At 34.5% G+C, this 72,089-nt stretch overlaps 2 protein-coding genes across 2 annotated transcripts; both read left to right on the forward strand.

The window, feature by feature from the left end:
• The first annotated feature begins 17,570 nt into the window (after window positions 1-17,570).
• LOC111387503 lies at window positions 17,571-19,011 on the forward strand. The gene is made up of 3 exons (XM_023012064.1): window positions 17,571-17,669; window positions 17,797-18,338; window positions 18,600-19,011. The coding sequence occupies exons 1-3, from the start codon at window positions 17,571-17,573 to the stop codon at window positions 19,009-19,011; spliced, it is 1,053 nt and encodes a 350-aa protein (XP_022867832.1).
• Window positions 19,012-21,135: 2,124 nt separating this feature from the next.
• On the forward strand, window positions 21,136-49,273 carry LOC111387504. Its single transcript, XM_023012065.1, has 5 exons — window positions 21,136-21,413; window positions 47,235-47,881; window positions 48,632-48,714; window positions 48,851-48,924; window positions 49,051-49,273. The coding sequence occupies exons 1-5, from the start codon at window positions 21,136-21,138 to the stop codon at window positions 49,271-49,273; spliced, it is 1,305 nt and encodes a 434-aa protein (XP_022867833.1).
• The last annotated feature ends 22,816 nt before the right edge of the window (window positions 49,274-72,089 follow it).

Here is a 72,089-nt window from a genome sequence, read left to right on the forward strand (position 1 = left end):
AGATCACAAATCAAAAGTTTTATAGATCACAAATCGTCATACTAATTAGTCACATATTATTTCGAGGTTACAAATCAAAAGTTTTATATGTCACAATTTATTTCTTTGATCACAGATCTAAAAATTTATAGGTCAAAAATTATTTCGAGATCACATTAAGGTCATAGATTATCAAATTTTTAGGTCACATGATCACAAATAATTAAATGGCTGGTCACATACGTCAAATAGTGGTCACAGACCACCACCACCAACACTATCGCATCGCCACTGCCATTACAGTGGTCACAGATTACCAAATTTTTAGGTCACATGGTCACAGATAACTAAATGGTTGGTCATATATGGTCACATACCACTACCACCAACACTATTGCACCGCCATTGCCATCATGGCCCCTTACAACCACCCTCACCCCATCATCGACGCCAACACCAACACCAATACCAACAAAAATTAGGACCGTCACCGGAAACCATCATAGCAACCAGATTCAACAAAAATCACCCTAGCTGTTAGATTTACCATGACTGCCACCAACAAAAATCACAGCAAACCGTTAGATCCACCACCATTGCCACCACCAACAAAAATAACAGACACCACCACATCCAAACAAAACACTGCCAGCGCCTCAAATTCTCCAAAAAAGAAAAAAAAAATCTCCAAATCCATCGGTTGGCACCACCACCACTACCTCAAATCACAACCCATAAACTACATACAACCACAAACTTTATCTACTCTCAGCCACGAACATCGAAAAAGCGATTGTTGGGAGTGGAGGTAGTTCGCCACTCACTGTCAGAAGATGGGAAAGCGATGATCTGTGCTGTGAACTTTCGACGGTATTCGCTGCCAGCCTCTATTGAATAGGAAAATGGGGAAAATGTGCTAGATCCTAGGAAAGCGACCATCTGGTGCTTCGAATGGAGGTGGTTCGTCACCGGCATGAACTGGTTCAAGGGGAAAAATGGGGTAAATGAAGGGGTAAGTGAATGGGGTTAATGAATGAAGAGGTGGTTCGTCGCCCTGCTAATGGAGGTAGTGGTTCTGATGCCACTTGAAGGAGTGAAGAGAGAGAGTGGGATGAGTGGGACGGGGGTGAGAAGAGAGAAAGAGAGAGGGTGGGGTGAATAAAGGGGTGAGCGAATTAATTAGGGTTTAGCATACCTGATTTGTGAAAAATAAAACTTCTGCCCTGATTTTTGATTTGCAATCTTTAAACACCTGTTATTAGGTAATTTTCTCTTGGGTTAAACCATTTTTTAAGTGGAAATTATACAAAACCCAACTTTAAAAAACCCGTGTTCTAAAATCAGGCGGAAAGTTTCAATTTTCACAAATCAAAATTTTCAACCTAAGCCCTAATACATTTATCCAAACCGTAAATTATTTATCCCCCTCTCTCCTCCTCTCCTCAGTATCCGTTCTTCTCTCCTTCTCCACCGTCATCCGTTCAGGAACCATCCTCGTTGGTGACGACAGTCGTGCATCACTGAGTCTCCATCCTCATTTGGTCGCTAATGTAGACGGCGAGGCGCTGCGAGCAGCGATGCCTTGCTGCTCCTTGATGACGACGTCACAACTACGCCTAGCGAGGTTGAGCTCTGCTGTTGCCTGAATCTGCCTTTGCTGGTGGTGGCTGGCAGTATCAGATCTGTTGGTGGTGGTGATTGATCGTGCATCTAACGGTGAGGTTGGATGGTGGGTGTCGAATCTGGGATGGTGGCTGGTGGTGATTTGTGATATTATCCTAATTAATAATTCAAAAGTCAAACTTTCAGATTTGTGATTTCGATTTCTTGCTTTCTGCAATTCATTTTATTTCTTTATGACGATGCGTTTGTGTTGGGTTGGGGTTAAGTTTGTGTTTTGTTATTGGATTGTGTTGATTGTGGTTGTCGTGGGGATAATGGTTCACGTAGTGATGGGTGGTGGTGTTAGCAGTGGTCATAGGTGGTTTTGAGGTGGATTTTGTGGTAGTTTTTTGAGGTGGTTTGGTAGTGGTGATGGTGGTGGTCACGTGTGCGGTGTCAGGTGTTTTGGTGCTCTAATGATCTGGTTGCGATCCAGTGAGTTGGTGGTAGTAGTGATGGCATTAAGGTTGTTGCGAAGTCCAAGTCTAGTTGTTTGATGACATTATTTTGGTTGATTTTTGCGTTTGAGTGTTGTGTGATAGTCATGGTTGGCAATGTGGTGGTGTTTTTTGCAATGTGTTGATTTGTTTGAGGTGGTGGTTCTGGTGACGACGACGGTGGTGGCGGTTTGTGACCAACCATTTGGTTATTCGTGAACAACTAATTAATCGTGACCTAAATATTCGATAATTTGCGACTGAAAATAATTTGTGACCAATTAATTTGGAAAATCTGTGACATACAAATAAGCTGTAACTTGATTTGTGACTGATGAAGTTAACCATGACAAATTAATTTGATAAATTGCAATGAATAAATGAGTTGTGACCAATAAAAGTTGATTTTGTGACCAACGAATAATCTGTAACATATAAATTTTTTTATTCGTGACCCAAAAATAATATATGACCTATGAAATTTTTGATTTGTGACCGAAAAAAAGTTGTAAACAATAAATTGATAAGTTGTGATTAAAAATTAATCTGTGACTAATTAATTTTTTTGATTTGTGACCAATGAACAAATTGTGACCTACAAAATTTTTGAATTGTAATCGTAAAATAATGTGACACAAAATTTTTAATTTATGACAAAAATAATAAGTAACTAATTAAATGGTTAATTTGTGATCAAATTGTATAGATTTGTGACCTAAATATATTTAATTAATAAAATAATAATTAATTAATTAAATCATAAATAAAATTTAATAAAAATATGATTTTTGAAGTTTGAAACTTGTTTTCTTAATTTCGAAATGTGTGATACTTAAAATCTCACTTATGAAATTTCCTCTTTTTTTTTTTTTTTTTTTTTAATTAATTGTAATGTGGTTAGCCAGGCCATTGCAATGTGGACCAATATTTCACAATGGGTTGGATCACTGCAAAATTGGTTGTTGGTACTTGGGCTAAAGGATAAAGCTTTAGAGCTTTCGAGCTGGACACAACAAATTGGAAATTGAAGAACTGGGCCGGAATGTGGTCCGATTAAAACTTTGATTTATTTGTAGTTTTGCGTCTAGGTTTTGGCCCATAAAATTTGTTCTAGTTATTCTTATTATTTCTTTTATTTATAGCTTTAATTAAATTGTAGATGAATGTCATTAAATAACATGTCATTTAGATCGCACATACATTGCTCTAGGTACTATATAGTCATGTATGTAGAGATTTTTTTTTTCTTTTCTAAATTAGATAGATAAGAAAGAGAATAAATATTATAATTAATGATTAGGCTGTTTTAATTAAACTGGTTAGAAATTGTTAATTGGAAAACCCAAGTAGTATAAAAATATTAAGTGGGTGAGGATAAAACTTTTTAAAAAACTCAAGTCCTCCCTTATTTTCTGATACATGCTTTAAAATTTGGATTGCACCATTAATTTTTATGTCCTACTGAGTATTCCCATGTACTTATCTTTTTCCCTACTTCTTACAGATTGAAGGGTCGTTGATTGGTGTGCGATGCGGTGAAGTTGTGATGCTAAAAATTATGAAATTTAAAATAATAAATTTGGAGTAACATGACTCTGGACTTTTATTTCATCATTATTTTAGTTTTTTATTTTCCATGTGAAAATTCCTTTTTAGGATTTGATACATGTTTCAATTAATTATGGTTCCCATAGGTTTTATTTATTTATTGATGAAACATTTTTTTTTTCCATGTTGGGTTGTTTGAATAATTTATTTAATCATAAAATAAAAGTTTTAATAATGATTTTAAATTGTTATATTTGGGTCGTTACCAAAAATCCCTGCAGTGTTTTTTTTTTTTTTTTTTTTTGAGTTCTTGAAGAACACTAGATAAGGCCAAAAGGTTTGAAGGAATCAAGAAGATCAAACGAGGAGGCTTGAAGGTGGAATCAAGGAGATCAAAGTCAAAGGATTATTATTATTATTATTATTATTATTATTTATTTATTTTTTTGTAAAACATGCTACAAAGGTAATTCCTAAAATACCTATGTATTATTTATATTCCAAATTATTTCATTCGGTTGATACAAACTTTAATAAAATCCTTTGTATTTTTCCAATGTTACCGTCAATAAATTTAATAATCCCTTCTCATTTTCATAGCATGTATTCAACAATAACAAAGAGAAATCATACCTCCAATAGCTTGTGAATGACTTTCCATATATTCTTTAGGCTGCAAAAGATGAAGAAATTTGTTGTGGAGAGAACTACTCTTTACTACCTTTCAAAACCCTTGAAACCAATATCCCTATTCTTGCTTAAGAGATGAGAAAGGGCCAACATGTTTATATATATAGAATCCAATGGGCCAATTCCATATTAGAGAGAACTACTCTTTACTCCCTTTCAAAACCCTTGAAACCAATATCCCTATTCTTGCTTAAGAGATGAGAAAGGGCCAACATGTTTATATATATAGAATCCAATGCGCCAATTCCATATTAAGTGGAGTGAGAGTAGGGGCCTCCATGTATGTTAATAAAAATGGGCCTGTCCAATTATGGGCTCAAACAATGACTAAGTGAAATTCTAGTCCATATGATAAATATAGCAATCTCTCACTTGGACAGTATTTCATTTAATCACTACATAAACACAAGCAACCATCTCAAAACCAAAAGGCCTTGTTCAAAATGTGCCTACAAGTTAAAACCAGTGAATGACATATCGACAGGGTATACAGTACATGACAAATACTTGAAATTACATAACATAGGCCAGTGATATGTAAAAGTATATGAAGAATATCAAAAGAGTGATAAACACCCGTTTCCATAAGAAGCCCTAGAGACAAATTTGAATGTCTTTTATATATCATATGCCTCGTCCATAACGTGCTTGGCTCAGGCACAAGAGTAACCAAAATGTCTGGATACATGTATTCATTGCCTTGTCCAAAAATACCTGTGACCCAGGCATGAGATTGGTCAAAATGTCTCATGATACATATATTTATATATATAAACAATGCCTTGTCCAAAATGTGCGTGACTCAAGCGCGAGACTGATCAAAATGTCTCCATACATAAAGTACACCTTGTTTAAAATGCGTGTGGTTCAGGCATTCATTGACATTGCTATATTTTAAAAACAAAATAGAATATGAGAATAAATAAAATGGTAAAATAGCAATGATTACAAAACTCACACTAGTCAAATACAACATAAGACTCTAACAATTCCAAATGAGCCACATGCTCTTGAAACAATTTTGGAGCTAAACTTTTAGTTAGTGGGCCAGCTAACATATGATCTGTTGTCGAAATATGCTCAATACAAATATAAGACTCAATTATTTCCTCTCTTACAAACAAATACTTAATATCAGCATGCTTAGAGTGTGAAGAACTCCTAGTATATTTAGGGAAAGCAATTGCTGTAGAATTGTCACAAAATATCTTCAGCGGCCTTGAAATGGTGTTCACTATACCTAGCCCCGAGATAAAGTTTTGCAACCTATAGCATGACATTTAGCCTCGTAACAAGCCATATACTTTGCCTCCACTGTGGAGGATGCAATAAGTGTTTGTTTTACACTTTTCCAAGAAACAACTCCCTTTGCCATCATAAAAAACATAACCAGAAGTAAACCTCATATCATCTAAACAAACTGAAAAATCAGCATTAGAATATCCAACTACATTGAGAATATCAGATCGTCGATATGTAAGCATTAGATCTTTAGTGCCTTACAAGTACCTAAGTATTTTTTTGTAGCTTTCTAGTGAGCCAAACCAGGATCACTCAAGTATCTCCCAAGTATACTGACAACATATGCAATGTCAGGCCATGTACATAGTTGAGCATACATTAAACTACCTACAACTGAAGAATAGGGAATTGTTACATTTGAGTCCTCTCATTATCATCTTTAGGACATTAACAAAATTTATCACCTTTCACAATATGTGCTTTTCCAAGAGACAATAATGCATATTAAACATATTCAAAACTCAATTAATGTAGGTTTTTCCTGAGATAATCCGAGCACACTTCAAGATCTATTACGAAAAATCTAAATCCCCAGAACATAAGAGACCTCACCCAAGTCCTTCATATCGAAATGAGATGACAGCATGCGCTTTGTCTCATGTAAAAGCTCAATATCATTTGCAGTGAGTAATATGTCATCAACATAACGAACAAGAAAGATATACTTACTCGCAATGACCCTCAAGTAATATTAACAACATTCTCCTTGAAACCAAAAGAATTGACAATCTTATCAATTTTTAGGTACCATTATCTCGATGCTTGCTTGAGCCTATAAATAGACTTCTTAAACTCACACACCATGTGTTTCTTTCTATCTACTTGAGGCCATCTGGTTGTATCATGTAGACATCCTCAAATAAATGTCTATTAAGAAAAACTATCTTGACATCCATTTGATGCAATTCGAGATGAAAATGTGCCACCAATGCCATAATAATATAAAAAGAATCCTTGGTAGAAACATGCGAAAAGGTATCCTTATAATCAATACCTTCTCTTTGATTAAAGCCCTTAGCATCAAGCCTAGTTTTATGCTTTTCTATCTGACCTTCAGAATTATACTTGGTCTTGAAAACCCAATTACAACTAATTGCGCTATAGCCACAAGGTAGTTCAACTAAGTCCTATACTCCATTTCAACGCATCGATACCATTGATGCCATCTCATCATGCATAGCATCCATTCAAAATGAAGATTTAGGACTATCAATGGCTCCCTTAAAAGAGGTCGGATCAAAAGATGTACCAACATTAAACTCATTCTTCTACAAATAGACAATATAATCATCATAAATTGTTGATCTACGAATTCTTTGTGATCTTCTCTAAACAATATCATCAATTTCTATATCAATATCAACCTCGGTCTCAGCAACAGGGTATTGGACAATTGTATTGGTAGCCTCTGTTGATGCTGGCACAACCACTGATGGAGGGCTAACATGAACAAGTATACAACATGCTCTTTCCTCAACATAACTTCACGTGGTGCGGAGCTCCTACTATCACTAACATCCTCAAAGAAAATGACTTGATTAGATTAAAAAATTCTAGTAGAAGGGTAATAGAATCTAGAGCTTTTTCATCCCACACAATAGCCGACAAAATATCCAGTGACGGTCTTGGGATAAGTTTCGTCTATTGAGGATTATAAGACTTTATTTATGCTCTATAGCCCCAAACACGGAAATGATGCAAATTAGGCCTTTTACCTGACCATAACTCATAAGGGGTTTTAGGAACCAATTTGCTTAGTACTTGATTTAGAATATAGGCATTAGTTTTCAAAGCCTCACCCAGCAAAAAATAGGCAAAGTGGAATGACTAAGCATACATTGTACCATGTCCATAATAGTACGATTTCTTCTTTCTGCAATACCATTCTATTCAGAGGTCTCAAGCATTATATACTGAGCTTCAATACCACATACCTCTAGAAAACTAGCAAAAGATCTAGGATTTCTATCAGTTTCATCATATCTCCCTTAAAACCCACCTCTTCTATCCTATCTTACTGCTTTGATTTTATTTTTATTTTTCTGGAGCTCCACGACAACCTTGAAAGACTTAAGGGCTTCCAATGAATTTGATTTTTCTCAAATGAGCTCAATGTAACCACAGCGATAATAATCATAAATATAAGTAATGAAGTATTTATAATTTTCCAAAGCGGTGGATGAAATGGGATCACAAATATCAGTATGAATTAAATAAAAAAATTTCACACTCCTGCTAATATTTTGTTTTCTGATTTCCGCTGGAAGCTTCCATTTGATACAAGCTACACAAGTTTCAAAATTAGAGAAATCAAAGTCAACTAGTATGCCATCTTTAATCAGCCTTTTCATTATTTCTTTAGAAATATGACCCAACCTTTTATGCTACAACATGGAAGATTTTCATTGGATCTAGTACGTTTAAAACCAACTACAGTATTCACAACAGATATACCAGAAGAAGAAGAGTCTAAAGTAAGAAACAAGTTAATTCTATACAAACCATCATATAATGTAGCAGAACCAACCACAACATAATTATAATAGATTATAGCATTTCCATTTCCAAAATGAAAAACATATCCACATTTATCCAAAACAGAAACAAAGATAATATTTCTTCTGATAGAAGGTATAAAAGCAGTATCAGACAAGTTCAAAACATGCTTAGAAGCCAAAATAAGTTTACTGTTCCAATATGTGCAACTTTAACCTTCACCACATTGCCCATGTTTACTATTGTCTTTGTGTCAACTGGTCTTCCGTGGTTCCTTAATTTCTGCAAAGAATTTGTAGTCTAAACGTTGCACCATATGTAGCCACCAGTATCAGAAGGCACATTGACTAGATTAGATTCAAAACACACTAGTACCGAATGTGTACCTTTCTCATCTAACCAAGCCTTAAACTTCCTACAATCAACATTCTTCTGCCTAAAAATATGACAGAAGTTACACTTACCCTTGAAATCTTCATTCTTAAGCCCATTTGGAACACTCACAATAGCTTGCTAAGGAGGTCTACGAGATTTCTTCATCTTACTGGAGTTGTTACTATTACTTTTGAAAAATTTCTTCTTCTCTTTATCAGCGGTTATCATAAAAGCAGCATGAGACTTTGCCTTTTTCATCATCTCTTCTTCTTGAGTTATAATAGTAGTCATTTCACTCAAGTTCTATTCTTCTTTCTGAGCATTATAAGTAGTTTTGAGTGCATCAAACTGAGGTGGCAAGGATTCAAGCACATGCCATACAAGAAAGCTATCTACTTACTCAACTTTCATCCCCTTCAGCTTGTTATAGAAATGAATAGGCTTCATAATGTGCTCTCTAACTCCACTAACCCCATCGTAGGTTGTAGTAGTAAGAAGTTTCATCAGAGTTTCCTTTTCTGCCTTGTCAAACTTAGTAGTAAATTTCTTCCAATAGCCTTGAGATACTCTTTGGCATTATCGTATAAGATATGCTTTGCTTGATAGACTTGTTAATAGTATACTTCATGATCATAAGACAAGCCCTATTAGAATGCACCCGCTGTTCATAAAGAGTCTTTTCAGCTACAATACTTTCATTAGTGGGTTTGGTAAGTGCATCAAACCTCAAAGCCAAATCCAAGTTCATGATAGCTAGATTAATAGTGAAAGACTCATACTAATCTTCGTAACTGGTTCCTGTTAGATCTTGATGACAGACAAAGAGAGAAACATAGCTGCATTGCATAAGTTGAGGAAAATACAATAAACTTGATTAATAATATAGAATGAGAAACATACAACCATAAAAGAATCCACTTGGAAACTTTGTATCCATTCTAGAGTGTTATTCAAAATAAACTCTTACGTACTATGCTAGAGCCCAAGACACACAAAGGCTCTTACGCATGACAGAACAAAATAATTAAATACAAGGACTTAAAATGACACGCTACCGAAAGGATAGAATTAGGTCACCAAGTGCCAAGCACTTAACTATTATCTTTGTCGTCCTAGGCATCCTATCAATAATGATTTACCGATAGGGAAAATTCATTATCTGTATGAATCTTAGAATCAAGTCATTAAGTGGAAGCATGAACAATATAACAATCCTAATAATTTATCATGACTAGTACCACGAGAGGTAAGTACATAGCCACTCCTAAACATCTGTTTACAACAAAATGATATAATCAACATGGACAAAATATTTATTCATCTTAAAAGAGATTATGCATTTCTTTTCTCCAATTAACAAATATGGAGTAATATCACGAAAAATTCGTAAACACATAAAGGGAAAACAATTTTGCGATATTAGATATCAACCAACCATTAACCAATACTATAAACTCTAACGAATGCTTAAAGCTTAAACAATATTCAATGAAATATTAAACGATTAAATGGGTATAAATTGTTTAAAACTCAAAACAACTAGAAATAAGTAGAAGTCGTCCACAAAATGCAATACAAGAATTGTTTAGAATAGCACAAAACCCATCTAACAATGATTTATCTAACAATGATTCAAAATTAAATGGTTAGGGAACATCAAACCAACTTAGCCTTTCATAATCTACCTGACTGGATAAACAACCAAATCAGTGGCATAAAAAAAGTAGCAGCAAGCCATCTCCAATAATTAGCCGAAAAAAAGTTAGCACAACATTTCTCTCTCCAACAAGTATTACCTAGATTTAGTGTACTCCAAATAATCAGTCATAATAGCCAACGAAAAAGAAATGGAACAACATAGCCATAGAAATGAGAAAGAAGCTCTGATACCAATTGTTAACTTTAATAAATTTAATAATCCTTTCTCATTTTCATAGCATGTATTCAATAATAACAAAGAGAAATCATACCTCCAATAACTTGTGATTGACTTTCCATATATTCTTTATGCTACAAAAAAGGAAGAAATTTGCTATGGAGAGAACTACTCTTTACCCCCCTTCAAAACCCTTGAAATTGATATCCCTCTTCTTGCTTAAGAGATGAGAAAGGGCCAACATGTTTATATATATAGAAGGGAAAATTACATAAGAGATTAATTATGGCACATTTCAAAAACAAGAAAACAAGTTTCAAATTTCAAAAATCAAATTTTTATTAAAAATTATTTATCATTTATTTAATTAATTAATTATTTTAGTAATTAAATATATTGAAGTCACAGATTTATATAATTTAGTCACAAATTAACTATTTAATTAATCACTTATTATTTTTTGATCACATTCGAAATTTTATGTCACAAATTATTTTACGATCAAAATTCACAAAATTTATAGGTCACAGTTTGTTCATCGGTCACAAATTGAAAAATTTATAAGTCACGATTTATTTATTAGTCACACATCACAAATATTACAAATCACAACTTATTATACAGTTACAAATTATCAAATTATCGGTCACAGATTAACAATTTTTTTGGTCACACATTATCTTTCGGTCACAATTTATCTATTTCATTGGTCACATATTATTTACTGGTCACAGATTAACCAATTTAATGGTCATAGTCAACCAAATAATTTGTGACTACCACCAACACTTACGATTTTTCTTTTAATCAAAATTTATCTTTTCCATTGGTCCCATATTGTTTATTGGTATTAACATGGTCACAATTAATAAAATAATTTGTGACCACCACTTCAACAGCACCACCGCCACCATCACCGCCAGAATCGCCCCTGTCACCAACAACATCACTGTCATGAAAAACAAACACCAAATAGCGTCACCCATTCCACCAACACAGTGACAGAAACCCATCACCACAACCCATGCCAAAACCACCACAAGCATCGCACCTCACCCGCCATCAACCACCTGTATTAACACCACATCACACCGCCAGATCCAATCATCATCACCCCCACTAGCCACCCAAAACCACCATCACAGTAATCATTAGATCACGTCATGCACACCATCCCACACATAAACCCCGGCCACAAGTACCACCATCGTCGTCGACCACTGCACAACAGATCAAATAATGAAAATTCCCAAAATATCAACCAGAAGATTCACCCGTGCCATTCCACACACAAACCACTTGCCACAATCCATCGCCACCTACTACCGCACCGTAGATCCAATAAAAAAAACTCCCAACGAAATCGAGGTGACATTGCAGATCGACATTTCACATCGCAGCGCTGTCATATTTACCACTGCCGTTGCAACCTAACCTCGTAGCACCTCCACTGCTTCACGTCGTGACGATGCTGGATGGTAAAACACCATAGACGATGGTGCGATGGAGGGGAACAACATCGTGACAAGGAAGGAGTGGAAAGAGAAAAGATGAAGAAAGGGAAACAATGGAGGCTGATTGTGAAGAGTGATATGAAAGAGAAAACATGAAGAGAGGCAGAATGCTTCTAAGGTTAGGATGAAAATTATGTATTCAATTTTTAATATTTACCTATGATATTTCTGATTTTTGAAAAGTGGAAGTTCCCATCTAATTTAAGAAATCAGGATTTTTACTCTATGGTTTTGAGTAATTTCCACTATATAGAATCCAATGGGCCAATTCCATATTAAGTGGAGTGAGAGTACGGGCCTCCATGTGTGTTAATAAAAATGGGCCCATCCCATTATGGGCTCAAACAATGACTAAATGAAATTCTAATCCATATAATAAATATAGCATCCAACACATATACTAGCTAGCCCCTATAGCTTTGGATAAATTTTCCTGCTTCATATTATTTTTGTCTTTAATAATTTAGTCTTCTGAAAAGTTTCTTTCGCCTATGATTTAGCTACACTTGAGCAAGCTTATGTTTAAGGAAATGGTTTTAAATATTTCCTTATGCCAACTTTGATGAAATCCTTTTAGAGGGCAGGCCTTGGGAAATAGTAAGTTGTGCTACTATTATCTGGGAGTCACATGCTAAAGTTTTGGTGAAAGCTTCCTTACTATAGAGAAGATTATGCGAATCTAACTTTCCAAACTCCATAGTGATGGAAGCCTTATGAAGTTCATACAACCATTAAATATTTTGAGTTATTAAGTATATAATTATCAAATTTAAGCTATCTATTACGCCCCTATCTGAACCACCTCGGAATGTCCACCACCACACACTCCGATCTGCTAGACACCTACCCGAAGTAGTTCCGAAGTGATCTCCCCAACGTCAACAACCTGCTGTCACACTGCGAGACATAGGCGATCCTGCTGAACTGACTGAAGCGCCTTTGTCCCTGAGTTTGAGTCGAAGTGCACTTCGGCGACCTCTGTCAGAAGATCCACCGCCAATTTCAGAAGGAGATCTTTGCCAAGATCTTTTCTGCCCCTAAGGTTTAAATTGATTTGATGTCTCCATAAGGCTAGTTGATGTGACTTATCAACTTTATGTCAACTCAACTCGAGATAAGCAATTACCCGCCCGCTCTACAAACACGGGTAATTGACGCCTAAGAGCAGACACCTCATATCGTCAGATGTATACACGTGCCCCACATTCAACGGTTCATCCCACCTATAAATACCCAAGGGTTGGCAAGAGGCAAAGATAATGAAACTCTTACTACATAGCACTCCATAGCAAGCATATATATATTTTCTCCTCCCCCTTATTATTTTGCACAACCCCTGGGTACTGTTCGGACCACTTGAACTTGACTTGACCGTCGGAGTGTATACGACCGCCACCCCCCCGCTGGTCCCGATCGTGTGCGTCTGACCATGCGTTGATTGTGCACAGGGAGGAATACGTGGAGTAGCTCTCGATTGGCCTCATAGAAGGTCCAATTTTCAAGGTCAATAGATTGGCGCCGTCTGTGAGAAGCACTTCCCATTCAAAGTTCTGCATTTTCCACCGAGAAATCACCGAAAAACTAGCGACTAATCCTGAAAAGGGCACGTTCTTGAAAAAGAACAAAGTCGAGTTATAATCCAAGTTCTTACCACCTTTGAAAAAGGAGATAGGATGAGTTATAGCCATGAAGACGACAACCCCATGAGAGAGACCTCTGAAGAGGAGGTGCTTCATAACAAGGAGTTTACCAGAGACCCCATCACCGGCATCGCCGAGGTGAAAGAACAGCATTGCTCATTGAAGGAATGGCTCAAATAGCTACGGGCATGAGAGACATCGCAGCTCAGAATATGGCGATGCATGAACTTCTCATGCAAGCCCGATGTCACCAGGGCTCTCAAATTTCCCAAGGATCTTAACCAGTGCAGGAAGTCTCAGTATCTCATTCTCGAGGCCACATCAGTCAGCACAGAGAACTCCCCCTCGAAAGAGAAGTGGGCGCCGAAGCCACATCTTATGTGCAAGGGAACCAGCCATCAGAACCACACTTGGGGAACAATTTTCCTCAAGAATATGAGGAACAGAGGTTGGTAAACATCTTCGACTGAATAGGGGAGGATCTTAGCAATAGGGTCCGCCCAGTGAGAAGATCAGTTCGGCAAGATCAGGAACAAGAACATGCTCCTCCTCCTTCTAGAAATAAGAAGGACAGGAAGAACCTAGTCGAGTGGGGAGTCGAGGAGAAGCACCTCCACCTCTTCAGAACATTCAAGATGATGAAGGGTCAGATGGGCCCTATCGATCTTATGAGATTGACGATGATGATGATAACCTCCATTTCTCAAGGGAGATCCGAAGCTTCCCAATACCAGCAAATTTCATGCCCTCTAAGATTCCCAAGTATGAAGGAAAGGGGGACCCGGAGAAGCATCTTACCACCTATATGACACAAATGAGTCTCAGAGAAGCCTCGCCTGCTTTGAAATTCAGAGCATTCCATTTAATACTAGGCGGACTTGTCGAAGTGTGGTACATAAGGCTTCCTTCCCTAAGCATTAGAAGTTGGCTAGATTTGAAAAAGGCATTCTTGAATCAGTACCTCTCACGAAGAGAAGGAGATGCCCAAGTGCAACGCCTATAAGACATGAGGCAGGCCCCTGCAGAGACACTGAAAAGCTATCTCGCTAGGTTTATGGATGAAATCACATACTGCGAACAGGTCACTGATAGAGAAGCCCTTTTAGCTTTGAAAGGCGACCTCAACATGAACACTTTGTTCTTGAGGGATGTGCACAGCAAGAATCCTTTCGCCTATGACGAACTCGTGGAAATGATGAGAGTTGAAATCATGAGTGAAAAATGATTGATCACCGAAATCATGTCGCGCAGGGACTCTCTCTGCCTCAGAGGCAGGTAGGTCGAGGACCCACAGCACACCTTGTTACTCAGCAATGGACTCAAACAGGACACACAATAGCTCCTACCTCCGGACAGGCACTAGCTTCTGCCATACTATATGCAGTCTGGTATTGGCATATGAAAATGCTCCTAGAAAACGAGGCCATCTGGGAGAAACGATAGCAAGAAAAAGAAGAAGAAGTGATCAAACAGGCCCTTGGAAGGGGTAAGGTTTTGCACTTTCCATCAACTCTATGGGCATGACAACAACGAATGCAGAGACGCTCCTTGACGCCTAGACCAGACCGACCCACACCACTCCAGGAGGAATTAATATCCTCGTAGATCTATCTCCCCGAACAGGGGAGATCGAAGGCACAGAGAGCAGTTATCCCTGAGAAGAGAATCAAGGGACTAAAGAGAGTCGAGGCAGAGAGACCTGGCCCCATTTTCTGGGCCCCAAATCATTCGGGAAATCGACACCATCATTAGGAGACCTACATCGGTGGCAACACTAGGAATGCCCTGAGGAATTATACAAGGAAAGCGAAGGACCCACCAATGATCACTTACATTGTCAACGAGTCCCAAGAGGCCAATAGGATGGCCCCAATAACCTTCTCCCAGGAAGATGGGCAAGGAGTTCACCATCCCCATTGTGATGCACTGGTTGTGAGAGCCGTAGTAGCCAGAAACGGGCTCAAATGCATGCTCGTCGAAAATGGCAGTTCGATGAACATATTGTTCAACTCTACCTTTGACAAAATGTAGATTGAACATGGGTTGATCCCCATGACCGACCTACTATTCGAATTTACTGGGGACAACATCGTCCCATGAGGGCGGATCACTCTGCCCGTCGAGATGGGTTCGGCGCCCCTAGTGGCCCAACACTTCATGGAATTCTTAGTGGTAGACCATAGATCGGCCTATCATGGAGTATTGGGCAACCCACTTTGAAAGATCTTTGGACCGTCACATCCATCCACTACTTGTGTATGAAATTTCCAACTAAACATGGGATTTCAACGGTTTAAGGGATCAGATAGGCTCCAGGGCATGCTACTTAAATTCACTATGAAAGTCAGAGCCCCGAACTGTTAATGTAATCCTAACTGAGGTTCCCACTGAAACTAGTATAGACGTGAAAATGCTCGACGCCCCTGAACAAGGGCATACCTCTGAACAAGAGGAAGACGTCGACATGGAAGAGGCCCGTGAACAAGGGCACCCTCTTGATGAGTTAGATCCCCGAAAAATTGACTCTGAACCAAATACAACCCCAATGGAAGAACTGAAAACTTTTTCCACCAACCTAGAAGACCCCAGTCAGGTCTTGCGTATAGGGAAGGCACTGTCCCCCGAAGCAAAAGAAGAGATGATAAGCTTCCTGAAAAGGAACTTGGATGTCTTCGTTTGGAAGCATGAAGACATGGTGGGAATAGATCCAAGGATCAGTTGCCACCATCTTAACATCAATCCCTCTTGTGCCACCCATCGACAGAAGAGATGTGCCCTTAATCTGGAGAGGTACGAGGCACTGAAAGACGAAGTAAACAAACTTAGCCATAGTGGTTTCATAAGGGAAGCCATCTACCCAAAGTGGATATCCAACCCAGTCCTAGTGAAAAAGCCCAGTGAAAAGTGGAGGGTGTGCGTAGACTTCACAAACTTGAATAAGGCATGCCCTAAAGACAGCTTCCCACTTCCAAGGATAGACCAACTTGTGGATTCTATTGCTGGACACGAATTGCTGAGCTTCATGGATGCATACTCAGGGTACAACCAGATACCCATGTTCCAACCTGATGAGGAAGCTACATCGTTTATTATGGACAGAGGTCTGTATTGCTATAAAGTCATGCCCTTCGGATTGAAGAATACCGGAGCTACATATTAGAAGCTGGTCAACATGATGTTTACCGAACTCATTGGCAAAACCATGGAGGTCTACGTGGACTACATGTTAGTCAAAAGCCTCCAGGCAGTCGAACACATAAGTCACCTCGACCAAACTTTTCAGATACTTAGAAAATATAAGATGAAGTTGAATCCCCTCAAATGCACCTTTGGAGTGGCTTCGGGTCAGTTCTTAGGATTTATTGTCAATCAAAGGGGAATTGAAGCAAATCCAGTGAAAATAACGGCCTTGCTAGAGATGAGGTCACCTCAGAAACCAAAGGAGGCCCAAAGCCTCAATGGTCGGATAGTCACACTCAATCGCTTCATCTCCAGAGCCACAGATAAAAGCTTGCCTTTCTTCAATGTGCTTAAGCAAGGAAAGAAGTTCCAATGGACTTCTAAATGTGAGGAAGCCTTCCAGGCGCTGAAAAAGCACGTAGGAGAGGCACCCCTCCTGTCGAAACCTCAACCAGATGAGTCACTACTACTATGCTTAGCGGTTTCGGATGTGGAGGTCAGCGCCATTCTAGTCAGAGAAGAAAGTGGCGCTAGTTGCCAGTGTACTACGTCAGCAAAGCACTTTTCCCAGTTGAAACACACTACCTAGAGATGAAGAAACTGGTACTCGCCCTTATCACAGCCTCAAGAAAGCTGAGGCCATACTTACTGGCCCACTCAGTCGAAGTTCTCACCAACTTCCCATTGAAACAGGTGATGCAGAAAACAGACGCATCAGGATGCCTACTAAAATGGACAATCGAGCTCAATGAGTTCAATCTATTGTTTCGATCTTGACACGCCTTCAAGGGCCAGGCCCTTACAGATTTTATGGTTGAATTTGCCAAAGCCCCAGAAATGGAGGCGATAATGGAACCAGCTGAGCCCCCACATGGAAATTGTTCGTAGATGGGTCCTCATGAGAGACTGGCTCTGGGATAGGGATCGTCTTGGAAAGCCCAGAAGGCCACAAGCTAAACTGCGCAGTAAGGTTTGGCTTTAAAGCCTCGAGCAATGCTGCTGATTATGAGGCCCTTCTGGCAGGTCTTAGACTTGCTAAAGGGATGTAGATCAGAAGGCTCCTGGCGAGCAGTGATTCTCAACTTATAGTGAATCAGGTCAATGGGAATTTTGCGACCAAGAACAGTAGCATGGTTGTATACTTGAAGTTCGTTCTGGACCTAGTTCCTCATTTTGAAAGGTTCGAATTGACTCAAGTCCCTTGCCTAGAAAATACACATGTAGACGTCCTTTCAAAATTGGCCAGCAACAAGGACTTAGAGTTGCTAAAGGTTGTCCCTATTGAGCACTTATTAAAGCCCTCCACTTCCGGAGGTAAAGAGGTACTATGGATAGAAGGTACCCCATTATGGGTGCAGCCTATCATCGCCTATCTGAAGGATCAATCACTGTCTGCTTCTAAAAGCGAGGCGCGAAAGTTAAGAGGAAGGGCTGCGCACTTTGTCCTGCAAGAAGATACTCTTTACAAAAGAGGCTTCGCCTTGCTACTTCTCCGATGCGTGGGAGGTGAGGAGGCCACATACATACTCAGGGAAATCTATGAGGGAATCTGTGAAAATCACTTCGGAGGAACGGCTCTAGCACACAAGGTTCTCCGTCAAGGCTATTTCTGGCCGATCTTGAAAAGGGACGCTTGCGAGTTTGTCCAGAAATGTGACAAGTGCCAGCGCTTCTCAAATATTCAAAGGCAGCCTTCTCAAAGCCTCTCCGTAGTAACCAGCCCCTAGTCATTCGCCAAGTGGGGTATTGACTTCATTGGTCCACTCCCAAAAGGAAGAGGAATCGCAACTTTCGCCATTGTCTCCATTGACTACTTCACTAAGTGGGTCGAACCTGAACCCCTTGCCAAGATCACCTACGCGAACACTACTAAATTCGTCTGGAAGAACATCATTTGTAGGTTCGTCATTCTCCACTCCTTAGTGTCCAACAATGGGAGACAGTTCGACAATAGGAAGATGCGAGAATTATGCGACGAGCTAGGCATAAAGAAGGACTTCTCAATGCCTCATCACCCTCAAGCAAACGGACAAGTTGAGGCAGTAAACAAGATTATCAAGCACACCCTGAAAAGGAAGCTTGACACATCAAAAGGGGCTTGGGTGGACGAACTCGCCCTCTGGGCCATCAGAACATCTAGCCGAACTGCAATAGGGAAAACACCATTCTTGATGACCTACGGAGCCGAGGCCATGAGCCCGGTCGAGGTCGGGGTCCCATCACACCGTCGGATACACTTCAATAAGATTAGCAACGACGAGGCTCAAATAAGCGAACTCCACCTCCTTGAAGAAAGGAGGGATGCTTCCTAAGTAAACTTGGCAAAGTATCATCGAAAGATGACCCGCTATTATAACTCGAAGGTCAGAAACAAACTCTTCGCTTGGGGGACCTCGTCCTCAGAAGGGTCTTCCAATCTTCAAAACTAATAGGGTCCGGAGTGTTTGGACCGAACTGGGAGGACCCTTATCACATCCATAGAGAATCCCAACCTGACACTTTCGAAATTGAAGACATGGCAGGAAAGACACTACCTCATCAATGGAACATCGAACACTTGAGGAAGTACTATCAAAGATGAGCCTTTGTTCCGATCCGATCTCAATATTATCTAATGAATTGGTATTCTGATATGATCTCAGTTGTAAATTCCCTAGCTTACTAAGTGCTGAAATTACCTTGGTAAAGTGTAGTGTAATTTGTTAAAGTAATGAAACTTCGGTTCTGTGCCACATTGGTTAGTAAATTGTTTCCTCAGTCCTTCAATATGTTTACTTAAGTGATCCAATCTCCAATTGTTAACTGATTAACGTTAAGATGCACTTCATGTTTACTTAAGTGGTCCGCTTCATATTAACTTGAGTGATCCGATCTTCTGTTATTAACTGGTTATTGATAAGAGGCGCTTGGTCTTGGATGTTCATACAAGGGTAAACAAATCAATACAATAAGATAGCAGAAGCACCAATATTTAACAAAAAGTTTCATTTCATTTACTTGAATTTGAAATACAAAAGCCCAAAGCCATTACAAAAGTTGGCCTTATTCTACTGAAGGGTCTTCTTGGACCGCTTCTGCCTCGACCGCCTCCGGGGCCTCCGAAGCTTCTTCAGCAAGCCTATCAGGCCGACCTTCAGTTGGTCTCTCGAACTCTGTCACCAAAGAGGAGATGTCCAGAGTGGGGTGGACCTCTTTCAGCCGACTCAGCAATCCTTGGGCACTCCAGGAGGCCCAAAAGTTGGCGAAGTCATCGTACAAGGGGTGTTATTCGAAGTGGTCAATGAAATTTTGAACCACCACCTTCCCTACCGACTTCATCTCCTCCTTCAAGGAGGCGATCTCCTCAGATTGAGCCTCCGCCTTTTGCCTCAGCTCCGCCTTTTCTTTGTTTGAGGCCTCCAGAGCCTCCGTGGCGAGCCGATCGTGCTCGTTGGTGTGATCCACTCACCGAGTCATGGCAGCCACCTGGCACTCCACCTCGTATAGCTCTTTCTTCAGCCACTCCACTTCTGCTCTAGCGGCAGTCAGCTGGGCCTCGACCTCCTTCCGTCCCTTCTCCTCCTCAGTGGCCTTGGCCCGGGCCTCTCTCACAGTGTCCCCATACTGCATCGCTTCCTCGAGGTGCTTGACGAGGTCCTTCCTCTTAGATTTTAGATCCTTCACCAAGCCCTTGAGTTGGATGCTAGTCCTGAGAGCCCGGGCCACGCAGGCATTATTGGCCACCACCAGGTCTTCGGCTGTGTAGGAAGAGGTATGGTCCCTCCACTCTTCAGTCCAGTATTTGTTGTGGACCACTGCCACCACAGCCGTTTTTGGAGGAAGGGCCTCCAACACTTCTTTCACCGGCTCCTCCGGGCTAATGCCCAAGAAGTCGACCTCCTCAGGGGGCACTTAGGCAATAGGCACGGTAGCAAGTGGCGATGTGGCCAGGGCAGTAGCAACCTCTGCTGGTACAGGCCTCTTCTCCGAAATGGCCACTCCGGTTGGGATTGTATTCTGCTTCAGAATGGAGGGTGGCCTTGCCACAGTTGAGCATTTTGAAGGGGCGGCACTCTTTTTGCCCTTCTGTAGCAGGTCGGCCTCGGGGTCCTCTGGCACCTCCTCCTCCATCGGAGGCTGGAGCCTTTTACTGGCATCCATCAGGTCCTTCAGTTGCTTCTTGTAGGTGGAGGAGGAGGTCTTTAGCGCCCGTGCCTCTGCAATCATCCTTTGGATGGTATTAAAGTCGGGGCGCACAGGCATCTTTTTGTTGAAGTTGTCTGCAAGGAACACATGATGAATTAGTACAAGTGTAAATAGTTCAGAAATATTGAAGGGTAAAGACTTCGGGATAGTTACCTTGAGATGCCATCAGGTCGTGTGTAACGAAGTGTAGATTTTTTCTGATCAGCCGATAGTATAACCTCTTCTTCTAAGGCAGCTGATAGATGATGCAAATGGTGTTGAAGTCTTCAGAAGATAGTTCGCACCGAGGAAGAGTACCTTCAAGAGAAATACAAATGTTAGTTGCGATTCGAACCGAAGAGAAATATAAAGAAACGCAACTGCGATACTCATTAAGTGCTGAGTACTTCATGGGGACCGTAAGAGGTGCCAGGGGGTTCCCCTCCATCATGTCCCATCGTCCTGCGGCCCAGCACCATGAGCTCTTCCACTCTTTGATGGAGCTCGACAGATCGAGCAGGAATGAAGTATGGGAACCCCATGAAGTAAGGTTATACCAGTCCCGGGTGTCAAGGACCGCAGCTATTATTTAGTGATATAAAGGGTCTGAAAGATGGAGAAGGGCATCTCAACCCCAAGTGACGCCTCTTTCAACAACATCTAGGAGCCCATCATTTGGCTCCAGGAGTTCGGATTGAGTTGGGTCAGAGCTAATCCATAGGACCTAAGTACTATCCTAAAGAAAGGGTGAATTGGAAGCCTAAGGCTGGCTCTAAGGATCGCCTTACTTATGGCCATGCACCTCGACTTAGGGTAGCAAGCCCTCTCTTTAGGCTCGGGAAGGATCAGATTTATACTATCTAGAATCCTAAATTCTACTCTAAGTCTCTCTAGGTCGGCCTCCTTTAGTTTGGAGAGATAATCCGACGCCCTTAGTGCACAGAAGTATCAACTGGGCTATCCGGCCTCTTCCATATATTCTCCCCCAAGTATCGCTTCGGCTATATCGAAGGAGGTCGCCAGAGTGGGCTCGTCCATCCTTATTAATTCTAGGCCCCACCACGAACTAGAACTTCCCTCAGAAACCATTTTTCAGAATGTACATGTCCCAAAAGTTACTGAAGCTTACGAATTCAGAGGTTTCCCTAGTCGAAAATGGTCAGGAAATGGTGTAAGGTTGCCAAAAATTGATATTTCTAGTCGAAAACGCTCGAAAAACGTCGGAAATTATGAATGATTTGAGAGCAAAGTAAATTTTCTGTTTGCACGAGGATGAAAAGCTTCAAAGACGCTCGAAGTCCACCTTTTATAGAACGCTCCAGCTGATCTCCACCGGTGAATTCAAATGCAATCAATCTAGGCCGTCCGTCGCATCATCAATCTAGGCCGTTGAAATGAAATGCCAGATTTGATCTACGCCTAAGATCTTGTTGTGACCCTCACGCTCCCATAAAATGCGTCACCTCGGTCACCACTAGCCGTCGACAATAAGTAGCCGCAGCAGCCTTTTAGGGGAATGGGCATGGCACCCAACTGTCACCTTGGAAATACGCAACAGCTGTCAAATCATTTAATGTCAGATGCCTACTTCGGGTCGATCTCCTCACTCAAACTTACAAAGCTTAGACGTACCTGACGTAGAGTCCCCTATGGGTCATCGTCTCGGTCGCTGGGTTCCCTCCTAAGCTTTATAAAGTTTTAGTCATCTCTCAACGCGTCCTCCCTTGTAGGTCAGCGCACCGATGGCAGATGAGCTCCTCACTCAACTTTACAAAGCTTAGACGTACCTAACGTGGAGTCCCTTATGGGTCATCGCCTTGGTCGCTGCATTCTCTCCTAAGCTTTACAAAGTTTTAGCCATCTCCCAAGGCGTCGTCCCCTGTGGGTCAGCGCACCGGTGGCAGATGACTCCTCACTCAACTTTACAAAGTTTAGACGCACTTGACACGGAGTCTCCTATGGGTCATCACCTCGGTCGCTGCGTTCCCCTCCTAAGCTTTACAAAGTTTTAGCCATCTCCCAACGCGTCGTCCCCCGTAGGTCAACGCACCGGTGGCAAATGAGCTCCTCACTCAACTTTACAAAGCTTAGACGCATCTGAGGAGAGTTCACTGTAGGTCATCGCCTCGGTCGTTGAGTTGACCTTCTTCCTACGCATAATCCAATCTTGCAGCACTTTGGTCTCACATGAGTAATTGTTTTCCTTACGCAATAGCGAAACTTTAGAGCATTTGCCTAAGATCATCGCTTTGGCGAATGCGAAAGATTGGGCCACAAACTCCCACAAGTCACAGTCCACATACCGAGGCATACACATCTGATCGGAAAGGTAAGTCCACCCATGATATAAATATTCATACTTAGACTTGGGGGACCATTGTTACCCTCCTATCTGAACCACCTCAGAATGTCCACCACCACACACTCCGATCCGCTAGAGACCCACCTGAAGTGGTTTTGAAGTGATCTCCCCAATGTCAACGACCTGCTATCACACTGCGAGACATAGGCGATCCTGCTGAACTGATAGAAGCGCCCTCATCCCTGAGGCCGAGGTGAAGTGCACTCCGGGGACCTCTGTCAGAAGACCCGCCGCCAATTTCAGAAGGAGATCTTTGCCAAGATCATTTCTACCTCTAATGTTTAAATTGATTTGACGTCTCCATGAGGCTAGTTGATGTGACTTATAAACTTTATGTCAACTCAACTTGGGAGAAGCAATTACCCGCCCACTCTACAGACGCTGCTGATTGACGCCTATGAGCAGACACCTCATACTGTCAGATGTATACACGTGCCTCACATCCAACGGTTCATCCGACCTATAAATACCCAAGGGTTGGCAAGAGGCAAAGGTAATGAAACTCTTACTACATAGCTCTCCATAGCAGGCATATATATATTTTCTCCTCCCCCTTATTATTTTGCATAACCCCTGGGTATTGATCCGACCACCTGAACCTGACTTGACCGTCGGAGGGTATACAGCCGCCACTACCCTCACTGGTCCTGGCCGTGTACGTCTGATCGTGCGTTGATTGTGCGCAAGGAGGAATACGTGGAGTAGCTCTCGATTGGCCACGTAGAAGGTCCAATTTTCTAGGTCAACACTATCTATTTTGGGAAAATTCTGAAATTACTATAAATGCTAAGGTCAAGCAGAATATATTAGCTTTAAATAGTTATTCAGGATTTTTCTAAGATAATGGAATAGGTTCGAAGGTTGTCACAAAACCACTTACTTGACATATTGTCCAGCCAATTACTCCACAACTTAAGTTTGACTATTATGACACTAATATCTAGTGTTATTGCTAACGTTTCATGATACCATTTTTATTGCAACCAATGCATGCATGCCACAAAATCTATACTATATTATTTCATTTACCTTATGAATATCGTTGTTCTAGGCTATGCAACCATACCTTTAGGATGAATGATACCCTTGTAGAAATACGATCTATTATTATTTCGCCTTATATTTATGAGCATTTGAGTAGGTCAATGGGCCCAAAATTATTTTATTTGAATAGCGGATATATTGTATTGTATTTTAAATTGTTGTATTAGAGATATTTTATTATATCGCATGATGAATTAGTCCATATTACAGAGAAAAAGTAGTTGAAAATTTGAAAAGTTATAGTGATAAATATTCTTTGAGGATTAACTGTGAAGCTTTGAGGTGGGCCACGAGCAATCAATATTAACAATAATTAGATGACATTGACATTCATAATTGAACTCGAGAAATACTAAGATTTATGGAACTATTTTGCAATGCGATAGGTAATTTGAGTTAATAATGTCATTTAAATTATTTTGGCCTAAATAGATATAGTACGAGGATTGTGTGTGTGTTAGGTTATCAAATTGGGGATCATGTTTAATATTAAATTGTAATATAGGTAGTTTTCCAACTTTAAGTGAAAAGTGAATTGATCTACACTCCATAGAAGTGCACAAACAAGGGTGAAAAGTAAGTAAAAATTCATTCGCAACTACAGTGCTAGAACATAATATTTGTGATATAATAATGTTGGAAAATTTATACAATTTTGATTAGGAGCTCATTGTATATCATATGGTGTTTATGATAATTGAGTATGTGGTTTCAAAACATATTGACATCAATTTTGATTAAGTATGTCATTCACAAGCATTTTCATGTGCATGCACGACATACGTTCATGGTTGAAAATCTAGCATACACAAACAACAATATGGTAAACTTGAGTTTCCTACTAAATGTTTTGTTAACCACTACTAGGGCATCGATGCATGCGAGACATGCCTATATGATATGGTTTGGTATCGCGGGTGATACTTTCTGTGTGATTGCAAAGGTATATAGGAAATGGACGTTTGGTAATCATGGGAGGGTGGACCACTTGATTGTGCCTTTGTGATATTGTGATTATTGGCGCTACCGGGTGGGATACTTCTCGGGTAATCATAAAGGCAGGTAGAGGATGTGCCTTTAGTGGCCATAAAAGGCTAGTTCACTCATCAGTGTCGATGGCATAATGCCCATTTGATTATTGATATTGATACTGTGCGAAGCTTTATCCGGTACATAGTAAGTGGTTTAAGGGCCTAATGAAAGGAAAATATTTAAAATGAAACTATTTCAAGTTAACTTTGATGAATATTTGAATATGATACATTTTAGTGTGATGTTTCAAAGAAATGACATGCCTGCATATATTCGTATTACTCATACTCATAGCATACATATTTTTATTTATTGGGCATTAATTCATATAGTTCTTGCATTGTAGGTGAGCATGAAACTCCGTAGAGAATATCGCTAGTTGTGAAGCTCGTATGGGATTTCGAAATTTGATTATATGGATGATGATTTGTAGGGTTATTTTTGGGTTGTTGTTCTAGTCTTATAATCTATTGTGTGTGTGTGTACACACACACACACATATATGATTTTTGAAATGACATGGTAGATACTTTTGTAATCCTCAAAGTATATATGTTGAAATTTGGTTATATGGTCTTTGGTTGTAATGTACTATATATACATAATAGGTGATTAGGCGAGAATCTATAGGGACCTTATTGTGAAGATGCTTATTTTATTTTATGATGGTAAAAATAAAATGTAGAATCGTATGTTTAGGTTGGATCATCAAATTTTTATTCCAACATAGGTTAGTATATTGTTGTCGATATAAACGGGTTGTGACAATTTGCTATGCTAAAAAATTATATGGCATGTACGAAGTGGAGAGAGACCAACATTGATAGACTCAACATTGATTGATAATTGAAATTGGACTTTCCAAACCAAGCAGTAATACTATCTTGAGTTTGCGAGCCTTTACGAATTGACACCACTAAGAGCGAACATTTCTAATGTGATGTGTTATACACAGTCTCAACCATGAAAAATTAAGAGCACGTGAAATAATGTGTAAAATGCAAAGGGCTAACATATTTAGTTATCATAACTAATCAGTGATTTCTATGTGACATATACATCCAGGACTTACTTACCCTCAAGGCCCTATAGGGATATAAAAATAGGTACAGTTGGGAAGAAAGAAGGCACGCAAAATCAAATATCACCCTCCCAAATAGTCAGTTCTCCTTTTGCTCCAGTTTGAATATCAAAGCCAGCAAGTTTAGAAGGAGAAAATCCAAGTTATGTTAGAGAAATTTGTTGATCATAATTTCATAGTCAACAATTTTATTTGATATAATTAAACTAATTAAAGTGAGGATTCACTTTCTCTCGTTCTTCGTTGACCTTTCTAGAACTTATCAAAGATTTCCATCTTTGTGTTATTCAGTCCTAAAACATTGATTCTCAATTCTGATTTTAGCTTTCTCAGTGTGAGAATATCAAATCTTGTTGTTGGTTCCAAGGTTCACATCAAATATTGAGTTTTGATGGTTGTACACATCAGATTTTGATTATTGATGGTTGTACATCGAGCTTGAATGCTTGGTGTACAGTCCCCTTACAAGAGAGAGGGGCTCGCAATTTTATTGGATGCGAGCCACCCTCTTGTAAGGGAGTTGTACACCAAGCTGTCTTACAGCCCCCTCACAAGAGAGGTGGGCACGTGTCCAATAAAAAAATCACAGACCCCCTCTTGTAAAGGGGGCTGTACACCGAGCTTGACAGCTAGGTGTACATAGTGAATCAAAAAAAGAATCAAATTAGTAGACAAATTTTTGCTTTTGGAGTCTATGCTCTATTACAAGGATGAAAGAACCTGCTTAAGTATTTTTTTCTATCTGTCTTTATCTAAGTTCAGTATTTTTTATGGCCAAATTGTTATTGTGATTTGATCACAAGAATTGCAAAAAATGTAAGCACGTGAAAAAAAATAGCAGGGAATAAAACGTCAATTTAGTCTAATACTAATTATTTGATGTCACACATAAGTAATGAATTAAGTCAAAAGGATTCGACAGTAGGGAATTAAAATTAAGCCCTGTTTGTCAACCGTGATTTCAAAACTATTTTTTTCTCAAATTCATTTCAACCTCACATTCATACAATAAAATATTTTGCACCTAAATCCAAAATTTTTACCAACCTTTTAATCTCACATTCTCCAAAAGTTTAATATTCTAAAAGTCATTTTCCTATTTTAATAGTAGACAAACTGAGCTAAGTTGCTTATATATTTTACATATTTCAAGAGGTCGCTCTTGGGTCATTAGTGATATGAGTCGGACCATATCGGATATTAAATATCTAATTAGTATAAAACTTGATTTTTATAGGTCTGATTAGATCTATTTAATACCTCGAAAAAGTCCAAGATTTAGTTATATATAATTACTATCAAAAGGTTACACATATTCCCCTTTCAATGTTTGATCTGTTAAGAATCTACTTATCATGTGCAGCGGAAAAAAAAATTCAATTCTCACCAGGAATCGCTTTTGTATTTAGATAGAAACTGTAATAGAGGTTGTATCTTTTGTAGATCTACAAACTCCTTTGTCATATCTTTGTTTCAACAACTTGGATCTGTCTCCCACAGCTGTTCAATTGTCCAGCCTCCAACGGTAATCCACACATAGACCAAGATTGCAGGATTCAAATTTTCTTCTTGCAATAGCAAGAATAATGAATTCTCTACTAAATTTGAAAACCCTAGTCATATTTATATAAGCCCAGATGGGCTTGGCTTTACCCGGTCCAATATTTAATTAACCCCTTTAATTAAATCCCGTCCGTGAACTAATTAGTGAAAATTAATTAATTCAAGCCTATAAATATGCAACCCAATTAATCAATTTATCCAACGCTTGTTAAATTATAATATTCTAATTCTCTTTTGTGTACGACTCATCAGGTTCCATATCACGATACCTAACGACGTGAAATATTATTTTGATCTAATCAAAATTGGTAAATTAAAATACCTGTTTAATTTATCATCAATTCACACTCGTTGTCCCAAATTGATATCTAGCGATGCGTCAGACAATACATGTGATGGGAAATGTCATGTGGTATAACAAAACCAAACTCGTTCGTTTATCAAGAGACTATAATCCATTCGTCAATCTGATCCGATCAATTACGAGATATGAAAATGTGTCAATCTCGATTATTGACCATATCTTTCACTCCACTATTAAGTCAATATAAGTTGTAAACTCCTTTTCGACTATGAGTACACATTGGCCTAGAATTTCGTTATCGACTTCACAACCTTCATACGATTTTTGACATACTCGAACGATGTAGTGTTAGCGGCCCTTGGCAGATAAACATCCAACATCGTCAAAGCATGACTGTCGTCATATAAGGTACTATGACGACCTCAAGTCAAATGACCAATTCCACTACCGGACGTTAGAGATTAACCACTGACACTCAGATAGTTATCCATGTGGAACCTTTAGGCGGGTCTCCAATGTTTTGTTCTACAACAAAACATTCACGTGTTCATTCAAATGTCACCACACTTTAGCTTGTAAGATCACCTACTTACTTCACAAGTAAGAAATGCCACACATGATGGTCTATCTATAATAATGATATCCATATCTCGTTATTACTTGCGACCACGGATGATTTAAGATTCCATCATATGTAATTTGTATCTCACAATCACAACTCCTTGTAATTAACAAATTACGAAAATTTGAATCTATGGACTCTATTATTTAATTTGATTGAATATTAATTAAATAATAAATCTGCCATAAAATTGCATTAATTACATATTAAAAGCATTTATGTCCAACGTTGGGCATAATACTTACAAACTCCCACTTGTACTAGATCCAATACTTATGTATCCACTATCATAAGAGTCTACATGACGATCATGTTTATGCTATGACAACTCTTTGTCAGTAAATCTGCAATATTATCAAATGTGGGAATTCGTTCTTCTCTTTACATCATTTCTATGTATTATCTCTCTGATAAAATTATACCGTCTTAATACATGTTTGAATCATTGATGAGACCTTAGTTTCTTCGCTTTCGCGTTGGCTCTATTGTTATCACAATAGTATGTAATGTGATAACAATGTTAGGAACTATCTCAAGTTCATTAATGAACATCCTGATCCACATTGCAACTATTTGTTGCTTCTGAAGCAATCATGTATTAGGTTTCTACTATTGAACCAACGATTGTTTCACGTTTGGAACCTTTCCAATACATCGCTTAAGAGTAAACCAATTTCTCCATATAAATCTTCTCAAGATTTCATCTATGTAGATTGGGATGAGTTAAACAATCTTCTAGAACTATCTCTAGAGATCAAGTTGCTTCCTCATAGTGTTCATGAATAAATCCTTTAACAACCATTATTCCAACAATTGAAACTTAAGGATGTCATTTCCTATAATTTCAAAAATGCGACAATGCTCCCATTATCTTCTTGCAAACACACAATTCGTCTTCATATTTGATAAAATCAAACATTTTGATTTTTTCCATCAAATCGAAGATTTCAACTCCAAGAGATTTGTTTTAAGCCATAGTCATAGTATGCAACTATTGCAACCAAAATCCGAATGGACCTCAGGATGGCTACAGGTGAAAGGTTTCATCAAAGCCAATACATTGTCTTTGTTTATTACCTTTTGTTACAAGCCTTACTTTGTATATATGAATATTCATGTCAACCTTTTATTGTAAACCATTTACAACCTATGGGTTTTATCCCATCAGGAGGGTCGACCAAGGTCCAAACTTTGTACACATATGTTGAGTTCATCTCAGGTTTCATAGCCTCTTACTACCTTTTTAAGTCAACATTTGACTATATTTTCATGAAATTAGTAGGTTCATTATCCTGGACCAGTAATACCTGACTAGTAATCATGGATTCACACCTTCTTCAAGGTCGAATGATCCTACTAGATTTAAATGGAGCTTTCATGTGTTCAGGAGTCTCTACTTCCTGATCAAGAGTATGTCTCATATCATATATGAGATCAAACTCAAATTCACCTACTCGGTTAACTATATCTGTGGACTTTTGAACTCTTTCAAGTTCTATTTTGCTCCTATTGTCCTTTCCTAGAGTAAACATTTTCTCTAAAAGAACGATATGTCATGAGACGAAGACTTTCTTCTTAATGGGCTAATAGAATTGATATCCAAATATCTATTTTGGATATCCCACAAATATGTATTCATTATATATATATATATATATGAAATAAGTTAGGACTATTGCCTTTCCGTAGCTCGTACGGAGTTCTATTAACCAACTTAGATGAGACATAATTTAGTGTGTAACACACTATAGTCAGTGCATGACTCGAAAACGATTTTGGGAGATTTGCATGGCTCATTATTAATTGGACTATATCTAATAGTTTACTATTACTCCGTTCAAATACACCACAATGTTGTAGTGTATATGGAGGAGTTCAATGTAAGAGAATCTCATTTCCTCTTAGATAATTTAAATTTTTATCTTAAGATATTCCTATTTCGATCGGATCTTGATGCGAGAATATTTCTACCCATTTGTTTCTCTACTTATAGTTTGAATCCTTTGAACCTTTTAAGAACTTCATGCTTGAATTTCATCATGTATACATGATCATTGATGACATAAGAGAAACCTCATCTGACATGAATTGACATGGGTCCATATACATCACTATGTATTATGTCAATATTTATGCAGACTTATTCCTTTTCAAGTAAAAGGGGATTTGGTCATTGTGTCAAACCGGCATGTTATGCACTTATCAAATGATTCAAAATAAATTGATTCCACATACACATCTCTATGTGATATTGGAATTACATTTCATCTATATGACCAAGTTTGCATCGCAGATTTAGTTATTATTTAAATTATCACTTTTATGCTTTTAACTTCTATACTCATTATAGAATACTTAGTATTCAGAATATAAATGTTATTTGTAGCGTCTCATACCATAAAGATCTTAATAAAAATAGGCATGAACAACAAATTGTTCTTAACATTAAAATAGTTCATGTTCAAACATGAAATTCATTTAATGTTCCGGCTACGGCAGGTACAAAGGAACATTTCTCTAATTCCAATACTAAGTCAAAAGGCAACGGCAAGAAGTATGCTCCTACAAGCAATGCAGCAACCTTTGCTCAACTTCAACGTGTAGCTCAACTTCTCCCATTCGCAATGGTCTACTTCTATTTAGTATTTTCATATTTTTATAAATATGATATCTACATCTAGTATCAAATAACTAAGAAACTCGTGAAGTAGACGTAAGCTATGCAATATTTCTTTCAATGACCTTTCATTCTATAATGAAACTAAAGGTCATTAGATTTGGTATTGGCTTTCGCTTAGACGGTCTTAGCCATATTAGACGCTTTCCCAAAGCTCCTTTAGATTTCCTTTTAATACTCTTAGAGTAATCAATTTCTTGCCCACTTTTAACTTTGATATTGAGCAAAACAGTCCTAAGCATGTCAAGCAACTCAATGGGTGTGCGTTCGAACTTATTCATATCATAATTCATAATTAGTATGAATAACTCTCTGACAGAGATGGTAAAGCTAAGTCAATACTTAGTTCGTAGGTCATGACTGAACCTCATTGAGACAACCTCTCAACGACAATCATCTTCAGTACATGAGCACCTATCGAAGATTGCTCTGTCATTTTGCATCGGTATAGTTGTTTGGGAGTCTCATATTTATTATTATTATTGTCATACAACTCCTTGTAATAAAGAATTATGTGTTAACATCTATACTCTCAAGTTGCTTTTGTAACTCAGGTGACATAGTTGCAAGTATCACATACGTAGCAGTACTATTGTCATCACTGTGTTTATTATAGCAGCCACCTCTTTCTTGATCGAGTTATCAGCAAATGTCTCTAGAAAGGACTACTCAAGGGCATAAACAATTTTCTCATGCTTGAGAACAATTCTTAGATTGCAGTGCCAATCAAGAAAATTCAATTTGGTTGTTGGCATCCAGTATGCCATTCAAAACATATGGTTACTCAAGATTCAATATAAATGTAAATGATAAAAAGAAAAAGAATAATATATAAAATACATCAATTAATTTAGCATGGACTTTTATTAAATTAATTATACTCCTACAGTTTAATTCAAATTTTTTACCCTCTCACATAAATTTATGGAATTCATACTTGACTTTCAATGGTCCGAGATCCCATCTATTATACTAAGATCTTTAGTGTACTCAACAAGCCTTAATATAACATTTGGGTAGATACTATTATCAATTGTATCTTCATACAACTCACAGATCATTAAGCTGACAACTCTTTGTCTTCACATATCTTATGTGTTAGCTTAACATGCATCTAAGATTTATCTCCTTGAGTGTACTCAACAAAAAATAAATTTTAGTTAAATCAAACCCGTCATTCAAAAATATCAAATATTTCATAGTGTCAAACATATTCCTAATAGACCAGTCTTGAGTGTACTCAACAAGTTGAGGCAATTTGGGACTCTGGTTTTTCATAATAATGATGGAAGGCGATTATAAATGTGACTTAATATTTTATCGAGGGGTTTTGCATTCAAAAGTTTCATCGTAATATCATATATATTGTATTACACATCTACCATGCAAATAAACATATATATAATATAATGTAATAGTGTAGACGATTATGGACTTTACTATCTAATTTTTTCTAATCATAAGGAAGACTAGTTGGTCTATTCCTTGGGGTTATCGCATTGGTCAGTATCAATGTACCATCTTCATAGTTTCCTCTTCTTCATGTGTCTTCAATTAGTCTAGTTGTTACATGTATCATATACTAATTGACACGCAGACGTAGATGAAATTGGACTGATAGACCCAAAATAACAATAACAATAACAATAACGGACTCGTAGGTCCAAAATGAATAAGAGCTCGCAGGCTTATAATAATTACAACAACGAGTTCGCAGGCCCAAAACAATTAAGAGCTCGCAGGCTCATAAAACGACAAGAATAAAATTAACCAATCAACACATCCACATGGTCGAGTCCATAATCGTCCACTAATAACACATTCATCACATTAATGTATGCATATATAATATCTAATATTATATACTAACACGTTTCAAGTTTTTAGCAATTAAGTCATCTAACCTATTTTAGACAAAGTGGATCGGAACAATATAATAATTAATTAATCATATTAGTCAATTAATATAATTAGCGGGCATATTTAATTAAAATTAAAATTTAATTAAATATCGAATTAGAGTCCAACTCTAATTCCAAAACTATAGGGCGGAACTATTTAATTAAAATCAAATTTTAATTAAATATCAAATTAGAGTCAAACTCTAATTTCAAAATCTAAGGCGGTTGAATTTAATTAAAATCAAATTTTAATTAAATAGCAAAATTAGAGTCCAACTATAATTTCAAGATTTTTAGGGCGAACTCGTTTAATTAAAATCAAATTTTAATTAAACAACATATTAGAGTCCTACTCTAATTTTACAAAAAAATTTAGGGCAAGACAATTTAATTAAAATCAAAATTTAATTAAATGTCAAATTAGAATCCAATTCTAATTTCAAGAACATATTTGGGTGAATAATTAATTAAAATTAAATTAGAATCCAACTCTAATTTAAATTGAATTAATATTTTAATATAGGATAAAATTCCTAAATAAAATAAAATTAAATTTGGGGTCAAAGTTTAATATTTAAGTTAAAATCTAATTTTAACGAAAATATAAAAATCGTCAATTTTAAATAAAATTTTAATTCCGGGTTAAAATTAAAATTATGGGTCAAACTCATTTGAAATTCAAATTTAAAACCATTTAAAAATTAAATTCAAAACCCCCTTTTAAAATTGCATATTGACCCTAGTTTAAAATTTCCAAGAGAGCCCCTTCATTTCATAAATTTCGGAACAGGTCATTTTTCATAAATTGCAAACTTGACCACTTATATAAAACTGCAAGCAGGGGCCTGCAATTTCTCAAATTGCATACCAGGCCGCCTCCAACCATCAACCCCTCAACTTAAAACCCCAAAAATTTCCCCTTTTTTTGTTTTCGTTTCTCCTTGGCGGCGGTGTTGTCGGCTACCAAATCGAGAAGTGGCCGCCGCTGACAAAATAGCGACGTTCATGTGTTGACCAGCCGTAGCGCTACGGGGTAGCAACAACAGCGATGGCGAGCGCCGCTGCAGCAGCAACGATTTTCGCTGCTGCAACACGCAGCGGCGACAATTGCATTTTTCAGATTTTTTTTATTAAACAGATTTCATATATTATTCCAATCCAAGAAATTATTTTCTATTCAAAATCAAATTTTGAATATGAAAAATTATTTTCTTAATTGCTAAAAAAACAACAATTAACTTTTAATCGTTCCAATGATTCGAAACAACTTCTACCAAATATAAAGTAGGTTCTGATACCACTGTTGGAAATCTACTTATCATGCGCAGTAGAATTTTTTTTTTCAATTCCCGCTAGGAATCTTCTTTGTGTTTAGATAGAAACTGTGATAGTGGTTGTACCTTTTGTCAATCTGCAAACTCATTTGCCATATCTTTATTCTAGCAACTTGGATCTGTCTCCCACAGCTGTCCAATTGTCCAGCCTCCAACGATGATTCACACAGAGATCAAGATTACATGATTCATGTTTTCTTCTTGTGTTAGCAAGAATAATGAATTCTTTACTGAATTTGAAAACCCTAGTCATCTTTATATAAGCCCAAACGGGCTTGACCTGACCCGGTTCAATATTTAATTAACCCCTTTAATTAAATCCAGTCCGTGAACTAATTAATCTAATTAATTGATTCAGGCCTATAAATATGCAATCCAATTAATTAATTTATCCAACGCTTGTTAAATTAATTAATTGATAAATTAAAATATTCTAATTCTCTTTTGTGTGCGACCCATCAGGTTCCCTATCATGATATCTAACGACGTGAAATATTATTTTGATCTAATCAAAATTGATAAATTAAAACACCCTTTTAATAAATTATCAATTCACACTCGCCGTCCCAAATTGATATCTAGCAATGTGTCAGGGCAATATATGTGACGAAAAATGTCATGTAATATGACAAAATCAAATTCATTCGTTTATCGTGAGACTATAATCCCTTCGTCAATATGATCCGATCAATTACGAGATATGAAAGTGTGTCAATCTTGATTATCTATCATATCTTTCACTCCACTATTAAGTCAATATAAGTCGTAAACTCGTTTTCGACTTATGAGTACACCTTGGCCAAGGATGTCATTATCGACTTAATTGAATGAAATGTAGATCATAACCTCTTACTATTTAAGAGTGATGAATCCTATATTGGTCATTCACAACATTCATACGATTCTTGACATACCCGAACGATAGCGGCCCTTGGCAGAGCAACACCAACATCGTCAAAGCATGACTGTACTCATATCTATGACGACCTCAAGTCAAAAGACCAATTCCACCACTGAACGTTAGAAAATTAACTACTAACACTCAGATAGTTATTCATATGGAATCTCTAGGCGGGTCTCCAATGTTTTGTTCTACAACAAAACATCCATGTGTTCATTTAAGTGTCACCACACTTTAGCGTGTGAGATTATCTACTTTCTTCACAAGTAAGAAATGCCACACGTGATGGTCTATCCGCAATAACGATATCTGTATCTCGTTATTACTTGCGACCACGAACGATTTAAGATTCAATCATATGTAATTTGTATCTCACAATCACAACTCCTTGTGATTAACAAATTACAAAATTTTGAATCTACGGACTCTATTATTTAATTTAATTGAATATTAATTAAATAATAAATCTACCATAAAATTGCATTAATTACATATTAAAAGCATTTATATTCAAAGTTGATTGGACCTAGGGCATAACACTTACATGATCGAAGTCAAGTTGATGATTATTTGGTCAAGCTTGAATTCAAATAAAATGAAAGTCAAATTTTATCTCTGACTACATATAAAAATAAGTTTAACCACACGCTTGAAAGGCTTTTAGCCGACTTAGAAATCAAGTTCAAGTTTCTAGGATGCTATAATGGCCTAAGACTTCTCGACAAACAAGAAGACTTATTCGAGTGTATGTCAAGACTTGAAGATTGGTCCTTTGAAAATTCGCAAGTGCAGGGATCATGATCAAGTAATATAATGGTGAATAAAGTGTCGAATCCATGAGAACTATGTATTTGATCGAGTTAAATATATTAATACCCTTTATCGAATAGTAATATTGAGTTGTAACTAAGCTATATCTAATTTATCATTTAACTGGAAATCAAAGTAAAATTTTATCAAATTTGTGAGATGTGTTGTTAAGACGTAAAATCCCCCTTATTATTCCATTTTTACTCCAACAATTAAATTGACACATTGATATCATACGAGTTGGTCAATGTTCCTAATTTATTTAAAAGCTTCTCTCGATAGCAATTAAATCTAATCCTACATGTGACCTTTCTATATATCTATGCAAGATACTCAAACACCCCAAGTCTAGACAATTCTAAACATATGAGCGCAGGCATTTAATTTTCATTTAAGAAATAAATTAATCGAATTAGATAAAATTTAATAATAAGAATTAAACTTAATTGATGTCATAAATTTGCGGAATTTATAAAATCATAAAAAAAGCATAAAAAAATTACATAGTTTATTTAAAATAATTAAAGCAAACTTCAAAATGATTCAAATTGTCTTATTAATGTAGGAATAGAATATTCAATTTGGATAGTACTGAATCCATCACGCTCTAGCTCTCATCATTTGAAATTATAATCATAAATTGGAATGAGCTAAAGCCTAGTACGTAAATCTCATGCACAATGATTCATGCTTATGTTATGCATATACATTACTTAAAATACATACCTTTTCATTTATGTATCCCTTTTCCTTTCGTTTCTTTAAGACAATTAATATTACATCGTGAGCACAATTTGGTGTATCGCCTAACCAATCAAAATGCAGTGGACAATTATTATTTGGAACCCAATTGAGTCCTACTAGTAATACCGCACAGCGGCTGACATTAAAATTATTGTTGAATATTGAACATTGGTTGTGTGCGCCAGTCACCCACACCCCCATTTCCCAAATAAACCTTTCATGTCATAGACATACACGTCCTAGTAAAATATTCAGGATACATTTCTTTTTAAAACGTTCCAATACTCATGATATTTGAAAGCTTTTTATACCTAGAAACTTTATGTATGCGTATGGATGTATCCCCAGCAATCAGCATATTAGCCCGAGCCGATGCGATATGAACATCATGAGTTGTCCCGTAATAAAACCAGTTGTTGCTGATACCTTCTTCTCGATGTGTGTAGGAATATTTCATGAGAAGCATTAATAACATAAAATGCAATCATCAAATATTCAAATCACATAATTACAAATTCAAGTTAACATATTTATATATCTAATAATATAACGTGCAGATGAAAACAATGGGAGGTTTACTTACCTTCAAGTCCTTAAGTTTTACTATTTAAGTGGAGATGTTCCGAGCCGTCCATGAAGTCAAAAGTGTCCAAAATCCTAATTCATTATATTTATTTAGAAGCTTTTGTAAGTTCACTATCTAAATATGAACCCATAATACGGCTATATTAAATAAATAAATCTATTGTTATTGTAAAGCTTTGTACGTATGTCAAATTAAACGTCATTACAAGAAACTCATAATGCCCATATCAAGCGCGAAAGGCTGTCTTTGGAATGTCTTCTTCTTTAATTCTTAGTTGATGATAACCTGATCATAAATCAATTTTGGAAAAATGGCTAGCGCCTTGGAGTTGATCAAACAAGTCCTCTATTCTTTGTAGTGGATACTTGTTCTTGATGTTAACATTGTTTAGTTCTCGGTAGTCCATACACAGTCTCATTGAGCCATCTTTCTTCTTTACAAATAGAACTGGAGCACCCCATGGCCAGAAACTAGGCCGAATAAATCATTTATCCATTAGGTCTTGAAGTTGCTCCTTCAGTTCAGCTGGGACCGTTTAGTATGGTTCCTTTGATGTTGGGGATGTTCCAGGCATTAAATTGATAACAAATTCGATTTTCCTATTCGATGGCAGAAGTGAGATCATCTGGAAACACATCGTTATATTCTCGAACCTCAGGAATACGCTCAATCGAAAGATCAGACTTTGAAATTTCTATTATTGAAGCTAGATAAGCTATACGACACTTATTTAACATTTGACTAGCTTTCATCGACATTATTATTGGAATGGAGGGCTTTATATGAGGATTAAGTCCTTCTTTAAATATGTCTACTTTAGACTAGCTTTCATCGACATTATTATCGAAATGGAGGGCTTTATGCGAGGCTTAAGTCCTTTCTTAAATCTGTTTGCTTTATGCGAGGCTTTAGTCCTTTCTGCCTTCTGTTGCGACCAAACCTGGAGCAAACTTTGTCAAACAAGCAAATTCAGCCTCATACTCAGCAACTGTTCAATTCCCCTGCTCCAACTTAATGAATTCTCTCTCTCTCTCTTTCTGTTGGCGAATACTCTTAGGGAAATACTTGTTGTTGAAGGCATCTTTAACCATCTCCCAGGTGAAGGGTCTAGCATCCTTCTCATGTTGGCGTTGAACCATCAACGACTAATCATAAGCATCACTTTGGAGCATATAGGCTGCAAAGTGACCTTTTCTTGTTCGGTACAGCTTATAACTGAGATGGTCTTCTGAATTTCGATTATTCATTTTTTAGCTTCTAGTGGATCAATAGTACCAGTAAATGGTAGTGGAGACAACTTAAACTCTGAGATCATCCCTTGTTCTTGGTTTTGATATTTTCGTCTTGGTTGGTTGTTTTGCCCAAAAACTGCTAATGCTTGCACGAAAGCCTCCATTGTCATTGGGGTTCCTGATGTTGCATTTTTGTTATTGGACCTTTCTATTTGAGCTTTCGATGTTTCTTCGTGAGCTTGAAAACGAATAGTGGGGGCCATACTAGAAGACAATTAAACTGTTGCTTATAAGAAAATTTAATATTATATTTGCATCAACAAAATTTTCGTTTGAGTACCAATGAGCAGTGTAAAAATAAAAACTCAATCTTACGAGATGATTGCGATAGGATCCCTTGCCGCAAGAACTCAGTTCTGTATCCCTTTTATTTAAATTTTTTTACGACACATTTTTTTGTTTACAAAATCGATTTTATAAACCTGGCTTTGATATCAAACTGAAACACCACTAAAATTATAATAATAAAGTGGAATGAACTAAAGCCTAGTAACTAAACCTCTGCACATGATGCATTCTTAGGTTTTACATATACATTACTTAAAATACACAGCTTTTCATTTATGTATCCCATTTACTTCCATTTCTTTAAAATCATTAACATTACATCCTAAGCTCATTTAGTGTATCATCTAACCAATATGTATGTAGTAAACAATTATTATTTAGAACCCGATCGAATCCTACTGCTACCGTAAAGTGGATAACATTAACGTTATCATTGAACATTGGTCGCAGTAGATTCTTCCACTTCACTTTCTAACAAGGCATGTGATTCAGCTTAGTCCTCCACCCACTGAATTGAATCGGGTCCATGAATCTAAGAAATAGTAGGTGGGCCGATCCCACTCAAACCTTTCATGGTATAGACATACAACTCGTATTGAAAATATTCAGGATACATTTCTTTTTAAAACATTCATTGACTCATGAAAATTTGTAAACTTTTTATTCCTTGAAAACTTTATGTATGCGTATAAATGTATTGATGTACAGGAATATGTCATGAGAAGCATTAATAACATAAAATGCAATCATCAGATATTTACATCACATAATTACAAATTCAAGTTAATCAGCATGTAAATCAAAAGGAAGGGAAAGAAAGAAAACAGAGATTTCTTTTAGGGTTCACTTCCCTTTTATAAGAAAATAAATAATAGTTCCCTTTCCTTCAAATTTTGCATAAAAAGGGTTTCTTATTCAAATCATAAGGCATCAGTTATAGGTTAAATCCATGTCAATTTGGTAACTAAATGATACTTTCCTTTATTCTTCCAATTAATGCACAGTTTAGTCAACGTATACTAAATTAATCAATCAAATAACTAAACAGTATATTTAGACAATAAATTAAAATAAATTGAACATGTATATTATTTTCCTTATATTTTGGTTTATCTTACTAAAGTTAACTTTAATGAACACAATGATCATCTAGAACGTCTACGATACATCCTAATGCAAAAGCAAAATTAATTATGACAACATTAAAATTTATGAATTAAGAATTAAATTTAAGAAGCAGTTATGTATATAAATCATGTAAAGGAATGCGGATCATTACAGGTACGAACATATAACAATGCATTAAACTACCTAGAACATCTATAGAAACCATGTGAAACATCTCTATCATCTATCGAACCTCATAATGAATATTACTAAGTACTAATGATCGTATTAGCTCTTCCAATGACAATAAAATCCACGGAAAATTAAACTAGTGCCAAATAATTTAAAAGCAAGCTAAACCATACTAAACAACCAAACATTCTAATCAATTAACGTCAAGCTAATTATTCAAACCAAAAATATCATGACAAGGGATCATCTCATTCTAGCAATGTAAAAATTTAGCCTAACATATTGAAATTATAAGAAATCATTCTAAGTTTAATAAACATCATTTAGAAATTGAATAATTGAGGAGAAATTTTGAGTTCTTGAATGACTTTAATGGATTCTTGATGTCTCTTGAATTATCTTCCTAATTCTTGTGCCAATTACGGTATGAGTTCTACTTGATAATCTCTTGCAATTTCACAATTGAAAACTCTTACAAATATGAGTTTGTTCTCTTCTTCCTATAGATCTCTCGAATTATCTCAGTGTTTTGGAGTTCTTTATGTGTGAAAGAGGCTCGATCTAGGTGCAGGAGACATTCTGGTATTTATATGACTCAAATTTAGGTCAAAGATATCGTCCAAAATCTTATCAAATTGAGTTTTAATCGTATGAGGAAACTTGAGATTTGACCGAATTTTATAACTAAGCAACTGCATCTATCAAACATTGAACACCGCATTTTTTCTTGCATGGTATAATATGTGACACATGCCCAAATGCACTATGTTGGACCGCATAGTGCAATTTTTGACTGCTGCTTCTATTCTTTCACATGTTGGATCCCGAACATGTATGCATCATCATTTTTTTCCCCCTTTTAGGCTATATTTTCGGTCTCTAAGCTTTCAAGTGCATCTAATTGAACCCATGGGCGGAGCCATGTACTGTCCAGTGCAGGCAAATGCCCGCACTGGATTTTTGGCCCAAGCCCATGGTCAATCCAATTTTTATCCCCCCACCCCCCTTTTTTTAAGTATGTTTTTCATTTATTTATAGTCCAGCCCATACACTAATTTATCCCAACCCCAAGTGCACGGAGACTTTTTGTGACTCTTTCCCCTTAGCAAGAAATTAAAAAATTTCTTTAAATCTGCCCTCGTTTTGAAATATTTTCAAAGTTCATTTCTTTCCTAAAACTCACATTTTCTTGGGCACTCAAATTTGCAGCAAAATTTTTTTGATCATGTGATTTTTTTGTTTAATATTAAGGATTTTGATTATGTGAATGTTGAATATTGGTAATATTTGTGATGGATTCTTGAAATTTTGATTTTTGTCAATTAGTGATGATTTTATGTTGTTCTACCAATTTGTGAAAGGTAGTAGTTTTTTCTTATCAATTAGTACTTAATTGTCACTTGTGGTTTATTTTAGTGTGAAGTGTCGATGTAAAGATTCTTTAAAAGAAAATATTTCATAGAAAATGGATTTTGATATTGCACAACTTACTACAGATCCTAGAATAAGGAAGAAGATGATTATCTTATTAGTATTGTCTCTAAGTTATTTTTAGCATTGGCGTAATATCATTAAATCTATAACCGAAAAGTTCAACCTTAATTAAATTTTGCCCGCACTGGACAAAATTCTTAGGTTCGCCCCTGATTGAACCCATAGCATTTTCAATCTTTGATTCATGAACCAATTCAACTATACATAGAGCATGTTTTGGTGGAGCAAATTTAGCTACCATACCAATAATAATTGTGTAAAAAGAGTTAAAATGTAATTTTTCAAGATTTATTAAATATTAAGTAGGTCATTTTTAGGTTTCATGAACTGTGTGATAATACATAACACTGTCAAATCAGGAAAATGAATGATAGGTTTCTCAATTTCAACATTGAGCTGCCGAATATCTGTAAATGAATAATCTTTGGAGTGGTTTTGGGATTTTTTCTGGAGGATCATTCAAGTGAGAGTCGAAATTCACAAAATTTCAAAAGGCATTAATTAGGGACTTTCATCTTGGTCAAAACGTATGCATAGAGCATATTTGGTTGACTAAATTTAGGTACCATATTTATTATTTCTAAGAGTTGGGTTGTATTTCACATTTTGTTTTTACTTTAATATTACAGTAATAATTGTATAAAAAAAGTAAAATGTAATTTTTGAATATTTAATAAATATTAAGTAGGTGGTGCAAATTCCACAAAGAACAAGATAATGAAGACAAATGAGTTTCTTGAAGATATAGGGCCCAGTATGAGTTTTTATTTATTTTTGCCTTAGAAATTGGCCAAAATTCGATTTATTATTTCATTGTAGTTTATTTATTTTCTTTTATTTATCTGAATGAGTAATTATCATTTAGAATGTCATTCATTTAAAATTAGGAATTAGCGTCGGTTTAAGAACTATAAATGTCATGTATTCATGATTTGGTAAGTTTTCACCATTTAAGTTCCATTTAAATTAGATTTGACAAATTGTTTGAGATGCCCAAATAATTAGCACTGCATGTTAATTTTGATTAATGTACAAAGATGTTAATTATTTAAATGAAAATCCAACAGTTCAAAATATTGTGAGGTAGTGGGCCGATTATATAATCGACACACGGTCTAAGATCAAATTTGTAATAACTACTTAACCCATGTCATATCTCAATCGGTCACATATATAAAGGAAGGTTATGAAAAGAAATTGCTGAATTTGAATCCCTTATGGAGGATTCTCTAAATAAAATTTATTGTTTGATCATCATATAGATGGGGTTAATAGATCCAATTATTTGGAGGGACATGGATAAATATTTTACACTTGAATTGAAGTAGCTAATTATTTTCCACCGGGCGCTCTTGCTCTTGAAATTTATGACCAAATGACACAATACTCATTTGTTAAGATTTTGAAATCGGTTTAAGAGAAACTAGTGGGAAGATCCTAATTTAATACGCACCAACAGTGATGTATTCTATATGAATTATGCTACAGAGCTCGGGATTAAATCCCGGGCTCCGTTCCAGGGCCGAGGTGGCGCATGCCTTGGCCCTTGATCTTAATACATGGGGCCCGCGTCCCTTTACACCAGGGGCTGAGATTTCGCCACCTCAGCCCCTGGATTTAATCCCGGGATCTGCAGCATTTTTTATTCTATATAAGTGGTCGATGGACTGCAAAAGGCCTAAGTACTATTGTACATTTATAATTTTGGATCTACATATACATTCATCAGTTACATACTAAATTATCTAATTTTGCAAATTTATTTATGCATTTTTTTTTTTTTTAGCTTATTTTAAGGAAATCGTGACTCTCAATCCCTATACTTACAAAACAATATATCATCTAAACTGAACAAAGTCATGTTGGTGAAAGCTATGTTGACTGGAAGTGTAATCTCATTCTTTCTCTCAAAATACAAAAGCTAGAAGATGTATTTCAACATGATTCTTGCAGCACTTTATCTTAGTATGGACACCTCTCAGGAAATGACGCTGTCACTCGAAATCACAGGAGTGGATTGGCTAAATGTGAAGATTTGAAAGCACATCCATGTTGTGTAGAATGCCAGTCATGGATCATATGTTCAGTATGATTGGATATTTGAGCATAGCAGAATCCCTATTGATTCTGAGACTCAGATGACTTGGTAATCAATAGCCTGTGAAGTGATTTCGCCAACATTGTGACAGTCTGTCATTTTCATAATCAAGAAATAGAAAAACCAGCAGTGGGAAGTTCCTAATTCTAGCTGGCACATGAAAAGTAGCCCGTTTGACCCTCGCTACATCTCATTAAATTAAATTAAAATTTTCTCTCTCCTATTTTCAACCACACAATTTTTAATAAAATAATATTACACGTAAATCGAAAACTTTTAATTCTTTTACAACCATCCATTTAAAAAAAAAAAATATTATTCCCCCATTATAATCAAAATTAATGAGGGCCAAACGGGTTCATAGTATCATCTTTAAATGAATATATATTCTATTGATTTTCGTGATTTTGTACAAATTTCAATAGAATTCATAAGAATCTCATTAAAATTGTTGAAATTAAAAAAAAAATAGTTGTTAGGCTCAAAAAACGTCCAAAATCTTTTGAGATTCTTTTATTAATGAAATCTTCATAGTTTTAAGTTATTAATGATACCTGGATGTTAATGAATATTATCTCAGTTAGGAACCACCTGAATTTACAAGTACTTTAAAATCCATTAAAATCCTATGCTTCTAAACAAGTTAATATTTTAGGTATAGAATTATGTTTGTAAGTTGTTATTTATGTCATTTTATTTAGGTCATGATAGTAAATGAAAAAATAATTAAAAATTTAAGCAAAAAAATATTTTTTTTTTTGGCTGTGGCAATATAACAACCTTATCTAGAAATCTCACAAGGAAAAATCATTAATTTCAAAAATCTTTCTACTTTGAGAATTTTCTGATAGCAATCTTCAAAAAAATTCGACGACCAATTGATTTAAATAATTTCAGTCTTTGAAACTTTTTTCCGACGCTTACTTTAGTAATTTTCGGAATCTATTTTTGAAAATTACAAAATCTGTCGTTTTATTTATTATTCAGGAGAAACGCAGTTGAAATTGTAGCAAATTCTTGTGCAATTCATGACCAAAAATTCTTTTTATGACCAAAAATTGTTTCTTGATTTTCATTTCAAATTGTTCTTTGACTGGATTTGTTTTTCCGGTGTTAATATAGATGAGAGAAAAAAGAGAAAACCCCAGTTCAACCTAGCACGACTGGCACAAATGCCCTAGTTCAACTCAGGTCGAGATCTTTTGATTAGACGTCTGCCGATACAGATGGGAATTAGGAATCTAGCTGTCTTTTCTATTCTGAAAGGCTAAAGACCAGGGTCCATAAAGAAATAAAGGGAAATGAATCCCACAAATTACATGTATCCAACATAGAAAAAGTCAAAATTTAAGTTTTTAAAAGTTCGATAATTATCGTACACGGACAGATATTCTACCAAAGAATTCAACCACACAGTACAGTTCAGATTTCTATTTCTCTCCAAAATATATCTATTAATCCCAGAATTAGCCCAAAATAGCAAAATGCATTTATACTCTTGACCCAGTTTCAGAACATCGTTGCTATACTGCTTGTATGCTTTAACATCTCCTTTCTCTCTTCTATCCCCGCTGCCGGAAAGAGGGGTACATAGAAAAAGGTAACATATCACCTGGCATTCTTATTTTTGGTGATGTTTCCCTATCACACACATATACATAAACAGATCTAAAGAATTGTGTTTCATTCAGTGGTTTGTTTGATTTCGTTTTAGTAAATTTATAGTTTTCGTTTTCCAATTGATATGCAGAGACAAGCCCTTACTAATACAATGTGGATTTGCTCTTTTACAAATTTTCACAAACATGTTTATGGAGATTGAGTGTGAATCAGGTCTAAGAACATAATAAAAACCCTGTGATTTCAAAGAATTCCTGTAATTAATAATCATGACTTATGATGCTCGGACTCGGGTTCGGATATCGGAAACGAATTTGTATCTAAAAGTCCAAATTTCGGATATGGGCGCTAGATACGTGTTTCAAATAATTTTTTATTTTTTTTATTTTTTTAGTTTCTTACATTGATTAAAATAATTATTTATTTATTTTTAATTTTTTAAACTTCATTTTTAATAAAATTTTCGGTAAATCAAAGGGTTTGAACAAGGTTTTTCTAAACTCACTTTAAAAATAATTTGACCCACTTTAAAATTGTCAAGACACTTAAAGAGTGACAAGGCACACTTTAAATAATTTGACCCAATTATCAAACCCTTAAAATTGAAAATTTTCTCATCTCCAGCCGCTTCTCTCGTCTTCTCTAGTGGATTCCGGAAATTTTCCAGAGCCCATAAAACTTTGGGGCCATAGGCACCAAAACTTGGCTAAATCGGCGTGGTAGGTTAGTTTCTATTTTTCCTTTCATTTATTTTATTTTTTCATCTTTTCTGGTCGTAGTCAACTTTCCTAGATTATCTCGGCTTGAAAGTTGAAGGAATCAACTCGTATTTCATACAAGTACCCGTGTCATGTCACGTCACATAGGTCTACTGACCAGAATGTCAAGTCTAAGCATCAAAGATCATGACTAGTTGATTCACAAATAGAATAACCATTGTTGATCTGGATAAACAGATTTGTTAATTCCAATAAATATAGAATGGAATTAGAAAAGGAATTGGAATATTATTATACTCTTATTTTTTAGGGATATAATTAATTAAGGAAGTGACATTGTTCTAGTTATGTCCTTTTGTCTGCCAATTTCATTCACTTTTTCTTCCAAATCCACGCTATGGTCATGTGAAAGTTTCTGTCTTTGACAAATATTGAACTAACAAGAATTTGTTTAAATACTACACTTTTGGACATCCCATGTGGGCGTGAATAGAAACTTGAAGCATAATTTATTTTCTGTCTTTTCCTGTTCAATAATTATTTATTATTTTGGGAAGTGCATTAAATTTATTTTATTTTTTATTTTTGGGGTTTATGCAGCAGGAGAAGTGATATTTGGCGGAATATTCAGCGAATAGAGTCAGTTTTTGAAATGGATCATCTGAATCTTCTGAAATCTGATACGTATAGGGAATTAGAGCCAGTTAGGTCGGACGATAAACTCTTAGATAAGATTGTAAAACAGCTGAAGAAGGAAACAGATATAGAGAAATCATACAAGGATTTTCTACTGTCTCTTTTAACAAAGGAGGAAAGTTTTATTCCATGTAAGAGAAAAAGAGAAAAATATGAATGCAATCATGAGGTGAATGACCCGCAATATGAACTTTTCTTGCAGAATCTAGAGATATACAAAAAGACTTATGTATTGAAGCATAAGAAAAACAATTCATGCCTTTTCATTAAATATGGAGGAGATAGCGATTTGTATGAGAATGATAGCATAGGGGTTAGCCTGGAAAAAGGGAGCATCATCAATTTAGAAACGCACTCTGAAATGCACTCTGACTTCAGAAAAGAACTCATGTGTATTCTTAGAAAACCATTTGATAGAGACGAGTACAACAAGCTTCGGAATGATGTTGAAATCCATAAGGCAGCAGTTCGCCATAGGGAGCTGCGTAATGGGAGGGACAAAGAATGCTTCACAAATAAACCTGGAAAATCTTATCTTGATCTCTATCCTGGTAGGTTGAAGATCTTGGAGTTTCTTTTCTGGCATGGAAATTTCTTCTAACGTTTGATGTTTGATGGTTGCCATAACATGCAATGGTTTATTACAGTGAAATCGGGTTAAACCTCTGATGTCCCTGAATATCATGACCATTCCAAGATATGATAAATTTTCTTATAGATAATTCTATATGCATTAGTTGTGAAACATTATTCCTTAAATTGGTGGTTAAACAGCTTCATTATTTAAGTGTGCAAAAACAGCTTCATTCAGCATTCCACCTAATTTCCTAGGCTGGTCGTAGGAAAGCTCATTTGTCATAACTTTCCTGATATTGAATTAATCATTGTGTTTCTATTCAGAAAAATTTTTCGTACAAAACAACCCTTAATACTCAGAAATCAATGTAGATGAGCAAATCAAACAGATTGTGAGTGTTGAACTTTCATTTACCCGTTAAGTGAGTTGCCAATTTCCACTGAACAATAGCATAAGGTTTCTGGCATGTCCCCAACATGAACTTATTGAGTAAATATGTTCGTAACAAGAGAAAAATGTGTTCTACTCTGAATTTGTTTATGTTTGTCTATCATCTTAATTTTTCTTACTTTTTTGTACACGAAATCCTCTTGTTTAGTGTATGCTTCTTTATTAAATGAACAGCTTCATTAGAAAAGTTAACATACATTTGGTTATATTATTTTTATTTCATTTTTTTAGTCTATTGATGCATGTTTTACATTTAGCTATATATTGCATGCAGATTTGGAAAAAAAGCTATTAAGGTTCCGAGATGATCACCCAAAATGCTTGAACCTCTTACGTGGGTTCTTCTTTTGGCTTCAAGTGAGTGTAACATTTCCACATCTTCTGGAAAATCATTTAAGTTTAGCCTAGTTCATGAAAACCCTTTCCGAAATGACACGATGAATGTAAACAGTTAATTTTGAACTATAGTACTTTTTTTTTTATGTTGAATCAGTGTCTAACAAGGGACGGAGCATTCAAACCGTGGAATGATCCAGAATTCCTCGCAGTGGAGCAAATGCATCCTCAGTGAAAAATCAAACGAGCTATGAAGTAATGCAGGGAAAACAGCTTACTTTTGCGGAAGGAATTCATTTTCTTTTATCTTAATCTCAAGATTATTCCAGTTTGAAGCCTTGTTAAGTTTAAAAATAGATTTGGAAGGGGAGGATTTAGTGGATCTTGCGTGTATAATTCTCTTGCTGGTGACGGTTACCATGATGAGATAAATCCTCTTAATTCAGACAGTGATTCTGATTGTCATTTCTGCAACATTGAGTTATTGCCTTTCGGTTTCGGTTGTGTATTTCTGATTTTATTGAGCTGTAATATTATGTTGTCTGATGAGTACAGAAATGATCAGATCCGTCAGAAATAAAGCCAATTTATAACCCGGTAATTGCTATATATAAGAATTCATAATCATAAATTACGAGTTAAAAAAACCATATGTGAAAGAATGAATTTCAAGATCTTTGTGTGTGGTTGAATCAATTTGTATCTAAAAGCTCCAAAATCTGTATTTTATTGTTCTCCAATAATTCCAATCCCGATCACAATGGTAAGGAATTATTATTCATAATCTAAAAGCCTTATTTTGTGAGTTTTTATGACAAAATAGTGATTTTAGAGCATTTCTAGTTTTGGTGTATTTTCACATACGAAATTCACCATTCTTTTGCCATCTCTTATCGTTCTTTTTCAAGGTAATAATTATTGGAGATTGTATGGTAGCTAACAGTGGTTATAAGGAATTGTAGGTTTGAATTTTAAGTTCAAACCACTTTTTTCAACTCTTTTAATGTCTTATGAGTTGGGTCACCCCACATAGGTGACTTACGATCCATATTTTCTATTGTATCCCACTCGCCTATGGTGGACTTAACTTGAACCACAAGTGATAATGAATATCACACGTTAGATCATTCTCAATGTCCATCTCACAATGCTGAAAATAGATCGTGCGATCAGCTAGTACATATTAGAGCTTACTATACTATAAACTGTTAGGAATATAGAGTAGAGTTATTAGAGGAATGTTACATCTCGTTATACTTCAAACTCATGTTCAACATAAATTTAGTATTCGATCCCTTGAATATTTATGGAACATACATGAACTCCATATCGTATCATTGTACTCACAATTGTATTCTATACCCTAATTAATATTTAAAAATAAGTGTTCAGCCGATGAATACAAATACAAATGTCAGTTAAAATAGTTTTCATTTCCTACTTGAATTCTTCAACTCTAAATCAGCTACCTTTCTAGACATATTCCGTTAAAAATTGAATCAATCATAGTTATTGATAACACACTAAAGTAACAAAAATCTCAAGAAATAATCAAAGTTATAAGGGTATACGAAATTATATAAACTTCAAGGTCTTATAAAATTAGGAAACATGGATTCATTCACTAATTTACATAATATTGGTCGTAAAAGTACATATGGTAGAAACACGGCTACGATGTTTTTCTTTTCCTTTCTTAGGAGGTAAGGCATATTCTTTATAAAATAATAATAATAATAATAATAAATAAAATAACATCATACGGATCCTAGTTTAGATATTCTCTAATACCTAACTTGAGTTCTCCTCATGTTCATTCTTCTAGACAATTTTAAATCAAGAACTCGATCTGACTAATAAACAGGTTTAATAGTTAGCAAAATCCATTTTGATTACTCGTTATAATCTCATCTTGATATCTCATCAAGGCGATTGGATCATATTCACAATATAATCACTTTATCTCATCTCAGCACACCCCAAGTATAAGCCAAACATACTTTGTGGAATTCTTGGTGTCTTACAACCTAGAAGAGTGTTGAAAGGTTGTTATCAAAATTTTCAATTTCAAAAAGTTATTGCAGAATAATAAAAGTGGAATCCTGTGTTTTCTTGTATGGTTCATTATTTTGTTTGAATTTACAGATGAACACTTTTCTTTAAGACAATGCGGGAACTTGAAAATACTAGAAACTCAGGCACGCAACTATAGGATCAACCCCGTCGATCAATTAAGTATAATATCAAAATAATTAGGAAAATTTTCAGAACTAACAACTTTCACGTTTTAGTTTCTCAACCACCGAGTACGATCAAATTCATCGGCTTTGATCTTACGCCACTCCATGAATGTATCCAAAATTTTCTAGAATAATAACCACATTCTTATTTTCATGCCGAAATGTCGTCTCTATGAATGGATTCACTTTGCTATTCAATAATGACGATCTTCAATATAAAAATTGAAGAAACAACTGTAAAACCAATTATTTGTAGCCCATGTAATATTAAAGAATTAATTAAAGGTGATTAATATTACTAAAATCGTATTGGCCCAATTGAGAAATGGTAGTTTTATAATTGTCTACTTTGATGAAAAGTTGAGAGTTTTATGGCACAAAAGGAGACTGCCTCTCTCTGTCTATAAATGTGAATGAAACCCATCAATTAATTCATTCAATAAAAGAGAGGAAAAGTGAGAGAACGATTTCTTTAATTTAACAGTTTATTATTTTGCAGATCTAAAAAATTCTCAATTATTGCTATGGATCAAGGTATAGTTTCTTGATCAATTAAAATTCATATGTGAAAATCAAGAATTCTAAAGATCTTGGTATTAGGGTTTAATGTCTTACATGTGGTATCAGAGCTAAGTTGAAGAATTCTTGATTTTCCTTAAAGATTTACTGTTTTTCGTATGGGATCTTTAATTTCTTATTAATTTATGGATCAAATCATTACATCAAATCCCATTTGCTATCTACGTCGATTAATTGGTTTTTCCATGGATCCGATTTGGCTTTTCCATGCATATGAGAGAAAGAGACAGCCCTTCAAAGTCCATTATTTTGGCTATGTGTTCCTATTTATCATTATTAATCATTCAAAGTTTAAATAAATAAATAATTAGAGGAGGGGCTGAAACGTGTAAAATCGAAATTGCAGAAACCAATTAATGCATGAAAACATTTGCAGGACACATACCGTTTCTTTCTATAATCCCATGGCCTAATTAAACCCCATCCTTGGAAAATCAAATGAGGCTGACAATATGTACCTAGAATGCCATACTGTAGGTATATGTTTCTGCCATATATGTTGAATTGTTTAAGAAAATGGCAATCCCTCGTATTGGTTTAAAGCATAACATTGGCTGAAGTTTATGCGTTTGTGTTCAATATCGGTGAAGTACATATATATTGATTGTTTTTGGCAATTGGACATTTATTGTTTCATATTTTAATTTGAATTATGGATTAAATTAAATTATATCTAGTTTAACAGTTTGCAGTGCCTTGTTTATTTATTGTCAATAATGAATATTATGCCGTAATTATTTTACAAGCAATAATTGGTATGGAAAGTGACTTATTCAAAGGTTTTGATGAGTCATTTATATGAATGTTTTATTTATGTGATNGGTTGTTAGGGTTGTCTCAGAAAGTATACATCAATAAAGTTTTAGAGAGATTCAATATGAAAAATTGTTCAGCGAGTGTTGTTTCAATTCAGAAAGGAGACAAATTTAGTCTCATGCAATGTCCTAAAAACGAATTGGAACACAAACAAATGACAGCTATTCCTTATGCATCTCTTGTTGGGAGCTTAATGTATGCACAGACTTGCACCAGACCAGACATCAGTTTTGCTGTTGGAATGCTGGGCAGGTATTAAAGTAACCCGGGACTTGATCATTGGAAAGCTGCAAAGAAATTATTGAGATACTTGCAATGAACGAAAGATCACATGCTCACTTATATGAGATCTGATAACTTGGAGATCATTGGATATTCAGATTCGGACTTTGCTGGATGTGTGGATACTAGAAAGTCCACATTTGGCTATTTATTCCTCTTAGCTGGAGGGGCTATATCATGGAAAAATGCGAAGCAGTCAATCATTGCTGCATCCACTATGGAAGCCGAGTTTGTGGCGTGCTTTGAGGCCACAGTTCAAGGAAATTGGCTGCGGAACATTATTTCAGGACTTGGGATCGTCGACAGTATAGCCAAACCATTGAAACTTTACTGTGATAATTCTGCAGCAGTCTTCTTTTCAAAGAACGACAAGTACTCTAAAGGTGCTAAGCACATGGAATTGAAGTACTTTGCCGTTAAAGAAGAAGTTCAAAAACAAAGGGTGTCAATCGAGCATATTAGCACCAATCTTATGATTGCAGATCCATTAACAAAAGGATTGCCACCAAAGACATTCAATGAACATGTCGAAAGGATGGGCATTATTGAAAATTATCATTAAAATTATTATGCAATTTATGATACTTATGTATTGACATTTTGGGTTCATTTATGTATTGTTTTTTGACAAAATATTATTCCTGTCATAACTGTTGGTACATGTACGTGAATGAATTATGCAAATGCTGACAGGGATAGTCTTTTCGAAAACATTAATGTAATGCAATTATCTAACTTCTCATTATGTGTCATGTTGGGTAGGGACTAATACTGTAGTACATGGAAGGAATTATGCTTATATGATAGTGTAAAACTGCCATGACTCTTATTAGTCTTTACTTAAGGATGATATATTAAGTGACCAATGTATGATGGATTTTAGCTAATGGTATGCGCATTATGTTATATACCACATAACAAAACAATATTACAAGGGCCAAGTGGGACAATGTAAAACCAATTATTTGTGGTCCATGTAATATTAAAGAATTAATTAAAGGTGATTAATATTACTAAAATTCTATTGGCCCAATTGAGAAATGGTAGTTTTATAATTATCTACTTTGATGGAAAGTTGAGAGTTTTATGGCACAAAAGGAGACTGCCTCTCTCTGCCTATAAATGTGAATGAAACCCATCAATTAATTCATTCAATAAAAGAGAGGAAAAGTGAGAGAACAGTTTCTTTAATTTAACAGTTTATTATTTTGCAGATCTAAAAAATTCTCAATTATTTCTATGGATCAAGGTATGTTTTCTTGATCAATTAAAATTCATATGTGAAAATCAAGAATTTTAAAGATCTTGGTATTAGGGTTTAATGTCTTACAACAACAAGACAGCTGCTTCCTTTTTTAAGCATCTCTCTCAGCCAGAAACGTGAGTGTCCTTTTTCCCCCCCCTCCAAGGTGGGAACGATTCTCTTAGTTTCTAGCTCTAATTAAAGATCAAGAATCCATAACGGGAATCAATAACTTACCACAGATATTAATCCGGAGCAAGTTGATATTATTTTTCGAAGACACCCAATATATTTAACCCAGTAACTAAAGAAACCCACACAGAAAATAAGAATGGGATAATTATGGTTTCTCTTTTCTTGTACTAGCAAAATAATAATTGTATTATGTTTTGTTAACCCTTACATCTTATTAATAGAAGTCAATGTGGGCTTGGCTCAACACTTAAACGTAAACCCATCGGATGTTCAATTAATCTAATTAATTAAACTTTGTCCATCAATTAATAAATCTAATTCCTTAATTTGACCCATTAATAAGTAATTCATTTAATAAATTATGTAACACTTGTCAATTAATTAATCAGTATATATCATTCTTCTAATTTTCCTTTTGTGTAGACCTATCGGGTTCTTAATCACGATGCATAGTGACATAAATTAATATTTTGATCTAATTAGCATCGACAAATTCAAATACCCATTTTTAATTTACCGTCAATTTACATTCGTCGTCTCAAGTTGACATCTAGTAATGTGTCAGGGAAATACATGTTATAAAAATGTCACATGGTATGACAAAATCAAACTTGTTCGTTTATCTTGAAGCTATAATCCCTTCATCAATAAGATCAAATTAATTACGAGATATGATGTGCGTTAATATTGATTATCGATCATATCTTTCTTGATTCAATATTAGTCGAAATTTTTTCGACTTTTGAACACACATCGATCAAGAATTTTGTTATCAACTTAACTGAATAAAAATGTAGATCATAATCTCTTATTATCCGGGAGTGACAATGTTACATCCAAATTAACATAGGTAACCATACATGGTTACATTAACATGTGTGAGAATGAAATTGATGACTCGACCTAGACATAAAATTTCACATATACATTTTTTTCCACTTGATAAAATGAAACAAGCATCTTCAAAATTATGTCCCTATTTGTTAACTTTTAATCACTTGTGACGATCATATAGTATATCGAAATCAAAGATCATATAACCATAATCCAACACATGTTCCAAGGTTATAAACATATCTACAGGTCATTTCAAAAGTTATACAATATAGGATCCTCAAAATATAATATTATAGACTGTAAGCTCAAAACAGCAGCCCACAAAATAACCCTATAGGTCATCATCCATGTACATCAAACTCTAAAATCAGAGCTCCACAGCTAGCCATAATCTCTACGTAGTTCCATACTCACCTACAATGCAAAAACTACATAAGTCAATGCTTAGTAAGCAAGAATCATGCATTCCATGAGTATGAGTAACAAGCATATGTGACACCATGTCATTCATTTTAAAGATTATGCTAAAGATGCATCATATTCCAATATTCATCAAAGTCAACTCGAAATCATTTCATTTGAATTCTCTATTAAACACAGATAGAGCTTTGCATAATATCAATATCAATAATCAATAATGAAATGGAAAATATGAAATCGACACGAGCGAGTGGACCATCCTCTCGTGACCATTGAGGCCCATTCTCTAACTACTTCCATGATCCCCCAAGAAGTATTACTCCCGACAATGCCAATAATCATAATATCACAAGAGCATAGTCAAGTGACCCACCCTCCCGTGATCACCAAAGACCCATTCCCTATCTACCTTTGCAATCATCCCGCAATTATAACCCTCGATGCCAAAACATATTACATAAGTATGTCTCATATGCCTCGGTACCCTAGTAGTCATCAATAAAACATTTATAAAGAAAACTCAATTTAAAATCATGTTTTACATGCAGAATTTTGAACCATCATCACATATCGTGCATGTAGATGAAAATGCTCATAATGACATATTTAATGAAAATGCTCATTAATGACATATTTAATGAAAATCGATGTCAATAGGTTTCGCAACCTCATACTCAATGATTATAACCATCATATGATGTGATATAAGCCTCTTACCAAAGTTATGTAAATATTTCTACATTACCATATCACAAATATTAGGTTCTTGCATCCAGTTGGAAATGGATTTTTACTTACCTTTTGCCCTTTTGTGTGCAAGCTCCTACGAAAATTAGATCACTTTCCTTTCTCACTCAACGTCGAAAAATTACCTGTATTATTATCTAGTATTAAAGACAATCCTCAATTTAATAGCCTTGACACACGCAATCCCAAAATACGTCCATTCACTTCAAACTAATTTAAATGAATTCATCATTTCAAGTTACTAACGGCATAACAATCTCGTCCCATAAATCTTGCTATTTCTCAAGTCCAATTATGAACATCAATGTCATCCAATTGTTGTCAATAACCTAACACTCCTTAAAATCTATTTTCTAGGCCCAAGAGATAATTAAGTGTGTGTTTGAGCCATATTATTTTAAAAGAATGTATTTTAAATCAGTATATTGATAAAGAATGTGTGGTTAAAAAATGAGAAAAAGTTTTGAATTTACGTGTAATATTATTTTATTGAAGAATGTATAGTTGAAATAATGTTAAATCACTATTTAAGAATATATTTTGTTGAAAGAATGCGGCTTAAACAAGGCCTAATTGACATGTAAAGGTTGAAATCACATTAAACACACAAATGGACAAAACCTGTTTTCAGATTTTCATTCTCGTCCAATTATTTTTACAATCCTTTCTCACCCTCTTATCTATATCCGACGACTCCCAAATTTTTACCACGCTTCTATAACATGTATGTGAAGGTAATCATGCTCTAAAGTTGTGACAAGTGAAGTTTCAGCCTCAAAAACCATCCCTTTTTCACTACATCAAATCAGACAGTTTTGTTTTCCTTGTGACGATTTTCGATTTTCCAATGTATTAGTATGCCACCAACAGAATTTTAGGCCATTAAAAATCACTTCTATACTTCATGCTTGCATATAAAAACGTGAATATTGATAGATATAAGTTATACTCTAAGTATCATCCAAAATCGAGTTTGAAACCATTCAAAACCAGCAACCTACCTCTGTCCAGGTTCTTTTCTTCAAAATTCTTGTAACTAATTGTCCCTATTTTGCCATTACAAAATCATCAAAACCTCCCACCTAATTTCAAGCAAGTTCAAAGTTTGAATAGGTTATAAAACACCAAAAAGAACTAAGAAAAGACTTCAAAACCGTGAGTTAAACTAACCTACTCAAACTGCAATTCCAGTTTCTTGTTTTCCTATTTCTCTTTGCTTCCTTTGCTCTCTCTTTCTCTTGGGGTCACTTGGGGATAAATTTGGAGGGTTGAATATCTTATTCAAGGGATACATAAGTAATCTTAAAGATTGGGGTCGTAAGTGATACTTAAGAGTGAAGAAAATTATGGTTAACGAACAAGTGACATTAAGCATGAGCTGTCCAAGCAGGATGTGGATTCATGCAACCATGTTTGACCTTTCCCTTACCTTATATGGAGCCATATGTGTCTTAGAAGATGTATATCTATCCAATATAGAGTGATAATGGTTTAGAAGACGTGCCGGAGACCTTAAGATTGAAATAATTAAATGTTAGATTGACAAGTCCTCCCAAGTTAAGTAGGGGATGTCTCATTTGCAGCAATCTTTGACTTTCTTACTATTATTTGTGGATCCATTTATGATTTATAAGATATATATTCATCCTATATTAAGTACTTAAGGGATAAGACACGAGATTGATGCCTTAAGGTTAAAGGAATTGGGTGTTAAAATGACAATATTCAAAGCATGAGGTGGTTACTAGTAGTAAAAAAATCTGACTTATACCTATCTTTACAGGTATAAATCAAGTATTCTTGGCTTATGTTGATGTATTTACAATCCATTTCACTTGCCTTAAGATCTCAAAATATTTTATAGAGCTAATTCCTCAACCGTTCATTTAATTACTTACTCGATTAACACCCGATTCTCGACCGATTTCAACAATTCACACCTCGATATTTATAACGTCATATGAAACATATATTATTGTATTGTGATAATGTCACATCATGCCTAATGTCCAAATATGTCAATTACTTATCTAGGGTTTAAGGGACTTTGATCGACCGAATGGAAAGCTTGAACCTTTGTCGATACTAATTTTCGGCCTTTTCGAGATTCCATTACTTACCAAGCCAATTTCCAACATTTAGTTAATCTAATTTTCGATCATAGCTTAATGTGAAATCCGCCACTTAGGTCAAGGAGTCGAAGACTACCACCATATAAAGATCTTAAAGCATTGATAATCGAATGCACCGTTTTAAGAAAGCAATTACAAAATTGATACAAATGACACTGTAATTAGCATGAAATGAATGAATCATATCAGCCAAATGTATAACATGAAGTTTGGGTATTACAGACAAATCCTCTATTAATCATTCACAATCTTCATATTTTCAACTTATGAACATGCTTTGACCAATGATTTCGTTATCAACTTATATTATTGTATTGTGATAATGTCACATCATGCCTAATGTCCAAATATGTCAATTACTTACCTAGGGTTTAAGGGATCTTGATCAACCAAATGGAAAGTTTGAACCTTTGTCGATACTAATTTTCGACCTTTTCGAGATTCCATTACTTACCAAGCCAATTTCCAACATTTAGTTAACCTAATTTTCGATCATAGCTTAATGTAAAATCCACCACTTAGGTCGAGGAGTCGAAGACTACCACCATATAAAGATCTTAAAGCATTGATAATCGAATGCACCGTTTTAAAAAAGCAATTAGGAAATTGATGCAAATGACACTGTAATTAGCATGAAATGCATGAATCATATTGGCCAAATGTATAACGTGAAGTTTGGGTATTACAAACAAATTCTCTATTAATCATTCACAATCTTCATATTTTCAACTTATGAACATGCGTTGACCAATGATTTCGTTATCAACTCAACTGAATGGAATGTCGTTTATAATCTCTTAATGTTAAAGAGTGATGAATCCTCTATGATCGTTCACAATCTTCATATAATTCTTGATATATCCGAACGATGTTGCATTAGTGACTCTTGGTAGAGCAACATTCAACATCACCAAAATATGATGGTCCCTATATAATGCATTATGATGACTTCAAGTCAAATGACCAATTTCACTATCGCACATTAAAGATTAACTACTGAAACTCAGATGGTAATCCCTGTAAAATTTCTCCAGCATGGTTTCCAATATTTTTTTTTATAACAAAACATCGACGTGTCTATTTAAATTTCACTATATTTTATCTTGTGAGATGAACTACTCACTTCATAAGTGAGAAGTGTTACAAGTGATGGTCTATCCGTAATAACTATATTCGTATCTCGTTATTACTTATAATTGTGGAGAATTTAAAACTCAGTCATATGTACTTTGTTTTTTACTATCAAAACTCCTTGTGATTAACAAGTTACTAAAACTTGAATCTACTAACTCTATAATTTAATTTGTCAAAATAATAACGCAATTAAATAATAGATCTATCATAAATAATAATGCATTAATCATATTTAAAGTATTTACGTCTAAAGTCAATTGGATCTAGGGCATAACACTTACAATTGCATATGGAATCATTCAAATTCAGTATAACTTGTGAAACAAAATGAAGAAGGCCGAACTTTCTACTTGATTGCTGTAATTTGAGTTAAATGTTTTAGTTAATTTGAAGTTTAAGAGGTTTAATCTTTCAGTTGGTAATCTGTAAGCCAACTCCAGTGATCAGCTTGCTTATCAGGTCATGGTGTTTGGATGGTAATAAGTTCCTTCCATATTTACTGCATCATATTAACTAGTAAATATATAAATGAAGGCTCAGATGTCTTTAAAAAATTGCATGTAATAAGATGAAAATTATAGATTAATTTGCTTGAACATGAAATAACATTCAGAAAAGGAAGAAAAGTATAATAATTTGGTTTGTTCAAAAGAATTTAATAACAGCTTTCAAATGACGGGCAAGATGCAGCAAAATTTTGTGAAAAAGTCACCTGTGCACTGGGAAGTGTAAAATTAGGTCTCACCAACTGGTACCATGGTAACAATGTCAATCTTATTAAAGCCAGAAACGTTGTAAAAAGAATTCTATACCAAGGAAATGCTTCAAAATAATATTGCATGAATTAAAATATTTCTTTATTCATCTCAAAAAGTTAATTGTAGTCACAACATTTAATAGAATTTAGACTCAATAAACATTAGAAACATTAGTCTAAACTCAAGCAAATGGATATAAAAAGTGCTGAGAAGGTTACCTTTCATATCATGCGGCAAAAATCAGGCCATTTGGAGAGGGATGTTGGGGCCTTTTTCTTTTGATTTGCTATTCAGATTTCTCTATCTTCTTTTTCTTTACATAATAAAATCATGGTTAAGTTCTATTCCAAAATACCAGTTATTGAAACAAATACGTGGAACCACAGACCAGGTTTCTCAGCTAAAAGATTCATGTATATGTATGGTACAATCCAAATCAGATATTCTAATCCATCCCCTGTAGTTTACTAAGCACGAGCCTATAATGTGGGTTCAAAGTTTCGACATACCGAATGTACAGTGTATAAATCTGTTTATTAATCCCAAAACAAAGAATCATATTCAGTTAAAGCTAAATGATTGCCCGCATTCAAATGATTGAATCTTCGTAGTCCTCACAACTAAATCCCAGTCGAAATGCTATGATAAAGTTTCTGAATTTTCACAGACAAATGCAAGTCCACAGTTTTAATATTGACCCAAGCCAATTCATCAAATGATATCGAGCATTAATGTTCAGTCCTATGAGAGTAATGGTCCAGTCGTAGAAGGAGAAAGAAAGAAAAAGTGAAGGCGAAAAAAAGGAAACACTTTTTGAAACATTCAATAAATGCTGCTAAAAGTAAAATTTTTCGTAACACTCAACACACATTGTAGAAGGCTATAAAGTAAGATTTTCAACATGTACTAAAACATTGTTACAGAAACAGGTTTTAACGATGTGCAATAAAAACATTGTAAAAAATGAAACTTTTGATAACATTCAAGGGACGTTATGAAAAATTCGCAATAGTCAATAAATGTAGCAAAATGATATATTAAGAGTTTCAACAGCAAGCACTAAATGTAACTCCCCAATTTTTCATAAATCTTAAAGTATTACCAAAGACTTACTCATCTTTATGTTAAATTTGGAAATGATGAAAATAAAATTTAATCCTTTATTTTAAACAATAAATATCAATTAAAGCAAGAAATTTGTGTTTCCTTTAATATAATAAACATGATACTATCTAAATAATAAATATGTCTTTGAACATAGAAAAACTAACTAATAAATTGGAAGATAGAAAAATTTAATAATTATTTTTTTTCTTGAATCCACTTGACAGTTCGCATCACCATCCTGCAATAGAATCAGTCAACCCAAACTAACTTATAAAATCTTTGTAAGTGTGAGTATTAAAAAAAACTTAGTAAGATACGTGCAATTTTTATACACAATTATATAACAATAAAATCTACACTTTATACCACACTTTACTTGTAGAGTATATTGGTGATCAAGCAAAACATCGATATTAGGTCATCTTGAATTCTCAAAAGATTTCACCTCTCTTAAAAAAGAACCCAAAGGGTCATTGGATATTTAATTGAATACATAAAAGTATAAAGAAACAAATCACTTGCACGTTATGTATCTTATTTTGATAAATTTGAAAAGTTGTAAAGGTATGTAAAATAATGCAGGTGAAAACCCCTTTTCAAGATTATTTCTCTGGGCCTTGACTCTCTTTTATTTCTTTTCATTTCTGCCTGAATAGGGTTGACTTGACAGGCCTATTTATGCAAGACTATAAACTATACTTCTATTGAGGTTGGAAGTGGTTAGAAGTCCAAAGCTGTGTAAAATAGGGGATTAGATAAGAATAGCCTTCCAAGGAATTTGGATGTATATAGGTATAAGTTAGATTAACTTGCAAATAGAACTTATCTATTTCCTGCAAAACTTTATTTAAGTGAAACATGGTCTTGGGGGAAAAAAGGAATTCCATAATACAATTAAAAAGAAAATAGTAAGTGATATTTGAATTGGTATAAAATTAATACATAATTTGACTAACACTTGTCACAATCAAAAGGTAATAATTATCAATCATAAAAGCACACTATATAGTGACGAGGAAATACCTCTAGATAGCCTAAATAAAAGGGAGTTTTGTAAGATTAGACCAAAAAATATAAACATTTGAAGAATAGCCTTTGAACAATAATTTTTCCAAAAATACCCCGTATTGTGAAATTGCAACCAAAGCCACTACAATGTATAAAAACCTTCAAATAGGACCTCAAAGAAATATAGATCAAAAATCTTTAATAAATTTAACCCCAACTATTATACAAAATTTTATTGATCTAAAACACGAAACAGAAAAGGAATTAAACTATTTAGAAGAAGATCTGAAATGATTCTTTATAGAATATTTAGATCCAAAATTAAAAAATAAAAATGTTTCTATAGATAATAGTACAATCAAAACAGAAAATGATATTTATAGACTAATTCTTAATCTGAGAAGAATAATTAAAGAACTAAATATAATTATTGAACAAAAAGTATTAATAAAAAATAGTGAATTTTATAAATTCTATTGTGATATTTTAAATACTTATGAAGATTTTAATTGGCTCAAAAATCTTAATCCCTCCGCTGCATACTCCGATGAAATGGTATCAGAGCCATGTTATGAACCAAAAATTATGATGAATATAGTAAATGAAGAAAGTGTAATTGAAGAATTTTTGAAAAAAGTCGAAAAGCATAAAAAAACATAGTTATCCCTATTTACCTAAAAATATTACAAATGAAAGTTTTGAGGATATACATAAAAGATTAGAAAATTTAGAACATAATATACAAGTAGGAAATACTCTTTTAGAAAAAATCTTAAAGGAAAAGATAGGATTATAATTAATCCGCCTCAAGATTTTAGGATAACACAAAAGGAAAATAATACAGGGAAAAAACATGACGAAAAATAATAAATGATTACAGATGTAGAAGAGATAGAACAAAAATTCTTAGAATCTATAGGTGAAGAGTATGAAGAATATAAAAAAAAGTTAGAAGAATTAACTGAAAAAATGGAAAATGCAAAAATGAATACTAATCCATCTTCAAGTTAGAATATGATTATCCTTATGGTACTCCAATACCTGATAAGGCTGATATTAATCAATATAGAAAAACACAAAAAAGATATACTGGAAATGTAAGAAAACAATCTATAAAAGAAATAAATTTAATGAAATCTTATAATGAACCAATCCACACAACATGTGTATGGTTAGATCTAGACTGTGTAGATAAAAATAAAACTATTGAAACATGGATGAAAAGTGCAGATTTAGCAATACAATTTAATAAATGAAAAACATATACAGCTTTTGGATTTATAAAACCTACATTCAGAGGAATTGTTTCTGAATGGTGGAGAAAATTACCAGAAACTATTAAAGGAAGAATAAAGTATGGAGCAGGTAGAACTGAAATCTTAGATAATAGAAATACTTTAAATGAACAAAATATACAAGAAATATTAAAAAGATTTGAAAAAATCTTAAGAACAGAATTCTTAGGAGATAGATATACTTCTAATGAAGAAGAAAGAAAACAAGATGAATATAATCAAGGAATGATAGCAATGAAAAATTTAAAGATATGTGATATGTGTGAGCTAGAAAGATACACATGTAAATTCGAAGAAATATACTATATACTAAATCAAGGAGATTATCAAGAAAATAAACCTATATTAAGGTCTTATTTTACTAAATTACCATTCCCATGGGGAATTAAGTTATTAAAAGAATATGAAAAATTGTTACCTCTAGGAGAAGAGGAAGGAGTAAAAATAGATAGTTTTGGAAGTAGAATTGAATTTACAAAAAGAATGATAGGCATTATGTTGTTATAAAGATAATGGCCAAGTTGAACAATTTGGATGCCATAAGAAGAAATATAAACCATATAAGAAATATAAAAGAAAATTCAAAAACTACAAAAAATTCAAGAAAAGGAATTTTAAACCACATAAAAAAATATTTCAAGAAAAGAAATTTGAATAAAAAATTTAAACCAAGAAATATTAAAAAATATAGATGTTTTATTTGTAATGAAGAATGACACATTGTCCCTCAATGTTCTAAAAAGAAAGATAGACAAAATATAAAAACTCTTAGAATTTATAAAAAATTCCAAGAATATAGTGATATAGAACCAATTGAAGATTTTGAAGATCTAAGTAGTGAATGCAGTAGTATTTACGAATTAAATACATCCTCATCAGAGGAAGATTATGATGAGATAGTATATATGAATAAGGAGATACAACAATTAGAAATAGAAATAAATGAAGAAGTTGAAGACTCTATAGAAAGTATAAATCAAGAAATTACCTTTGATATTAAAAAATATACAGGAATCACCAAGAAAATATTAGACCTACAAGAAAAAGATGTATTCCATCAAGAATTCTTAGGAATTTTACCAAGAGTAAATAAAACGATTGAAGTATGAATTATAAAGAAATGTCTATAAATATAGAAGATACTATAGGAAAAGTAAGGATTCCTATAATTACAAAAGAATGGGTAAAACAAAAGTTATCCAAAATCCCAGAAAACGTAAGAAACAAATTAAAATGTATTGAAATAGGAGGAGTCCAGATAATGGTAAAAAGATACTTTAGAGAAGGTATGAATATACCATTAGAAATATATTGTATGGACAATAGAATCTTACAAAATCCTATAGATGCTCTATTAGGAACAGTAGTAGGAAACTTAGTTTATCAAAAGATAATATTTACAGTAAAACCAAATTATGCAATATCATTAAACGATGAAAATATTGACCAAAATCTATACTATAGAATTGGAAACTTGAAAATGTTACGAAGAAGTAAGGCTATTAGTATAAGCATAAAATCAATTTTTGCTTTTAGTACTAGCCATCATAACAATCTAAGGAAAATAACTGATAATATTATCATACATAAAGATTTTGAGGAATTAGCACAATATATACCTCCTAGAAAATATTAAGAACATGAAGGCACTATACTAGAACAAATAATGCTTGATTTTCATAAACAAGCTAAAGAAATTAATTCCGAAGGAAAATTAATAAGAAGAAATAGTGTCAGCTTAGAAGGAGATAATCTTATTGCAAGATTTCCCTCTAGACAAGACTCTAGGATAAGCAGACTTAAGAATTTAAGTATTGATGAACCATCAAGTTCGCAATATTACATTAAGACAAGATATGTAAATCAAGAAGGATACAAGAAGAATCTTCTTGTCCTCATAGATACTGGAGTAGATAAAAGTCATGTAAATACTAAATTTGTTAGTCATTTAATAGACTTTGAAATACCAGAACCATATATATTTAAGGATTTTTTAGGAAATAATCTTGAAATAAGAAAATATGTTAAATCCCTCTTATACTTATAGGCGAGGATCAGAAAGAATATACTAAAGAAATAATTCTATATAAAGATGAATTATATGGAGTAGATCGTTCACCTATTCTACTAGGAATGAACTTTTTTGAGAAATATAGTCCTTATAAAATCTGCCAAAGATATTTAAAGATAACAGTTGATGATAACCCAATTATCATATCAAGAATAGATGAAAATATGAAATCATTGTTATCATGGAAAGAGTAATAAGGACTAACCCCATGAGTCCATATATTGAAATTATACTTAATATAAAAAGCTATTGTAGAATTAAATATCATGCTTACTTAGATACAGGAAGTACAATAAGTTTATGCTTACCAAATGTACTACCATCTGAATACTGGATATACAATTCAAAGAAGATAGTCACCGCTACAACAGCAGGTGGAAATAAAGTAATATACAGCAAATATGCTACGAAAGTACCTTTTCTAATTTCCTTTAGAGAAGTATTTGTTGATACAATATATATGTTAACCACAATTGGATGTGATATTTTATTAGGACAAAATTTCCTATTAAAATATGCACCATTCACACAATATATTGATAAATATATGTTCACAACACTTTGTGCACATAAAATATTTACACAAAAAATAAATAAAGAATAGCATATACAGATATAAACTATCAGAGTTCCTCAACCCATCGTGGTGGATGTTGGAGTATAGAAAAATTTAAACAGTTACAGTCTTAAAAATGACAATAGAAAATAGGATTGAAAAACTGAAAACAAAAATTTTTGAAACATATTCTGAAAATCCATTAGAAAAATGGAATACAGATAAAGTAAAGGCAAAGATAGAATTAACCAATCCAGACACTATTGTTAGAGTCAAACCCATGAAATATAGTGTTGATGATCAAAAGGAATTTAAAGACCAGATAAAAGAATTGCTAGAAGCGAAGTTAATTAGGCTTAGTAAAAGTCCACAAAGCAGCCTAGCATTTATGGTTAGAAAAAATAGTGAGATAAAAAGAGGAAAAGCCAGAATGGTAATAAATTACAAAAAATTAAATGAAATTACTAAATTTGATGGATATTACTTGCCAAATAAGGACACCCTTATTAAATAAGTACAGAACAAAAAGATATTTTCAAAATTTGATCGTAAGTCAGGGTTTTGGCAAATCATGCTTACAGAAGAAAGTAAACCACTAACTGCATTTAGTACCCCTAATCCTTTAGGACAATACGAATGGAATGTAATGCCATTTGGGTTGAAAAATGCACCACAAATATTCCAAAGAAGAATGGATGAGGTAATCAAACCAATTACTCATTTCTATATTGTAGATGTAGATGATTTACTTATTCATTCAAATAATATTGATGAATATATTGAGCATCTTGAGAAATTTTGTTATATTATGAAAAAACATGGTATTACACATTCTCAAAAAAAAGTTGAGATAGCTAGAATAGAAATTGAATTTTTAGGATTATTTATAAAAGAAGGAGAATTGCAATTGCAATCTCATATTGGAGAAAAATTTCAAGAATTTTCTGAAGAAATCAAAGATAAAAAACAATTACAAAACTTCCTTGGTATATTAAATTATGCTGAAAGATTCATTGAAAATTGTGCCAAATTGAAAAATTATTTTCTTCCAAAATTAAGAAAAAATATAATGTAGTCTTGGGAAGAATAAGATTGTGAAAATATAAGGAAAGTAAAAGAAGAATTAAAGGTATTGCCCAAACTTGTAATACTACAAGAAGAAGATTTCTTTATCTTTGAAACTGACGCTTCAGATTATTACTGGAGAGCAGTATTAAAGTTTAAAAAGAATCGTAAAGAAGATAAATGTGAAAAGAATTGTTCTTGTCCTGAGATACTTGCAGGTTATACACCAGGAACATTCAAAAAAGTTTAAACAAGATATGAGACGAATAGGAAAGAACTCATTGCTGTAAAAAGAGGAGTTCAAAAATATAAAGATTATTTATTACCAAAAAAGTTCTTGATTAGAACTGATAATACTCAAGTTAAAGTATTTTTGAAAAATAATGTTGATCCATCCATTGCCAATAGATATATTATTAGGATACAAATTTGGTTTTCATATTTCAAATTTGATATTGAATATATAAGAGGTAAAATTAATTTTCTACCTAATTATCTTAGCAGGGATGGAGCTAGAACAACTAAGGACGAAAGTCCAGATACTTGAGATAAAAGTTTCCTATTTGGAAACACAAATTCAAAATATCCAAGATAGCCTTCGAGGCAAAAATATAGCCGTTGAGGCAGAAGTTACTTGTATCAAATCTAGTATCCTTTCGCAGGGACTTATGAATACTAGTGCTCTCCCCGAGGATAAAGGGAAAGAAAAGAAGGTAATAGGAACCCCTTCACAGGGAAAACTTGAACCTATTACTGGTAATAAAGATATTCAAGATATCAAAAAAGAAGGTAGCTCTTCACAGAGCCAAACTCAATCTAAACTTTCTATTGAAAGGTTGATCCAAAAGATATTGTCAAGATATGCCATGAAGCAAAAATTTCCAGAAAAGATAACCATGAAGAAGTAAAACTCTTTATTGTTATTTTCAATATTTTATTAGATTGGTATCTGGAGATTGGAAAGTGGATGAAGACTCTCCACTATTCAAAATACAACAAGATAAATTTTTATCCAAGAGCACCAGTCAACTGGGTTCGAAATTATTTTGAGATAGGAAATATACTATTGTATATATCCCAGTAAAGATCTCAAAGAGATAGGTCAGCTTCCAACGAACATCAGGAAAGCTGTTAAAAGATATACTGAAGTCGTCAAGACAATAAATATATATATCAGATTCCATTCAGCAACCATGGAATGGGATCCCGTTCTTGAATATATGCATCCATCGTTCCATGTAATAAAAATGGGACTTACAAATCAACATTTTTTACCAACCAATCAAAAGGTTGTTAAAAATGGATATCAAGATATTCTAAATATGATGCCCTACAGAAGAGCAAAAGGGTACAAAGAGATATTTGAACATGTAACTCCGATAATTACTGAGAAGGAAAAGATATGTGTTCATCCATCTGAAGATCATATTATCTATTCCAATGCAAGGATGGCCACAAAGGAAGAAGATATTTGTTATCTCGACCATTTATTATCTGCAATTATTTCTAACTAAGTACATGAATCAGAAGATATGGTTAAAGAACTATGCAAATTACTTTGGAATTACAGTGATCATCATTGTGAATACTGTGTAGTTGAAGATATGAGCCAAGCATCTCTTAATAGTGAAGAATTCCCTGCAGAATTCTTTGATTCGAAAATGAAAAAGTGATGGTGACAAAAGTATCCCTTTATCACTACTTTAATAAAGAAATTTATTAAAGAAAAACTATGGCTACTAAAAGACTAGAAGATAGTGTAAGAAAAGTCTCCATAATTGTGACTTCTCCCCACCAATTGTCACAAGTGGCAGACAAACTCAAAAGATAAGGCATATAATTTCAAAAGGAGAGGTCCACCGAGCAAGAAGATAATGGAAAATTCGGTGGAGATAAGATGGCCTAGCTACCCAACAAAGAAAGGTGAAAACATCTGTCAAGATAAGATTTCCAAAGGCTTCTATAAAAGGAGGCAAGGAGGAAGAAGGAGGATATCTCGAAACAACTTATCTCTGAAACACTCTGAAGAAAACACATCTTAGAGATATATCTTTTGTAATCTATATACACCATTTGTATTCAGAAAAGTAATTAGATAGCTTGAAGATAGTAAAGCGTGTAATAAGGTAATCACTTATGGAGTTCTAAACTTCATAAGGTGAGTACCAAAGGTATGTAAATATAGTTTGTAAGCATGTACAATTTCAGTTTATGAATATTAGAGTAAAGTTTGTTATGTTCAACAAAGCTTTCATAAAAGGATTTTGTTAAGTTTCTCATGATTCCTCGGCAGTACAGATATAGATTTTAAAAGATTTTCAAAACATTGATTTTGAATGGATGTTAGTCATGCCAAAGTACCCGTTTTTTAAGAATGGTTTAGGGAAAAAAAGACAGTTTTCTAACAAAATTATAGCACCTTGTGTATGAGTTATCTTTTAAAATTTCGTTCCAAGTAGGAACTTGATTTTGAAAAGAGTTTGGATAGAGGTGAAAATAGAGACTCTGGATACTGTGAGATAGCGTCTGTGAAAATACGGCTAGTTCTCTAGAATGAGAAATGCAACTTTAATTGAAAAGCCTTTTACGGAAGCAGTTGTGGACCCAAATGATTTTAAAAAACATTTTAAATCTTTACTTGATTCAGAAGATTGATTAAGTACATGCAAAGTATCTATAAGAGTATATTGGAGGGAAAGCCTGTTTACTTCCATTTGATTACTGTAAGTTATTTTCTTATTCTTACATGCTTATATTATTCTGATGAACAATTCACAAGCATCCACATCTATTTTTAATAATGATAATAATCTCATATTATTTTTAGATGAAAAAGATGTTTCTTTTTTATTTAAATTAGCTGAAAAGTCTGAAGAAATATTTCCTGTTGGCAAAGAAAAAATTGAAGAAATATATAGAGATATAGATTATAATTGTGAAAATAATATAGGATTTGATTCTGTAGGAACTAGTAGAGAAATAAGAAAGGTAGAGGATATTATAACTAAACATAGAGATATACAAGAAGAAATTTCAGAAGGATTAGTTCGAGGATATATAACCAAGAAAGGTCAACCTAGGATCTTTAAAGAATTATCAAAATACAAAGAATATTTAAAAGTGTTTGAAAGATTGAAAAATATAGATATAGGTCCTGATTAACAAATCTCTAAAGATACAGGAAACATCTTACAAATAATTATAGTAAGGGTAAAATAGTACTTCCAACAGAAAAGGCCATTGTGGAAAATTGGATCAATTATCCAGCCATTTTAAAAATTGTCCCTATAGTGGACGCCACTTTTAAATTATATCAAACAAATTGTAAAATGTCCCTTAAAATATATTTAATCATGATTTTCTTTGATTGTTTTTAACTTATTTCGAACTTATCCTAAATAACTTTTTCTCAAACCTAAAATACATTATTTAATATGATCTATCAAAAAAGTCCAATATTGATATATTAAATCTCATTCTATCAATATCTAAATGTTTGGTCAAAATGAAAAATTGAATTTATTACTTATTTCTCTTAAGTCCTGCAACATTATAAATAAAAATAAATATAGCATATAAAACAAATAAAATTTATTCTATAAAATTTTTGGGACTTTACAATCTCCCCTCCTTATAAATAATCTCATCGTTGAAATTATATGTATCCGAGTGCTCTATTGTCAAATTTTGAGTTAAAGCAAAAAACTCTGGCATTTCTCTTCTTTTGTTGTTTATCATTTTTTTTCGAGAGGTCTTCTTTGCAACTTTTAGAAATATGGTTTGTTTTGTGTCATTGATAGCACACGTGTTCCGAATAGGCATTCACCCATATACATCGTCTTGCACTTTGAACAGGGTAAAATAACTTGTCCAAAACTCCGATGTTAACTTTCTTGTTCAGTCCTCCTCATTTCTCTTCGTTGGATCCATTCCATCTTCACTTTTCTAATGACTAAGTAACTTGCTGGAATGTTTGGTCAATCTCTAATCTATTTTGAGATAGCCTGGGCAGTTTGCAGAACCCAACTACAACTAGTGAATTTGTAGGATGCAATTATTCAACCGATCTCAAGACGCAATCCTAGTTCGAACCTCCTTATTTTCTTTGCTCTGCATTTATTACGTGTGGTGCATATCTAGAGAGTTGTTCAAACTTTTTCTTACATTCTTCAAGCTTCATCTTCCCCTGTTTAAGTTGAAAAAACTGTCTCCTTTCAATCCTTCAGAGCTTGTGAAAAGTATTTTTTCCATAACTTCTTCCTTGAATTGTATCCAAGTCAGAGCACGTTGTTGTGTTTCAGTTTTAGTGTGAGAAGCCTCCCACCAATGGCCTACTGCATCAACCAACAAAAATTCTGCACATAATAATTTCTAAGCATCAGTAAATGAAAGATATTTGAAAATTCACTCCATTTTTTAGTGGCCAATGGGTTTGCCTTACCATCGAAAGTTGAGGGCTTGTAGCGATGAAACTTTCCAATTATTGAGCTGGTGTTGTTATCATTTGCATTCTGGGGACTAGCTTGTGATTGTTGTCTTCCTAGATCTTCGACAACTCTCAACAAATCCCTGATGATTATAGCTTGATTTTGTTGTTATTTCGACATTTTCTTATCACAAATAAAATTTTGTTTTAGAAATGTTGGGTAACATACAAAAATATTTTTTCACTAATATAAATCTTTGCTCGTGAAAAATTATATTAAATCTTCAACGTAACAATTTGTTTTCTGTAAAGAAATAAAAAGAATTATAAATAAAGGAAATATCATCTATTTCTAATCTAGTTCTAGAAATGGTTTAGAATCCATAATCAAATCGGTGGCTCAAATTCTTGCTTGGAGTCCTCTTTTTGCTCTGGTTCGAGTTCCTCCTCTAGTTCTGATTCAGATTCTTCTTTTGGTCTTCCTC

The sequence above is a fragment of the Olea europaea genome, unplaced genomic scaffold (genome assembly GCF_002742605.1).
Source record: "Olea europaea var. sylvestris unplaced genomic scaffold, O_europaea_v1 scaffold406, whole genome shotgun sequence".
Lineage (NCBI taxonomy): Eukaryota > Viridiplantae > Streptophyta > Magnoliopsida > Lamiales > Oleaceae > Olea > Olea europaea.

What these genes read in the sequence shown, in the direction of transcription:
- LOC111387503 (XM_023012064.1), top strand. Translation starts at nt 17,571, where the DNA reads ATGGAAATTGTTCGTAGATGGGTCCTCATGAGAGACTGGCTCTGGGAT. An exon ending in AAGCTAAACTGCGCAGTAAG is followed by an intron (nt 17,670 to 17,796) that starts GTTTGGCTTTAA and finishes ATAGTGAATCAG; the next exon opens with GTCAATGGGAATTTTGCGAC. An exon ending in TTGAAAAGGGACGCTTGCGA is followed by an intron (nt 18,339 to 18,599) that starts GTTTGTCCAGAA and finishes CATCATTTGTAG; the next exon opens with GTTCGTCATTCTCCACTCCT.
- LOC111387504 (XM_023012065.1), top strand. Translation starts at nt 21,136, where the DNA reads ATGGTGTTGAAGTCTTCAGAAGATAGTTCGCACCGAGGAAGAGTACCT. An exon ending in GGTTCTTCTTTTGGCTTCAA is followed by an intron (nt 48,715 to 48,850) that starts GTGAGTGTAACA and finishes ATGTTGAATCAG; the next exon opens with TGTCTAACAAGGGACGGAGC. An exon ending in GTGGAGCAAATGCATCCTCA is followed by an intron (nt 48,925 to 49,050) that starts GTGAAAAATCAA and finishes GTTTAAAAATAG; the next exon opens with ATTTGGAAGGGGAGGATTTA.